A 72,089-nucleotide genomic window follows, 5' to 3' on the forward strand; every position below is an offset into this window, starting at 1 on the left:
TTCGGTTTTGATTGCTGGACACAAACCAACTTTCTGATCTGCTCCAGCTGTGACCTGCGACGGCATGGTGGAGCCACCACGCGGCACACATACAAAGTCCAGACAGGGCCTCACAGCAGGAAGAGTGCCACCCAATGACTGCTCTGCCACCAGCCACCGCGGCTTCGAGCGCTGGCTGAACCTTCAGTTGCCACCATCTTCCCGACCCGTTGACCAACTCATCCGTACCGAGCACGCTGATACGGACAACCTCGACCGCCGCTCTTGTCTTTGACCCGAACGATGCGCTGCAGGTTCTCCGTCGCTTCCACCGCGACGTTGGTGCTTGTCCCCACACGATGCTGCTGTCGTTACCACTCCGTGCCATCAGCCGCGCTTCCTGGCCAAACTAAGAGCGCCAGAGCAGCTTTTTCGCCAAGAAAGTTAACTGTGCCGCGAAGTATTCCACTGCACAGCGTCTATAATTATACTTCTAGAAAACTAGGATGACCTGTGTTTTTTTCCACTTGGTTGTTACTCTTCGTTCTTCAAGTAGCCTACTATTAATTACTGCTAAGAGGGGAGCAAGTTCTTTTGCGTAATCTCTGGGGAATCCGTGTAATCTCCCACAAGTACCCCATCCGATCGAGATGACTTCTACTGTTGAGTGAATTTAATTTATTTTGTGTTCCACGATCAGTTATCTCAGTATCCGCCATTCAGTCGTTGTTGCGAAGGCAGAAAGGAAGAACTGTATAATGAACTTCGAGGTGATACTGTTTAGGAACTCCAACTTTTAGTATTTCTCTCTTCTGTATGTCATCCCGATTTCTGGTGTTATTATGGTCACTGAGCGGCTGATCAGATCATTTATTTTTGCTAACTGTGCTTCAAGCCTATATCAGAAGATAGCTTCTTATGATTGGTGTGCTGACATAAGCTGTTGCCAGCACACTGGTCGGCAAAGATGTAGGGCGAAGATCGATATTCGGCGCTAAATCAATTCGCGCCTATCACGTGACAGGCCTGAGACAGACTTGCAAGCAACAATCAGCCAACGCCCTCTCGACGGCATGTATTTAGGCCGCCGTCGCTGACCTGGGGGTTTCAGTCACTGGCTCACCCACTGTCACTAACTCACACTCCAATTTGGCGTCTGTCAGTACTAGCAGTCACCGGCTACGATAGTACATAGCGGGGTCAGATTAGTACAACAGCTAAATTTCCGACAGTGTTTGCAGGAGGACTATTGCGGATGAGCTTGTACCGCAACACATGGACTCCATTAAGGTAAAGTAGCCCCTATCAGTTCATGTAAAAAAGAACCGTGTTAATCCACATCTTTACTTGTATTGTAGAAAGAGTATCCACCTACAACAACATCCTCTCCCTTGCTTCCTACGGTATAAGCCTCTACAGTGGTGACAAGGATTCTACAATTGGCAGTCACATCAGTTGGCAAAATTTCGATTTCTAATTCATTGAAGGCTTGTCCCACGGCTCTCTTTGCGCTTGTTTTGCCTTCTTTGAGCCTTTTTTCGTGAATAAGGCTTTGATTTTGCTTCAATATGTGAAGAAGCTCTCTTAGTAACTTTCTAACACGTCCATTGTATGACGACTGGTATTCACTATCCCCCACGTCTGTTTTCATCCAATTGACGCCTCAAGCGTATTCTACAATGCTTCTGATTTTCATTAATTTTTGCTCCATATCTTCGTCCTAAAGGCTGAATATTTTACGTTCACTACTATTATCGACTACTCAAACGTACTACAATCTCTTTCTCTTCACTATTGTTAAGCAAAAACTTTTTTCTGTTGTTCTTGACATTCCTTGTAACATCCGTTCTCAGTGGTGCTATCATATAACAGCCTAATGGTCACTCAATTTCTTCATTGACTCGAAAACTTCTCGTCCATTAGTTACGAGGTGGTCAAAAACTTTACCCTCACAAGTGGTTCCCTATCCCATGGAAATAATTTTCATGTAAGGCATTCGAGACAATCTTGCAAGAATCCCTGCCTCTGGCACTAGTTTTAACCGCATGACTCCCTCATTCCATAGCTGATAAATTAAAATCTCCACCTTTTACAACGGCATGGTCTTCAGATGATGAGATTTTCTCTGAACTGATCTGCCACTACAGCTCTTGAGGCAAGTGCTCTCTAAAGGCGTGTGATTACTACGTTTGATCCACATTTGATGCTCTCGTGTATCGATTATTCCAGGTTCAATTTGTTGTTACATCACTGTGTATTACCACACGTTTTATGGCAATATATACGCCTCTAGAACTGCCCTAGCGATATGTATAAGTGTCTGGATGTAGAACTTTGTTGTTATTCACTTTTGGCTTCAGAAACCTTTCTGTTGCCTATACGATGTGGATATTATTACTGTTAATAAGGGATTCTAACTCTGTGATCTTACCGCGAATGATCCTACAGTTTGCTAATGCTTTTTGCTAACGCCCTTTCCAGTATGCGTGGACAAACCTTTCCCTGGGAGGTGTGTGTGTCTTATATCTGTCTTCTGTAGGAAATTCATCATTGATCCTAAAAAGGGTCTCCTCTAACCTAAAAAGCGCGTGTGCACGTAACGCGTACTCTACTACAAGCGTAGTGTAGACCTGACGTAGCAGAGTTCGAGAACTTCTTATCGATGATCGACGCACATTCGCCTTATTCTCTGATTTCGATCTTGTGCTGTGCTCCAAACCAAAGACCTCGATCTTTTCTGGGTAAGATGCTGCAACTAGCGAGCACTGTATCTGTACAACCGCCGAAACTAGCTTCTTCACAAACTCAGCTACCCGTCTAAAGGAACCGAGTATGGCTACATAACACATGCGGGAAGCGTCATTCGTGCCGACGTGAGGTGCTACTGTGCTTGACAAATGGATGTGGACACCCGGAAGACTTGATCGGATGTCATGTAACTTCGTACACGTACACACCACCGGTGCATATTTAAATGATTGGAGTTACATTTCTCTGCGACGGGTAAAACGACCACCAGTGCGCACTAGTGTTGTTCGTGTTTCGTGTTCTTACCAGGGCTGTCAGAGTATACAGGGCGATTTCCTCCACCGTATACAAACTGTAGGGACTGATCGATGAGAGGACACGGAACAAAAAAGGTCTAATGAACTTACGTCCGGAAATGCATGGTTTTCATGCTAAAGACCATTTATTGAATCATACACTGTTACAGTGACTGCGGTCTAATACGCGCTGTACTTGCAGCCACAGTTACAGCACGTGTTGAAAATGGTTTCCATGTACCTCAACACATCCGTGTACGCGCCATAACATGTTCTATCTCATACATTCACATCGGCCAAGCTGATTTCGGACAAAGGCAGCATGAATACGCTGCTCCAGTGTCTCCACATCTGGAATAGTCTCTGCATACACGCTACTTTTGAGATGGCCAATAAATAGAAATCGCACGAATTGTGATCCGGTGAAGGAGCAGGCCATGTAACTGGATCCATCGACCAGGGGAGACACGACTGAGATGCGTCCGGACGTTAACGGCCAAGTCCGCTGGAGCACCATCACGTAGCAGCCACATAACCCCTCTAATCATCAATGGCTTTTCTTGCCGCAGGGGAATCAAAATCGTCAGCAAGAAACGCCGATAGTTCCGGCCTGTTAGACGACATGGAAGGAAGACTGGTCCCAAAATACAGTCGTCAGTTATCCCGGCCCAAACATTCAGGCTGCGCCGATGCTTATGATTCACTGTCACCATATTGTAGGGGTCCTGCATACTGTTCTACAGATGACTTTTATGAAAATTGAAGATACCACTCCGAGTAAAGGGGGCTCATCTATGAACAAGATGGCAACACAAGTCTCGGAATAATGGTTGCCTGGTGGAGAAACCATTGACAAAACTTCTACCGATGTGGACAGTCTATCGCTAGTAAGATCTGCACACGCTGTAAGTGATAAGGACAGTAACAATTGTCATGGAGAATGTTCCAAACGGTCGTCTGGCTTACCCTGTACTGGCGAGCCAGCTGCCTGGTGCTGACATGGCGGTCGTCTTCCACAATGTTAGTCACATTTTCATCCAGGTCTGGTGTCCGAACATTTCGGATACGTCCTTCATGATTTCCTGCTTCCAGAAACGAACCATGCGGCTGATCCCGGCGGAGGTTGGAGTCCTCCCTCGGGCATGGGTGTGTGTGTTTGTCCTTAGGATAATTTCGGTTAAGTAGCGTGTAAGCTTGAGGGCTGATGACCTTAGCAGTTAAGTCCCATATGATTTCACACACATTTTTTTTTAGAAACGAACCTATCTCAGATCAACGGCGAAACGCTGTTCCAAACGTTGAATGCTGTGGTTGTTGACGGCGGGGATTGGTCTCCTGGTACAGCTTTGCAGCTCGATTCGAATACGGAACCATTGTGTACAACACGGTATCACATCCACTACAAGGTGAGTCAGCAAGAGAAGTGAATCGGACACAACATTACCAATTACTACAGCGGCACATTGCGCTATGGCATGATATACCACACTCTAGGAAGAAACTATGCACACTATAACTGTGGCTGAATGGAGCAGCGCTTATTACACCGCAGCCTCTGTAACACAGTATGATTGAATAAATGGTCTCTAGCACGGAAACTATACGTTTCCTAACATGAGTTCATTAGACCTTTTTTGTTCCGTTTCGCGAGCCGCTGTGGTCGAGCGGTTCTAGGCGCTTCAGTCGGGAATCGTACTGCTACTATGGTTGCAGGCACGAGTCCTGCCTCGGGCGTGGATGTATGTGATGTCCTTAGGTTAGTTAGGTTTAAGTAGATCTAAGTCTAGGGGACTGATGACCTCAGATGTTAAAACCCATTTGAACCATTTTGTTCCCTCTCATCGATGAATCCCTAGAGTCTGTACAGAGTGGATAAAATCACCCTGTATAAAGGACGTGGACAGCGTCGGATGTGTGACTGATCAGTCTTAAGGATAGGGTGATGCTACACAGACGTGTGGGACGGCGTTATCAGCACCAGGCAGTGATTGAAAGGAGCTTTCTTGTGGGTATCTATTTCAGTGGCTGGCTGGTCGAAATGTGCAATATCCCGGTTTGTGGGACATTGGGGTGTCGCAGGGCATGGTGCTGGACTGCATGGGAGCTTGAGGGTTGGTACCCTCGTCGTCAAGCTACCGGTCGACCATGAGTGACGATCGCCATATTGAGCACCAGGCACACCGTAACGCCTAAGCCAGCCGTCCGAGAGCAAATAGCTTCCTTGCACATTGTGTATCACCCCGCACCACTGGCTGGAGACTTAGCAGCAACCGGACTAGGGAGTCACCGTCAATGAGTCAGCTATCGTTAACACCAAACAACAAAGGGCTACTTTTGAAGTGGTGTCGTGACCGGGATGCATAGAGCTGCCGATGAATGGGTCGCACCGTGTTCAGCGATAAATCAGGTCTGTGCACTAGTCTGGTGAAGCGTCGTCGTATGGCGGCGAACTTGTGGATGAGGTCCTGCTGTTCCACTGTTCTGCCGAGGCGAGTATGCTGTCATGAACGATGCCACTCCTGTTTGTCGCTTGCGTTTTGCATCTTCATGATTAATACGACTGTCTGATCACATACTTTCACAGTAATGTAATGAGGGAATCGGAGTGATACAGCGAGCTAAGGCCTGTCTGTTGATGTGGTAATGACGCAAATATACAGGGTTATTCAAAAATACTTTTATAGACTCTGGCAACATGTTCCTACCATCGACACAGAAAAGAAGTTCACATAAACGTACGCGAAAGATCTGACACTTGCAGTCATCTATTCATGGACCTTCGCACCCTTCCTGATACCCTCTGGCGACGTCGATAGTTTCGCAGGTTTCGTTGACATATGCGTTTTTAAGGTGCTTCCCCACCCCACGAAAGTCTGAGTTCTGGAGAACGCGCAGGCCATGGAAATGTTCCCACTCTACCTCCTCTTCCGTCGCGGTACATACCAGTCAATGTCACCAATAGCGAGATTAAAATGTGCCGGTAGCACATCGCACGTAAACCACATGCCATTTTCTTATTTTAAGGGGTATACCTAGTGGTCCATAATGGAGGGTGCTGTGAATCAAGTCCAGCACCTGTAAGCCATGTGAACCCGCCAAAAAGGACACTCACAATATTACAACTCACACTCTGATGTTAAGCTGATTTTTATGTCCTACAAGGATTATCCCCATTTGATTGAGAATACCGGGAAATCTTTCAACGTAAGCTTTCATTAATAACTCGAAAACGAAGGACTTTACGGCTTATGTGTTACACGTTTTTTTTTTTTTTTTTTTTTTTGTATTGGTGCAGAAAATGGATAGGTGAAAACTATGGCCAGAGAAATTTCCACTCATACAAAAATCTGTGAAACGTGTGCCCAGTATTTGTGGAAACCAAGTACTCATCAAGTCGCGGCCTTCCTGCACCCAGAGTTGCTGTGCATCGGAAAATCTCGCAAAGCCAGCAGTGAGGTGGTGTAAAGCTTAGCCACCACCATACAAGAGAGCAGCAACGTAAAACGCCGTGCCCCCGGAAATGCGCTACCAGCGGTCGACATAAGGTTCTACGTTATGTCCCCTTGCACACTTGTATTATACAGGCTCTGATTGTTTTAACTTTTAAAACCTGCTTTCTTCTATGAAACATACTCTTTTATTACATGAGAAATCGTGTTATGTATCCTCACCTTAAAATTTTTATTTGTTATTGCGCACGTTATTTCATGAAGCATACTCTGTCCATTTCACTAAATTTAACTTAATATACAGTTTTATAATGCTCACACGTATTCCACTTGCCAATAATGGAAATGATACAGTATACTACATACTACGAAACTTGTGTTCATGTTTCGAAGTCACATATAGAGGATTTGCGTACGTAATGCTGTGAGTGATAAGAGTTCTGTACAGTCTGTAAACGTCGATAAAATTTGGCTTTCTAATTGATAATGACAACACATTCTATGTAGATTACACGTAAAATTTGGAAATCCACATGAATGAACCATTACTTATATTATATTTATTGTAAAGTGTATTTCATCAATTACAAGAAAAACGATTTTTCAATTCCGTGTTCGTAACTTGTTTTTTTATGTTTCCCATTGTAGTGTCTGAAGACACAGACTCAAGTATAATTTTTGTGGTTTCATCCAACAAGTACAAAATAAATGATGATCACTTCCGATTGAAAAATGGTTTAAAATTGCAGTTCTTGTTTGACATCTCCGATCGTCATCAGTAGTAGACGTTGTTGCACCAAGAAACAATCAATACCTCAGTCTAGTGATTGATTTTGGAACCACATGAAGAAAAACTCACTAGTGAGTGCAAAAAGCACTTCCCGCCATTTCCTATAGTTTTTGTGGTAGTTGGACATGTGGTTGTATTTTGTGCACTCATTTGTAAATATTTCGGATTCTACCCATTTAAACGCTGTACAGCACATTAAAGCTACTTGGAATATGTTGTTGATTCTAATTTTATCGCGAGCAAGGCGCTATATGTTTTGAGAACTGTTTGGAAGACATGTGGACTGCTAAGCTTTATGCCGTTTTCGATCGCGCACCATCCTGTATCGTGTAATAGAAGAAGGTCTTTCACTACGTAACTTGTGATATCTGCAAAGTAACACAACACCTTTAATGTGCAAACAGTTTAACCTGTGTTGAACGTGGAAATTTGTGGTGGTTTGCGATAGACATTATTCTAAATGTATTTAACTTGTAACTGGTTTTCTATAATATTTCTTCTTAATTGGTTTTCACTTACCGATTGCTGGTGTGTAGTAAAGTAACACTGTACTCTAAGACAAAAATCTAAAAAAAAAATACCGAGGAAAATGGCGAATCACGAAGGCACGTGTACGACATTTTACGCCCCGTTTTGTTTCCGTTCATGGCAACCCACTCTGGGCTTACTTTCCAACAATATTATGTCCGTCCGCTCACTAAATACTGATTGCCTTCGTACTTTCCAAACCCTAACTTGGCCCTCCAACCAGCTCGGAATTTTGACCATCTAAGGCGCCAATTGGACAGAATGTGGTACTATATTTTTCAGGAGGGCATCAAGCGACTCTGTTCAATTGGTTCAAATGGCTCTGAGCACTATGGGACTTAACATCTATGGTCATCAGTCCCCTAGAACTTAGAACTACTTAAACCTAACTAACCTAAGGACAGCACACAACACCCAGCCACCACGAGGCAGAGAAAATCCCTGACCCCGCCGGGAATCGAACCCGGGAACCCGGGCGTGGGAAGCGAGAACGCTACCGCACGACCACGAGATGCGGGCAAGCAACTCTGTCAATCAAAGCCAAACCGAATAAATGTTTGCGTAACGGCGACGGGGGGACCAACGGCCTATTCACTTCCTTTATCTGTGAAGCTCTTTCTCTTGAATAAACAGTCAATTTTTTCAGATACTGTAATTATTTGTTTGTCCATACATGTGCATCGCGTCTGCAGATTTCCGTCTCACTAGGAAAATTCCTTCGTGGTGCGTCGGTTTTTTTTTTCTTTTGTCCTAGAGTGTATAAGAGATACACAATTGACAAGATTTTATCGATTGCAATGGTTTTAGATTTCAGTCGAGTGCCTGTTCCTATGTGCACGATTATGTTGTAGCTTGGAACATGTTCACGCATTAGGAAAAACCTACGTTTTTCGGAGTCTTTTTGTAATTTCAGAAAAAGGCTGCAGCGCATAAAAATTTAATGGTGTTATCTAATAATGGAACCGTACAGTACGTGAAACTTGTATTGCAGGTATGGCTAGAGCTGAAAGCATGAAAAGTGTACGAAGATGCAACACTCTCCCATAAGCCTCATAAGAGCCCTCAGCTTTTCTATCTCCCGGGCAAGTTGTGGACTTCAGACAGGGGAATTACTGGATCTTTCCTCACCCTTTCCTGGGCGCAAATTCCACTGGACGCTCTACATCACACCGTAAGGAATCCATCTCCAAGGACCGTAAAAGTGTTTTTGAACCACCGTGTAGAGAAGCACGGCTGCCGGCCGCTGTGGCCGAGCGGTTCCAGGCGCTTCCGTCCGTAACCGCGCTGCTACAACGGTCGCAGGTTCGAATCCTGCCTCGGGCATGGATGTGTGTGATGTCCTTAGGTTAGTTAGGTTTAAGTAGCTCTCAGTTCTGGGGAACTGATGACCTCAGATGTTAAGTCCCATAGTGCTCAGAGCTATTTGAACCATTTGAAGCGCGGTTGTTGCCCAGTTGACGGTTCTGGCTCCAAATTTGGGGCCACGAATCCCTGCGTGCCCGCCGCTGCCACGCTGGTGCGTGGAGCACGCACGGCCTGATAAGCCGCTGCCGGGGCCTGAGTGTGACGTAACGCACGTCACGGGGAGGCGTGGCGCAGCGAGTCGTGACAGGGGGCGGCCAGCACTGCCGCGCTCCCCCTAACAACGCCGCCCTCCACGGGCGTGTCGCTCTTAGGGCTCCAGCTGCTGCCCCTATCTGCCCGCCACTTCACACGAGAGCTAAATTACCGCCTACTTGTCAACTGTCCGTTACGTCGCACGCCATGCTTTTCTCAATCATATTAGAGGATAAATCCAAGATACCTTGCCCCTGCCTGAAAAAAGAAGTTTCCTTTCTATTTCCGTAATGTGACGATATTCTCCTGGGTAAACTGAGGAATTATGCAGTTAAATATTAATGGAAAATCTCATATAAAGATGTGAAACAAATACTAACAATGAGTTAGAGGGGCGGGGCACTACTTACCTCAGCTTAGTACAGCCGATAGATACACAAAACAGAACAGAAAATTTTTATCCTAGGTTACGGAGCTTTAATCCTTCGTCAGAGAGGAGAGAGAGGTAAAAAGGGGAAGAAGAGAAAGTGGATTCAGTTACTCACAAGCAAGGTTATGAAGCAACAGGGGAAAGGTATACAGGGAGGGTAGCAAAGATGTCCATGCCACCATCTTTGCTACCCTCCCTGTTTACCTTTCCCCTGTTGCTACATAACCTGGATTGTGAGTAACTGAATCCACTTTCCCTTCTTCCCCTTTCTTCCTCTCTCTCCTCTCTGACGAAGGATTAAAGTTCCGAAAGCTAGGATAAAAATTTTCTCTTCTGTTTTGTGTATCTATCGGCTGTACTGAGATGAGGTAAGTACTGGCCAGCCTCTCTAGCTCTTTGTTAGAATTATGCAGTTAATGCTACAGCCAACGAATGCACACTCTCATTCCATGTAAAAATAATGCAGAAAGTAATTTAGTCAACGCAATATGAAGGGGATCTTGTTCTGGGGAGAGATCATGAATGGGATTCCCCAACGCTCGATTTTAGGTCCGCTATCGTTCCTCATATACATGGTGTTTCCGTAAGAGCCTGCAAAAAAATAACAGGACGTACAGAATACTCGACTGAACAATTCGTGGTACGGAACCTGGGGTCGAAGAAATCAGCTTAAGGAAATATGGAAGTAAACTTGTCTACCGCTCTGTCTAGATATAACTGTTTTCCAGAGTATTTACAACGAACATGCGCACAAGTTTACATGTACCATGTTGTTTACTTACACGTACATTCTTTATTTGCCGCACGGAAACAAGGAGGACGAGCCTGACTACTAGGAGGTCATGATGCACTAGGCCGTCTGAATGGCCAGCTGTATTGAGGTTCGTGCAAAGATTTGTACCTGAGTTGTTGCAGAAGGTAATCTTCGCTGTTCGTGAGAGGATGTGGATACAACATGACGGTGCACCGTCTCACTTCAGTGTGGATATCCACAACTACCTCAATGCTGTATTGCCTGGTCGCTAGATTAGAACGGGAGGTACTGTCCCATGACCGGTGAGTCACCGGACATGAATCACTTTGATTATAAAATAATTGAAAAGCCACGATCGCTTCAATCGTTTATTAGATGACCGGTTTCAGCACTCTGAAGGTGCCATTATTTTAAAAAAAGTGTCATCGTCCCACGACACACCATGTGTTCACTGCAAAATAGTACGCCGCGCTAGGCAGTGGGACATATTTACGCCTTGTTATCTTTAAAGGCCAGAATAGCTAAAATGTTAATCCACGTTTCAGATCTGATGACGGCACCTTCAGGGTGCTGAAACTGGTCATCTAATAAACGATTGAAGCGATCGTGGCTTTTCAGTTATTGTGAAAACGGGGTGATCGTCCCACGACACACCATGTGTTCACTGCAAAATGGTATGCTGCGCTAGGCAGTGGGACATGTTTACGCCTTGTTGTCTTTAAAGACCAGAATAGCTAAAATATTAATCCACGTGTCAGATCTGATGGTGGCACCTTCAGAGTGCTGAAACCGGTCATCTAATGAACGATTGAAGCGATCGTGGGTTTTCAATTATTTTAAAAACAGAGTGATCGCTCCACGACACATCATGTGTTCACTGCATAACACTTTGATTATTTCCTATGGGGCATCTAAAGTCACATGTGTGTGCGACTCCAGTGAGTAGGGACTTGCCAGAATTGTAGCTTTCTGTGATGTGATTCAAAACACACCAAGGATATTTGTCAAGTTGCTTCAGAATCTTGTTCGCCGATGTCATGCTTTCATTGAGGTTGATGGCCGTCAGTTTACATTTTGTAAGATGCAGTAAAAATGGTACGTTCATTGTCTCAATAAGGGTCTTTGTTGTTATATGTAACTAATTTAAAGAAAAAACTACACAGTAATGTGTTTTCATCCCTATTATCTACTTAAGCTGGCTTCTCCGACCACAAGTTTCCTTCCTCAAATTGTTCGGTGGAGCATCCTCTACATCCTGTAAAATTTTTCCACGCTCTTACGGGAGCATCCTGTGTAAGTGAACGATGTTTTGTCTATGAACAGCAAGCAGAATTAGGTTTCTGGCGGATGACATTACTATTGCAGTGAACCCAAGCACACAAACAGTAAACAGAAGAAATGGTGAAGATGTTCTTGAAAGTATCATTGATCAGTATTCTGCTAATAGCTTCACGCTGTACTTCAAAGAGAGATAACATATTCAGTGTTGTACATCTAGAGGTACTACACCATTGATAAGTGTAAAACACGGCGAGGGAATGATAAATACGGTACAGACTTAGGTGTCCTTATTGATGAGAATGTAAACTGAAAAGAAATGTGCATTTCGGAACTCGTAAAACTTCGTAGTTTAGCCACATTTGTACCTCGAATCATTGCAAATCTTGCGGAGAGCGAATTCAGTAAGCTGACATATTTTTGCATATTTCCATTCAATAATGTCATTACGAATAATGCTCTGTGGTAGCTTGTCTTTAAAAAACAAACTCTTCATTCCCCAAAAGCGTAATGTAAGAATAATATCTGGTGGCCATCCATGATCATCTTGTAGATATTTGTTTAAGCAGTTGGGCATTTTCACTACTGTTTCACTGTATATTTATTCCCTTATGACGTTGTTTGTAAATAACCTACTACAATTCAAAAGGAAAGTGATAATCATGATTGCAATACTAGAAGAAAGAATTACATTTAATACTTCACATTAACGTTGTCTTTAGCACAAAAATGGGCGAACAATGCTGCAACCAAAATTTTTCATTACTTACAAGTGATATTAAATGTCTCGCAGACAGATAAGTAAAATTTCAAAACAAAATTCAAAGTGTTTCTCCTGACAACTCCTTCCCTTCATTAGATGAACTTCTTTCTGTAAACGTAATGTGAACAGGTGGTGAATATGATTTACCAACTAACTTCTACACGTTTAAAAAAACTAGTCAGCATGTAGCCATATTTACAAATTAACATGTTATTTAAATGAAAAAAGATTTATACTACATGATTACAATTTATCGTGCAAATGAATAATGGAACATAAAACTATTTAAGTAACTATATATCAAGTTCGGCTTCTTATTATAAACTTAGAATCAACACATTTCTAACATGAAAGCAAAGATTTCGCTGAGCCATCTTTTTATAAATTCTTCTCGTTGTTCATGTCAATCTGAAATGAAAACTTGAGCTTTCGAAGACGTACATCATGTGCGTCGTCAGAAGATGACTGTGTGCCGGGAGAGAAGTCTGCTTACCAGCAATAGTGTTTAGTCTTATGACTGGCCGGGCGACGTCACATTTAGTTCATCCATTCAAAGAAATAAAACCAAAGATCATAGGTCTTAAAAGGATACTTGATGCCAGGCGCGCTCCCGTTTTCCTTCCGCCTCTCAGCCACCACACTTTGGGTTTGGGTGAGCATACGCCCCATTGCCTGTTTGCTGCATTTGCGCACGACAATCCCACAATGCCGACGACGTCAAAGCCAATAGAAGTTAGATTTCCAAGTGACATCACACAACCATTCACAAAGTTGAACGTCACTATATAGGAAGCAAACCTTCCCCTTGGGAGTCATCTCCTGACGAGAAAAGACGGCGTTAATCTTCGAAAGCTAGAGTTTTAACTCCGATAAGATGGGATCCAAAACCGAGAAGATTTTATACAACGTATTTCCGAGGTTAGCGCAAGGATGATATGAAAAAGTGGAATCGCAGTGCCAGCTACGGGGCTTGGAAACTAGCAGCAGCTAATCTACTGCCTGCCCTGACAGTACCTGAAGCGTTTAATTCATGTCCGAGACTCGACATTATCTGCACAATCAGAGTGAGGTAGACCAGGTTTTGTGACAGATTAAGGACCGAAGTGGTTGAGAGAACTCTACTTGTATAAGAGCTGACTCTGTTAAATGTATATATTGTTCCAAACACCCACATGTATATTAATAATGCGCACACGGTTGGACAGGATAAGAAGGCAATGAAACGGGTGGCGAAAGTGCCTTAAAACCAGGTACTCATTACTTAACCAGGAGACAACACTCGCTGAACAGAGAAAAATTACTGTAAGAAATCAGACGGCATGTACTAAATGAAGAAATGAAACATGTAATCGAGGGCAAGAGAGAAAGATACCATCTACTGATGGGATGGGGCAGCAGAATCTGGCAGATTAAGTTAGTGGCAACACGGAGGCGTAGGTCTTCCGATGTCATCGCAATTATGAGTTGCCATCTTAATTCAAGATGATCTGATTATCACAATCAGCGAGAGTCAGTGTCATTAATTGTCTTTATGAGTTATTTTTCTCGGCCTTCTGTAGTCTGTAGCACTTATTTAAACTGTCACAACATAGCGCCCAGACAAGAGGACCACTTGGCCTCGAGACTGACTGTACCAGATACGGGAACAGCAGCGGAACAGGGCTCTCAGTGAAACAGAGCTCATTCTATGGACGTCTTTAAAACCTCGGGTTTCACTGAAAACATCCGACTCTGTTTCTCATAGCCAGCCTAACTGTGCTCATTCGCGTCGTTGCGGAAGGATGCTAATTTGCGTTAGGTTGCCACACACTGCCTTCTGCTGATGGCCAGATCAGCTAGTTTGGCACCTGCCTGGTGTATTCACGAGTCAGAAACAGTTCATGCGTGAAATAAAAGGCTTCTGGAATAACTACAATTACGACCAGCAAAAACTGTGGTCCCTGATGTCTTCATGGATGTTCCATAATACTGTCCCTTTCCATCAGCCTGTCCCTTCAAAAATCAAATGGCTCCAAGCACTATGGGACTTAACATCTGAGGTCATCAGTCCCCTAGACTCAGAACTACTTAAACCTAACTAACCTAAGGATATCACACACATCCATGCCAGAGGCAGGATTCGAAACTGCGACCGTAGCAGCCTCGTCGTTCCGGACTGAAGCGCCTAGAACCGCTCAACCACAGGGGTCGGCCCTGTCCCTTCTTCTTGTCAGTTTTTTCCGTACAGTCTTTCTTCGCAGATTCTGCGGAGAAGCGCCTCATTCCTTACCTTACCAGTTTACCCTGTTTTCAACATTCGTCTGTAGAACCACATCTGAAACGTTTTGATCTTTTTCTGTTCCGGTTTTCCCACAGTCCATATCACAATACGATTCAGTTCTGTGATTCAAACGTACATTCTAAGAAATTAAGGCCTATGTTTCATATTAGCAGAATTCTCTTGGACAGCGACACCATTCTTGCCAGTACTAGTCTGCTTTTTATGTCCCCCTTGCTCCGTCCTTTATGAGTTATTATGCTGCCTATGTAGTCGTGTCTGCTTCGTCTGCTTCGTTATCCCCAGTTCTGAAGTTAAGTTCCATGCTATTCTCATTTCTGCAACTTCCCATTGTTTTTGAGTTTCTTAGAGTTACTCTTAGTTCATATTCAGTACTCATTACACTGTTCATTCCATTCAACACATGCTGTAACTCTTTCTTCTCTTCCACTGAGGATAGCAGTGTCATATGCGAATCTTTTCATTGATATCTTGTCACACCAAATTCATATTACCCTCTTGAACCTTTCTTTTATTTCCATAACTGATTCTTAGACGTACAAATTCAATAGCAGCAGCGAAAGACGGAGCGAAAGACTACATTCCTGTCTTAGGCCTTTTTTTAATCCGAGCACTTCGATCTCGGTTTTTCAGTTGTACTGTTCCCTCTTGGCTCTTGTACGCATTGTGCACTGAGGTGACAAAAGTCACAGGGTAGCGATTTGCACATATGCCGAAGGCGGTAGTATCACGCGCACGAGGTGTGCATTTACGGATACGTCATTTGTACTCAGTATATTAACGTGAAAAGGTTCCCGACCTGATCATGGTCGCACGGCAGGAAATATTAGACTTTGAACGTGGAATGGTAGTTGAAACTAGGCACATGGGACATTCCATTTCCGAAATGGTTGAGGAATTCAATATCCCGAGATCCAGAGTCAAGAGTATGCCGACAATGCCAAATTTCAGGAGCTACCTCTCACCACAGACAATGCAGTGGCCGGCGGCCTTCACTTAATGACCGAGAGCAGCGGCGTTCGCGTAGAGACGTCGGAGTTAAAAGACAAGCAACACTAAGTGAAATAAACGCAGAAAACAAAGTGGGACGTACTACGAACATATACGTTAAGACGGCTGCGAAATTTGGCGTCGACGGGCTATGGCAGCAGGTGACCGATGCGAGTGCCTTGCTAACAACATGACATCGCCTGCAGCGTCTCTCCTGGGCTCGTGACCATGTCGGTTGGCCCTAGACAACTGGAAAACCGTGGGCTGGTCAGATGCATCAAGATTTCAGATGGTAAGAGCTGATGGTAGGGTTCGAATATGGCGCAGACCGAAGTTGCCAACAAGACAATGTGCAAGCTCGTGTGGACATGTTTACATGGAAGGGACTGGTCCTCTAGTCTATCTGAACAGATCGTTGACTAGACATTTTTATTTTCGGCTACTTGGAGACCATTTACAGGCATTCAGAGACTTCATGTTCCAAGGCAACGGTGGAATTTTCATATGGATGACAATGAACCATGTCACCAGCCAACAATTTTTCGGGTCTGGTTTGAAGAACATTTTGGTTCATTGGATCGCCCGAAATGTATCCAATTAAACGTTTATGTAACATAATCGAGAGGTCAGTTAGTGCACAAATCCTGTACCGGCAACACTCTCGCAATTATGGACAGCTCAATATTTCAGCAGGGGACTTCTAGCGACTTGTTGAGTCCATGCCACGTCGAGTTGCTAGACGACGCCGGACAAAAGCAGGTCCGACACGATATTATTAGCTATCCCATGACATCACTTCAGTATATCCTCCACAGGGACATGTGTGAACAAAGAGAGCACATCCCAAGTTACCGTAGTTTCGTCTGGAATGATTGTGACTTGTCTAGTTATGTGTATATGCAGACTGAAGCGACGAATAAAAATTTGTACCAAGGCCGGAATTTGAACCTGGGTCTCGGCTCACTAGATAGGTGCCATAACCACTAAACGGCCCTGGCACGGAAGCTATACATAACTGCACAGACAACCCTAGGCGTGCTGCCTTCCTGAATTGAAATTTCCATTCATGGCTCAACCCGCTTGGTATTCCCTCTAAACCTGAACAGGATCTCTGAAGCTCTTCATCTGTATTCGAGTAGCACCTGAACATGGGAGGAAATGGGGGATCCTGCCTGAATCCCAGGCGTAGGTGCTTTCATTCAAATGGAACTATTTAGTTCCAGAGATCTTTTCAAGTTACAAATATCTATGATGTACATACGGAGACTGAAGCGATAAATCAGTACCACGTGAGCTAAAGCGTGGAGGGTGGTGTAGTGGTTAGCGCATCTGCCTACTGAGCGAGAGGCGTGGGTTCAAATGCTGTCCTTAGTACAAATTTTCATTCGTCACCTCAATCTGATTACATACATTATTGATGTCTTAGACTTGAAAAGGTCTCAGGAACAGTATACTTTCACATGATTAGTTATGTCCATATATCATCGTGTGGGCATCTAGCAGAACAGGTAGAAATTTAAACCTAAAACCAATCTCAATACAATAAAACTGTTGATGACCATCGAATTTAAAAGGAAATGGTAGAAAATACCAGCGAAGTCACAGAACCAGTTTTTATATTATTATTAGTAAGAGGCACTTGATCAGAGCACCTGAATGTATAGCAAAAGAAGTACATAAAAAAGTAAAACTACTGACTAGTGCTACTAATAAAATTATGATTCTAATGCGTCTGGAGAGTATAGTCAGGGTTGAGATTTGATTTACGGCAAAAAAATGGCTCTGAGCACTATGGGACTTAACATCTATGGTCATCAGTCCCCTAGAACTTAGAACTACTTAAACCTAACTAACCTAAGGACAGCACACAACACCCAGCCATCACGAGGCAGAGAAAATCCCTGACCCCGCCGGAAATCGAACCCGGGAACCCGGGCGTGGGAAGCGAGAACGCTACCGCACGACCACGAGATGCGGGCGCCGCCTGATTTACGGCAGTCAAGCACGAATTTTAATCTGAATACCTTTAAAAAATTGGGGGCAGCTCAGCAATTACTAGGGAGATGCGTATATGGATTTACTTGCAGAGACCGTTAGTGGATTAGAGAACATATGGAGCAGATCGTATAACTGTTTTTAATGGAAAAGTGCCGTGTGGGTCAGATAACGCAATGGGACAAAGACATTGCTTGTTCTATGTGCGATGCACATGCCTGACTACAAGATACAAGGAAAAAACCAGGCACTTGCCTGATTACATGATACAAGGAAAAAACCAGGCCGATGACTAATGACAGGGCAGGTGCCATTAGGAAACATCCATGAGGAACGTGTGCGCGTATAGCGGAGGACCTAATACATGCAAATATCCAGAGGAGGCCTTCATCTAGTAGTGGATTTCAAGTGGCTCGTGATGATGGAAAACGTCGAGTCCAGATTACCGAATAGCGTATTCTCAAAACTGTCGCTGTTTTAGGCTTCAGTTCTAAGAATGGTTCAGTGCAACTTTCCACGCTAGTCTGTCCCGACCAAGACTTCAGCTACGTATAACAACTGCAGCCTACATCCATCTGTACACGCTTACTATAGTAAAAGCTTGGTCTCCCTTTAGACCGTTTCCATCTTCCTTCCCACCCCTCTCCCCAATACATACACACACACAAACACAAACACTTTCTTCCATTTGCCAAATTTACTATTCCTTGATGCTTCAGAATGTGCCCTGATCACCACCCCTCCTTTTAATCAAATTGTGACGTGAATACCTTTTCTCTCCGGTTCCATTCACTATCTCCTAACTAGTTATTCGATCAATCCAGCTTCAGCATTCTTCTGTGGCTCCATATACGTAAAGCTGCTATTCCCTTCTCATCTTACCTGTTCATTGTGTACGTTTCATTTTCATACACGGCTATATTCCAGGCGAATATACTGAGGAAATATTTTCCTAAAAATTAAATTTATATATTTGAGGTGAACAAATTTCTGTTCTCCAAAATTCTTTTTCTTGTGTTGCCAGTCTGCGGTTTATATCATCCCTCCTTTTGCCATCATTAGCTGTTTTCCAGTTCAAACAACAAAACATATCGTGTCCCATTTCGTAATATAATTTCTCAAAATCACCATAAGTGTAGTTTTACTTTTGCTGATGTTCATGTTACAAACTCTTGTTATGTTGCTATTCAGTCAATTCATCTACTCTTCCAGGACCTTTGGCATGTCTGACAGAACTACAATGTCGGCAGCAAACCTTAAAGCTTATACATCTTCTCCTCTATGACGTGAATTTGCAATTCATGGCACATCTTATTTCCTGCCTTGCCGAACCCGTCGCTTTAGCACTGCCCTCACATCAGAACTGGAACAAGGGGTGTGGTGGGCAGCGTTTGTAGTTCTGCTGACGCCGCTCCGGTGGGCTAGCGCAAAGCTGCAGGGGAATCGTGGGCCGACCAGGGCCCACTCCAGTGTGTAGGACTGGCCAACGGCGTGCCGGACAGCGCAGTCCAGCCTCGGAATGCGAATGGTGGTGTGCGGTGGACTTCATTCTGGTGGCGGAAAGGGACAGACACCCAAAGCTGTATTGCAAACAGCTGATGCTGTTCCTGATGTCAGGTATGTCGTAAGCAGGGGCGTCCATGCTGTCCACTGTTTCCCACAGAGTACTTGTAGGCAGAGTTAATGGAGGCCCAGGAACAGGACGCCTTCTCCTAGTTGCTACGTCAAGGAGATCTCTGTGGGACCCCACTAACGGAGGACGTGGCTACTGTGTAGATTACAAACAGCCCGATGGAGCGAGTGGTGTCTTTCCACGTGCGACAGGTCGTCGATTCGAGTTGAGACGCAGTTAGAGGCTTCGGCTTCCACATTACAGGAGTAGCACTAACTCTTTGCTCTAGCGGTTGACAGCAGTATTTTTGTTGGTCAAGTGATGCAACATAGTGTACTTGACTCGCATTCGGGAGGACGACGGTTCAATCCCGCGTCCGGCCATCCTGATTTAGGTTTTCCGTGATTTCCCTAAATCGCTACAGGCAAATGCCAGGATGGTTCCTTTGAAAGGTCACGCCCGACTTCCTTCGCCATCCTTCCCTAATCCGATGAGACCGATGACCTTGCTGTCTGGTCTCCTTCCCCAAACAACCAACCCCAACATAGTGTAAAGTGAAATGTACAGTGTATGCATTGAGTGTATCATATGGCCAGTAATATTAAACATGGGAAGTTCATGGGCACTGTTATTTACTACCTCGTGCACAACAGTGAGAATAACTGGGCTGCAGAGTAGTGGAGTAGCTGTCGTCATAGGGAAGCTGCACAGGAGCCAAAATGATTGACAAACGAGTAAATGTAGTAAACAGAAGTTTTACGTAACTTGTAGCTTCCTCCAAGAGTTGCGAAGTAACTGTACGAAAGGAGAAACAGCAGTGAACCCGAGCTGTTACATGGCGCAAACTAAAGAGCGTTGTGCAGTGTGAGGTTCCCACTACCAAAGCTCGAGATAGCTGTCGAAGGCCGACTAGGACAGAAAAGACTGTCGAAGACTGAGAATGAGACTGGGCCGTATAGCTGACGCTGGCCATCCCATATCGTGGTGGCAGGAGGCGCTCGTAGTCGGAGTCACTGAAAATGTGGCTCAGCGGATGCGCATCATTGGATCCGCTGGGAACCTGCACGACCGCTCTCGGCGTCTGTCCGAAACGTGCGTTTCAGTTGCCAACTGTGAGACATCAGTGGGTGTGCTATCGATCTATGACACCACAAGTAGAGTGCGATATGTTAGGGTTGTTCTGTGTGGGTTGCTCTGGTCATGGAAATGTTTTACTTAAAAATAAAAGCTATTTTCTTATTTATATTCTGAGAGCGTAACTGGTTTTGTATGTGCCGCAGTGCAGACGGTGGTGTTTTATTACTTTGCTAGAGTGACTGATTTTGATTTTCCCATTTTACTGAAAATTGTCTTTTTCTTATTACAATCTGAGAGTCATCCATTTCTTGTGTCATATAGTATACGCTATAGCACAGAGATATTAGCTTAGATAGTCCTGTAGATCGTTGATTGTAGATTTGCTTTTGTCACTAGTTGGTGATGGGAGAGTTGTAAATCTATACTTAATTGAGTGCTACTGTAAATAGCCTTAATTAAGTAAAGATGTTGCTTTCCAGTTTCGTGACCTCGGATTAATTTCAGAAAATTATTTTATTACTAGTATTACATTGGACGCCATGGGCCACATATTGTAATTATTAATCTTCTTGGCCCTTTCTATCGCTAGCTAAAAGACATTTGAATTTGTTTCCACTGTGCTAAAGCTATTTTCTTTCTTTTTTTTATTATTCACTTGTTGAGACTTGACTTCAAGAACTGTACTGGGCTGTAAATTATGCTGTGTTTGTTATCATTTCTTCTTAGTGAAGAACAATATTTTATGTTTAATGAACACTTTAAAAAAAATAGTCTACCTATGCAGAATCCCGACGCTGAACTCCACTCCACCCATATCCTATGCTGAGTCCTTTCAAAATTTTTCCTTGGATTCCTTAATTGTTTTCTCGATGTGCAGGTTGAATAAAATCTGGCAGATGATTGGGATCTCTTAACCCACAATTGATAACCGGTTCTGTGTGGAACTTTGATGCAAAATTCGATCACAAAGTTTATAGCTGATCATTCTCGTACCAGTGATGACTACAGATTCAATTGAAATTGACGGTAAAGTTAGGATTGGCGATTAGTTGATTATATAGATTGTTGTTACCTCACGCTTGATGAAGGAATAGATGAGCTACTGTGCGGAAAATTGAGCTGTTTTGTTGTCGAATCGTACTCCGCTGTCGTGATCATAGTCCGAAGAGACGAGCAAATCCACTAGCTAGCTCGTAATCGATAAAGATTCCCACCAATCGACTTAACTTATAATCCCGGCCTTTCGCAGGGGAAGCAAAGTTAGCGCCCCAGTGCAACGGTGGTGCACGCTATGCTACCCCAGTGTGGGTCTACGTGGCAGCCGGAGTAGAACCCGGCGGATTAAAACTAAGCCTTTATGGAGCGACGGGATTGGTCGCTGCGCCCGTCGCCCTACACGCCCCAGCATCCCGCCACCCTCACCGTCCTCACCGCCTCCGCCATCCACCCCCGCCGCCCCCACTGTAGCCCTGATTAATGCGCAGTTCAAATAAATGAAATCTATTACAGCGCGGGGTGCTACTGCCGACTGCTAATGATAATGAATTACTTGGCGCGTAATGAGAAAAACAAGAAGACCAATTTCACAGGCGCCGCGCTGGCGCCATTTCCCTGCTGATCAGCAGGCGTCAGCTGGCGAAACTAACTCTGCCGCATTAGCACTGCCTCTGGGCTCTTTTATCATCTCCGTTATTGTCAGTCCAGCCTCCGGTCATATATCAGCCGCCCGCAATTATGGTTCAGGTTTCCAAACCCGAACACACTCCTTATCCAATCACCTATAAACCTTGCTTTAAATCCATTGCCAAAGTCCACTGCCATAACTAGTCCAGCGATGGCGCCATAACTCCTCATTAATTGGTCACAGCCCGCACTTTGTCCCGGTGTGACCCGTATGACATTGCTTCTCAGTCGCACTCCACCACCGTTCACCTACCTTTCACTGATCCTCAAAAAACCACCTTTCATGATTTCCAAATATGTCAATCGATGTGGGACATTTGTTACAACACTTAGACTGAATTTTCACTCTACAGGGGTGTGTGCATTGAACTTACTAACAAACTGGAACTGTATGCTAGACCTGTGACTCAAACCCAGGACATATGCCAAGAAGTTTCAAATCAGTACAAACTCTGCTACAGAGAGAAATTTCATTCTTGAAACATGCCCCAGGCTGTGAGTAAGCCAAGTCTTCACTGTATCCTTCCACAAATCTCAGTCCTGCAAGTTTTGCAGGAAATCTCCTGTGATGTTAGGAAGTAGGAAACGAAGTACTGGCGGAAGTAAGGCTGGGAGGACTGGTCGTGAATCGTCTCGGATAGCTCAGATAGCAGAGCACTTTTGCTCGAAAAGGCTAAGAATCTGGGTCCGAATTCCGGTCTGGCACACAGTATTAATCTGCCCAGAAGTTTCAGTAATGGCGTATTTCGGAGGTGAGCCTAAATCATATCTTTTCATGTGGCTCTCAGATATATTTCCTTTTGACGCATTATACTAGCTCTCACTTGAAAGTGTCTGCACAGCCGAATCGAACCTCACATCAGCAATGGTCAACAAGTTTCAGAATCACTAGACGCAAATGACTGGATGTGAGCTTGAAAATTGTCATAACCGTACACCTACCATTATGTCGATGACATAATATGCCTTATTCTCAACTTGAAGGGCTGCCAATGGGATCACCGATTAGTGGCTTCCTAGATAACATATTTATGAACAACCTGGAGAACACGATCTTCAGACACATAATAAAACCAAAAACCTACGAAGTTACACATTGAGACCGTTAGGTCGATGACATAATATGCCTGAATGATGAACCACATACACATATAGAATAGTTACACAATGAAATAAACAATTTACACCCAAAAAATAACTTCACACTAGAAACAGAAACTAACAACACACTACGTTTTCTAGATCTCACCATACATAAAACAAACAACACACAAAACTTCACAATATTCAGGAAACCGACAACCGCAAGCACCACCATTCACTACCTATCGAACCACCCATTGACACATAAGCAAGTAAACTTCAGATTGATGCTCCGTAAATTTAACACAACATCCATGAACAAACTACACACAAGAACTAAACACAATAAAGCAAATAGCAGTGGAAAACGGTTATGATAACCATATGGTAGACAAATTGAACCAACAAATATATAAACACTACAAAAACGAACATACCACACACACACACATAAGTCCTCATCCAACACAGAACAACACAAAATAAAAACAAAGACCACACACAAGACACAACAGAGCAACAACACACACACAAAACGAAATCGCACATACTCACCTACAATAACAAGATTGTTCACAGAATAGGCAACATATTAAAGAAACAGGGACTCCAAATAGGATACAGCACAGAGAACACAACACAGGGAAAGACCAAAACACAAGAAACAGCAACTGATAATTTTTAAGATCAGGAATATATGAACTCACATGCAACATTTGCCAGTCAGTTTTCATGGAAGAGATATGCAGAAACTTAAAAACCAGATATTCAGAACATCTCAGAGCTTTAAAACGCAACAGCTCCCATAGTACATTTTCTGACCATCTACTAGCCCACAATCACCACCCAACTACACTCTGTAAGGGCACACTATTTAACAAATTAAGGGATCTTTACAAAAGAGACAACATAAACAGTTAAAAAGTCTACACACACGCACGCACGCACACACACACACACACACACACACACACACACACACACGCACAAAGATAAAATGTAAACAAAATTCAAATTTGGCGCCAGACGCACCGGGGGACAAATGAACACTGACTGGGCTAGGACAACCAACAACGACAATTACAGTGTGTTTTGGTGAAGTGCAAAATACTTTTATGAGTTATTTTGTGAAAATCTGTGTTATGTTTACGTGTGCTTTAGAACACCTCACCAAGATGCTGAGAATAAAAGGGCTTGCCACACAAAAACGTAAGTATGAACGAATATAGGCGCGAAATATCGCGACAAACTAAATTACGTTTAGAGCATAAAGTGATAGGTTAACTCCCAACAAAATATCTCATCAACATCGTTTGGTTGCAGACGACAAGCTACCTGTAATAAATAATACACAGGTGGTCCTGAAAATCCATGCAGACCGAGTGTGAAGGTACTAACAAATAGAAACGAATTGTTGTTTGAACTACATATCTACATATTTTTGTAATCATTTAGTAAAAATGTTCACACTACCGATTAAAAAAAAACAGAAACCCACTGATGATTATATTACAATGAGACAAATGTGGTAACATATAAAATGTGAATTCCCTATAATCCAACTTAATCTCTTCTCTTCGGCTGAATGCGTTGATATGTTGATTATTAGCTGTCTGATCCATCTACCCGTTGTACTATCTGATATCTTCTTCAGTGAATCCTGTATTCAACCCATTTTTAAGTATTAATTTACTACACGTTTCTAGTTTGTGTGTGTGTGTGTTTTTTAATGCTCAGGGGACCATCATAAATTTTAATGACTTTAGTGTAATTGTTGTCTTTGAAAGAAAGTGTCATTTCTGTTTGTTGCATTACGTGGCAGTTCTGTCTTGGTACGGCCCAAGTTTTATCGAGCTATGTTGCTTGACAGCGACACATCATCGAAAGTTACTTTTGACCTAAGTTTTGCACACCAGTATGCATCACAAGAAATAGTTCCATAGTCCCGTCAGCAGCCTCAAATAAATTTTGTGGCGGTGTGGATCAAGGTGGTTTCGATTTTCTTTTGACAAAGAACTTTACCATTTCTGAACACGTATTTCTTTGCAGCACTTCGACTGGTTCCTCGCTGCATCCTACATATTAAGCGAAGTGGCACACTGGTAACGCACGGGTTTTGTTCTCAGAAGGACTTGGATTGAAATTCCTTTCTGGATGTCCAGATTTAGGTTTGCTGCTGAAGGTGAATTCTGTGGCAGTTCCTTTAAAAATGTATTGTCTCTTTTGTTCCTCCACCCTTCCCCTATGCGACTTGTCTAACGACCTCGTATTCGACGGGGCATTAATTTCTAACTTTCCATCCATCAATATCCTTTGTAAGCGAGCACAAGCTACTGTGGATTACTCTGTAGATTACAATCACCTAGTGCATAACTTTCGAAAAATACGTATAAATAGACGCTCACGTGCACTTTTGTACATGCGTCTGTGCATGTGCATGTGTTTTTCAGGTTAGCGGTGGAAGATTTAAGCAAATTCATCAAAATAACCTAATACTCGAAGACAGCTACCGTTGGGTTAAAATACACCTATTTGTGGGGTAGCTGGTAGAAAAGATGTGACACGCAACACTAGCTCTCTGTGCAGAGAAACTTTAACTACATTTTGTAGTCTAATGGTCGGGGTGGATGGCCACTACTGTGGTGGGGAATTGACTTGTTCGTGTGAGGAGGCAATAACTAACCACCTTGGGGATGTGGCGGTAGTGGAGCAGCGGATTGGAGCCTGGTAACAGTCTGCTTTATCAGCAAGAAAGCTGGTCCCGTCTCTACTGCACATGCTTTAGTAAACATTTAAGCAGACAAATTTTTAACAGTTTTGACCAAACACGCACTTCTAAGCATGTTAAGTAGGAGGGGTGTTGGGACAAGAAATCTTTACCTACTATTTTAATCCTTGGATGGTTAAAATTTATTTTGCATATATTTCAAAAATATATGGTAAAAAACAGTCTTCCTTTGTGATAAGTAATACACTTTCTCTACCAAGACTATTTTAAGCTGACTGATTTCGAAAATCAGTGAAGCTGTACACACAGGGCGCATGAACCTAACTAGATCCTTGTATTCATGTGAACCTAGGATTTTAAGGGTTACATTCTTATTTTTGGAATGATTTTATCAGGGTGTCAATATGAGAAAAAAGTATAACAAATCAGTACAAGACGCATTTATGCTCAAGACGATGAAAAGCATGAAATCCCGTACACTAGCTTTCAGCATAGCAATTGAAGATGGGGCATACCACATACCATTTTTTCCGAGTTTTATGAGGTTTTCTGTGGCATATATGTTCCACTAAATACAGTTTATGTAGAAATCAGCAGAATTACGGAGATGTGTAATAATGTTTGGAGGCAATGTCGATGATCTGTAAGAAAATACAGTTTCTTCAGACATCCTTTAAATGGTGGATTCGATCTGATTTTAGTGAAACAGACGCACTGTGCCATCTATAAAGACGCGCCACCCCATTTGGTCTCTCACAGACTTCTACGTATTCATGCCGCGGTCCGTAATTTTTTCCCCAAGCTCGTAAAGCATGTCACTACATGCTAGCATTAGACAGACATTTGAACACACATATGAATGTACCAATGCTGAATACTGCGTATTGCTGTATGGGGACTTATGTGATCCATCAACCATGAATTAGTTGAAACAAATTTTTTATCGTAGTAAACACCAAAGAAGATGAATTTCAGTAACACAGCTTCCTGAAATCTCTTGAAATTAAGAACATGCATTCATTCACTTTTACTACACAACCATGATGGTTAGTTAACCTTTCTAAATTTAACAAAAACCTTGCAGTGAATCAACACATCAAAAAATATGAAATTTTAAAGTTTCTTACGTAAAACTTTATAATAAATCAAGAAAAAACATCAAGACTTATCAAAACTTAATGGAGTAAAATCCATTAAGCAATGAAATCTCGAAACTAGGAGAACCAATTTCACAGCAAGTAGAATTAAGGTGCTTTGCATACAAATTGGGAGTTTACAAGGCAGCATTAACTCCAGATTGTGTCACGTGCTCACATCACTTATACATGTTGTCAATTAGGCCTTATATCAGTTTAACAATACAAATTTCAACACTTCGCAATATCCCGCGACTGACAACAAATTTTACTCCCATTAGTAAATCGAATTAATTCACAAAGCTGAACAACAGTAATATTCAACTAATCTAAATATTGTTAAATAGCCCCTAAAGCACTTCACGCACTACCCTCTTTAAAACTATGAATGGTCTTTCCGACGCGTTACTACATGAACACAAAAAAATCACTTCAGAAAAAAAAGTACTTAAATCTGGTAACCAGCATGGCCATCGTCACGTAGGTCTAATGCGGTACATGTAACACGGGTCAGCCAGAACATTATGACCCGTCCAGGCGATAGTAGCTTCACCTGACGAGAAATGACTGCCATTCAGACACAAGCACGGTGCATGATGCATCAGTGAGCGTGCTGTCCGGGTGTAGAATAGGGAAGGCGTGCGATCTACTTGAGTTTCACCGACGGCAGATTGTGATGACGCGGAGGCTCGACACGACCATTTAGGAAAATACACGGCTTACCAGGTGTTCGAATAGCGCTGTGGTGAGCCGACCGGTGTGGCCGAGTGGTTGTAGGCGCTTCAGTCTGGAACAGTGCGATCGCCACGGCCGCAGTTTAGAATCCTCTCTCGGGCATGGATTTGTGTGATGTCCTTTGATTCATATTGACAGGGAGTGTAGGACACGACTACAATATGTGTGAACTGGAAGACGCTAGCCGGCCGTTGTGGCCAAGCGGTTCTAGGCGCTTCAGTCTGGAACCGCAGGACCGCTACGGTCGCAGGTTCGAATCCTGCCTTGGGCATGGCTGTGTGTGATGTCCTTAGGTTAGTTAGGTTTAAGTATTTCGAAGTTCTAGGGGACTGATGACCTCAGATGTTAAGTCCCATAGTGCTCAGAGCCATTTGAACCATTGCTGTGGTGAGTGTTTTCAACGCGTGGCGAAACCAAGGTAAAACCACGTCCAGACGTCGTGGGGTTGGTGGGGTTGGGCGGCCACTGCTCGTTACACATATCGGGCGTCGTAGGTTGGGCAGAGTGGTAAAGCAGGACAGGCGGCGAATTGTGGCGGAACTAACATCATACTTTTATGCTGGGCAGAGTACAAGTAAGTCTGAACACACAGAGCACCAAACACTCCTAACTATGTGCCTCTCCAGCAGACGACCCATGTATTTGCTAATGTCAACATCACGGCGTCTGTAACACCACTGATCTGAGCACGTGACCAGCGGTACTGGAAGTTGGGGCCGTAGCAGAGCAGAGCGTTGCATGGTCTGTTGGATCCCGATATCTTCTTCATCGTGTCCGTGGGGGAAGGGGGGGGGGCGCGAATCTCTCTGCTTCAAGGGGAACAGCTGCTTGACACCTATACTCTGAGACGGAGACAAACTGACAGCGGCTCCATTATGCTCTGGGGAAGATTTACGTGGGTAATTGTGGATCCAGTGGAGCTCGTGCAAGGCACCATGACAGTCAAGACGTATCGCACACTGGCTGCAGACCACGTACAGCCCTCTTTATGATTATCATGTTTCCCGACGGCAGTGGCATTTTTCAGCAAGATATTGCGTCATGTCACAACAAGATCAGGAGTGTGAAGGAGTGATTCGAGGAACACTGTGGCGAGCTCCAATTGATGTCCCCCCCCTTCACACCGCTCCCAGTTGGCCAGATCTGAATGCGATCGAACACTCTGGGATTTGATTGAACGTGGCGACGGATCTCATGGCCCTCCTTCCCATGTTGTTGTTGTGGTCTTCAGTCCTGAGACAGGTTTGATGCAGCTCTCCATGCTACTCTATCCTGTGCAAGCTTCTTCATCTCCCAGTACCTACTGCAACCTACATCCTTCTGAATCTGTTTAGTGTATTCATCTCTTGGTCTCCCTCTATGATTTTTACCCTCCACGTTGCCCTCCAATACTAAATTGGTGAACCCTCCATGTCTCAGAACATGTCCTACCAACGGATCCCTTCTTCTAGTCAAGCTGTGCCACAAGCTCCTCTTCTCCCCAATTCTATTCAATACCTCCTCATTACTTACGTGATCAACCCATCTAATCTTCAGCATTCTTCTGTAGCACCATATTTCGGAAGCTTCTATTCTCTTCTTGTCTAAGCTATTTGTCGCCCACGTTTCACTTCCATATATAACTATACTCCATACAAATACTTTGAGAAACGACTTCCTGACACTTAAATCAATACTCGATGTTAACAAATTTTCCTTCTTAAGAAACGCTTTCCTTGCAATTGCCAGTCTACATTTTATATCCTCTCTACTTCGACCATCATCAGTTATTTTGCTCCCCAAATAGAAGAACTCCTTTACTACTTTAAGTGTCTCATATCCTAATCTAATTCCCTCATCATCACCCGACTTAATTCGACTACATTCCATTGTCCTCGTATTGCTTTTGTTGACGTTCATCTTATACCCTCCTTTCAAGACACTGTCCATTCCGTTCAACTGCTCTTCCAAGTCCTTTGCGGTCTCTGACAGAAGTACAATGTCATCGGCAAACCTCAAAGTTTTTATTTCTTCTCCATGGATTTTAATACCTACTCCGAACTTTTCTTTTGTTTCCTTTATTTCTTGCTCAATATACAGACTGAATAACATCGGGGATAGGCTACAACCCTGTCTCACTACCTAACCGACCACTGCTTCCCTTTCATACACCTCGACTCTTATAACTGCCATCTGCTTTCTGTACAAATTGTAAATAGCCTTTCGCTCTCTGTATTTTATCCGTGCCATCTTCAGAATTTGAAAGAGAGTATTCCAATCAACATTGTCAAAAGCTTTCTCTAAGTCTACAAATGCTAGAAACGTAGGTTTGCCTTTCCTTAATCTTTCTGCTAAGATAAGTCGTAGGGTCAGTATTGCCTCACATGTTCAACATTTCTACGGAATCCAAACTGATCTTTCCCGACGTCGGCTTCTATCAGTTTTTCCATTCGTCTGTAGAGAATGCGCGTTAGTATTTTGCAGCTGTGACTTATTAAACTGATAGTTCGGTAATTATCACATATGTCAACACCTGCTTTCTTTGGGATTGGAATTATTATATTCTTCTTGAAGTCTGAGGGTATTTCGCCTGTCTCATACATCTTGCTTACCAGATGGTAGAGTTTTGTCAGGACTGGCTCTCCCAAGGTTGTCAGCAGTTCTAATGGAATGTTGTCTACTCCGGGTGCCTTCTTTCACCTCAGGTCTTTCAGTGCTCTATCAAATTCTTCACGCAGTATCATATCTCCCATTTCATGTTCATCTACATCCTCTTCCATTTCCATAATATTGTCCTCAAGTACATCGCCCTTGTATAGACCCTCTATATACTCCTTCCACCTTTCTGCTTTCCCTTCCTTACTTAGAACTGGGTTTCCATCAGAGCTCTTGATATTCATGCAAGTGGTTCTCCTTTCTCCAAAGGTCTCTTTAATTTTCCTGTAGGCAGTATCTATCTAACCCCTAGTGAGATAAGCCTCTACATCCTTACATTTGTCCTCTAGCCATCCCTGCTTAGCCATTTTGCACTTCCTGTCAATATCATTTTTGAGACGTTTGTATTCCATTTTGCCTGCTTCATTTACTGCATTTTTATATTTTCTCCTTTCATCAATTAAATTCAATATTTCTTCTGTTACCCAGGGGTTTCTACTAGCCCTCGTCTTTTTACCTATTTGATCCTCCGCTGCCTTAACTATTTCATCCCTCAAAGCTACCCATTCTTCTTCTACTGTATTTCTTTCCCCTATTCCTGTCAATTGTTCCTTCCCATAGTATACGCGAATTATGTGTTTTCTATGCGTTGATGTGGTGCCAACTCCCTCCATGCGACCTACCAATGTCTAACTGCTTCCTTGCTATGACACGTCGCCGCAGTTATTCGTGCCAAAACTGGTCATAAGGTACTGGCTGATTTGCGTATTTAGAATAGGGTAAGTGCTTTCCGATAAATTCCCATTGTGTATTTCACCATTAGTGCAGTAATTCTATTCCGGTAGACATCAGCACACTTAGGGGCCCAACCGATGGTGCGCGCGTCGCACCCACTGTCGCCAACAACATTTGCACAAGCTGCACCTGGAGTGGTGCCTTCAATAGGGAACAAACAACGATTACACTTGCCGAGAATCGCGATCTACCCTTCGTACTAATTTAAGAGAACACACGCCTAGTGCAGACACGGAGATGCTTTGTTCTTCCCTCCGCCTGGCAGAGCCCTAAACTGGCACACACAACCGCGATTCCTCAGAGGACATAACACGCAGTTCCGTGGCGTACTGATAGTCGCTCGGTGGTGCCATCTCTACTCTCACAAGGGACAGTACGAACTTCGCCTCGCCGATTTGATTCATATTGACAGGGAGTGTAGGACATGACTGCAATATATGTGAACAGGAAGACGCCACTCTCAACCATTTTCGAGAAAATAAGTTTGAGAGTATTTAGCGATGCTTGTAAGCTTTGTCTGAGTACTAGCGCTCAAGGAGTCCGCAACCGAGTGTTAGTGTCGTAAGCGCGAGGTCTGTGGTTCGATTCGCCCTGAGGTATTTCTTCTCTTTTTCTTTCATTCCCGAGTGATTCTAACAACAGTTACGTGTGGTACAGCAGGATATTGTACGACTAACGAGAACAGTTTATGAATGATCACTAAGTTTGTTTTGCAGTAGGCACATAGAAAGAACCATACACATGCAAAAGTTAGACATTCATTACATGTGCTGCACTACGTAGTAATTATTTTATCCATGTTTGTACTATCAGTGTCATCCTGATTCGCACAGTGCTCTGTTGGTTCACATTATTCTCGTCACATAAGTAGATGAAATAACATAAATAAAACGAATGCACTGATTTTGTTGAGACATCATGGCTATCGCCTATTTATTTCCAGTCTCCTTAACAAAAGTGATTTTCTGCTTTTTACACGATAAAGATTACGAAAATAATAAATCTCTTCTTCGTGAGAATGAGAAAATAAGGCGCAAGTACCAACAGCGAGATACGATCTAGAGAATTCACGCTTATAAATCTAAGCGCTTGTTCGCTCCACTGCGGACTCCTTGAAAACAATCGACCATACAAAGTACACATGTGGCGTAAAATTCTGAAATTCTGCTTTCTCGAGAACTGTTTGGAGTTGCGTCTTCCTGTGAGCATATGTTGAAATCCTGTCAATACGAGTCCAATAGACGAATCGTTAGGGTAAAGAACGTACGGTCCCTCAGTCAGCAGGGAAGAGCATTCACTTCATGCACACTCGAAACCCCTAGACTTAGTGTATCCCTGCAAGATGCCAGTGACACTATCTCATCTAGCGCACACAGCCTCTAGTATACAGAGTCCCGAAACTGGCGCGAGTCATGGAACAACTACAAGTATAGACAGTGAAGCAAAGCAACTGCGCGCCGGTAGAAAACTACCTTCGATTGAACATACATTTTGTTAATGAACACACAAAAACAACTGTAATGGTGTTCTGCGGTGGCTGGACGCTTCAGGACGATTGCTGAAAACTGCAGGTGTGGCGTCGATGAGGTAAGCAGGCTGCGTATGGTCCTCGGCTGCCATCTGTGACGCTCACAAGGGAATGTGGTGTCGCCAGCAACTTAGTGGAACGCTGTTGCGAGGTGCACGTGGCTGTGTGTGTGCGGTGACAGGACGTGTCGGAAGTCACGAAATCCTCTTTTGGACTCTGAGAAGAAGCAGTAGTGGCTTCCCGTGCAGACGTAGTCTGACAGCGTTAGTATGCCTTTATAGGCAGAAGGTAGTTGGATGGCTGCGTCGCCCTGGTCTCCAACAGCCGTCCTCCACATTAACATGCTCACAGCGACTGAAGGAAATAGCAGAGGTGGCCCAACAGGTAAAAGGTCCAAAGGCAACAGTGTAGAACTCAGAGCCAGCAGCCGGCCTGCGGCTAGAAACCGAACTCTTAGATGCGTGTCGACTCGTAGGCTAGCGGGGCCTCTCCTCGAAACTTGCGGCTGTTAAACTGCATACGTCTACCTACAAATAAGGGGTATTTATACGGGCTTGGAACGAACTTGTTTTGACGCTGCTCGTCACGTAGTCCAAATAGAGTCTACTGCTCGGACGTAAAGTAATCAGGTCACTATGCCACAGTGGTTCTGCCTTTCTGCTGCGTCGTCGTTATAACGACATTGGTCCCTCCCTGGCCCACGACGTGGTCACTGTCCGCCAACCTAGAGGCAGTTCTTGTAGTATCAGCGGGCAGTCCCTCACGTAACAGTGTATGCTCGGAGCTGGTCTGTTTCACTTCCATGGCCTCCTGCATTAGCCATGGCGGTGCCTTCATTTTACTCATACTACCAAAAAAATATTAGTAAACGTATGCGGTACCATTTATGAAAATAAACCTAATTAACATTAACTACACATCATGCTAACCATCAGAATCGGTTTACTAATATATTGCGTTAGATTCTCATGGACTGAAAAAGTCAAGATTTCCAGAGGAGTGATGTCATGCAGATAATACTAACGTAAGTACCACCACACTGGGATGCTGCATTTGAAGTTAAATACCAAGTCCTCTTCTCCAGGTGGTGTTGGCGAAGGGACGTCTATATCTATTCTTTCCTGTCTTGGTTTTGTTCTCTTCTTAAAATGTACCAATAATTTATAATTTCGTACTTCTGAAGGCATGCAATATTCTTTAAAGATCATTATAATTGCTGTAAGTAACTAAGAGGTAATACCAAAGCGCAGAGAAAAGAACTCCACGCAACCCCAGCTGCATGTCTTGCTGCATGGAAAGCAGAGCCCTCAGGCTCATCTGCACAGCACCATACCACTGCACGGTGAGGACTGTGAGTGTTGGCTGAGAGGTCTGTGAGGAGCACTACAGCCTGCATAAAGTAATAATACGGCAGGTTCTGCTAGTCATAACGAAGCTTGAAAAAGAAATTGCAGCTTGTCTAGAGAAATATACGATGTATGTGAATAATCCATAAACACGTGTGAGGTAGCGGGGGTGTTGGGAAGGAGGTGGCATACATAAATAATCGTAAACTACTGATTTGTTTTTAAAGTGCAGACTAATTTCATTATTTTCCCTGTCTAAGACAGGGATAATAAAGTAACCAAGTAATGCCAGCTAATCAGCTATTATTAATTTTAATAATAACAACAATAACCGTGCCCGGTCCGCTTACGTGGGGGTCAAGCTCTGAATTGAGTAACAGCTAGGCATAACCCTGCGTACGACACTGGGATGGGAGCCCTCAACCCCGACACGGGGCGTCCCAATGGCTGATAGTGGAATTCCTGTAGATATGCAGGACAGGTGTGAATAAGGCGTAGCCAAATAAACACCCATGGATCAACTGATGGAATGAGAAAAATGGTCAACGGTCTCGAAGGTTGATGAGGGGATACCCCAATGGCAGAGAGGGCTGATGAACCGACTTAAATCCACTCTGCGTCTGACTTGCAACAAGCGGCAAAGTGGTCAGCGTCTGATCACCAGAGGTGCGGCTGGAAATGTATGTTCAGGAACTATCTACGCGAGTCCTATGAAACTGGACTACGGTCCAACACTTGTGATGATAAAGTATTATGAGACGTGACAGAAAACAAATTTGTACCCCAGGTGGTAACCAATCCACTGCTGCCATCAACAGTACAACTAGACTATCGGATTCTGGGGAGTCTGGCTTGACACGCATACAGAGAGAGTCCGAGGCCTCTGGCCAACTTCGCCCAAATACCAAAACATTTTTCGGAACATTAAATATAAATTCTCTCTTGCGGGTAGGGAAGTTGTATGAACTGGAGAAAATCCTTAACGAACAAAAATTGGAAATACTGGCACTACAAGAAACAAGACTGACCGACAAAAACGCAGTGGATTTCGGGAACTATAGACTTCTCAAAAGCAAAACAGTCAAACGGATTCTCAAAAATACACCACATTTACGAGTTGCTTTTGCAGTCAAGAAGAGCATACTCAACTCAGTAACTCATTTGAAGCCTGTAAATAATAGACTAATAACAGCCACCCTAAAGTGTGCAAACAAAACATACACACTGATCAGTGCATACTTGCCTATCAATGATGACAATAAAACAGATCGCACAAAGGTAGACAAATCGTGGGAAACACTAGAAGAAATAGTATACAAAATTCCACAAAACCACGTCAAAATCTTACTAGGTGATTTCAATGTGCAGCTGGGCAAAGAAAGGAAATACAGGAAAACAATAGGAAACCTCCCAGCACATAATCAGACTGGACGGAGGTTGGTCGAATTCTGCAGGATATTCAACCTTAAAATCATGTCAACGTATTTCAAGAAGAAACCATCAAAGCAAATGACATAGAGATCACCCAACTCACTCATTGGTGAATTCCAAATTGACCATGTAGCAATCTCCTATCCAAATCACAAAAAATCATGAGTATCCAAGTGAGAAAGGGTGCAAATAGAAACTCCTACCATTACCTAACAAGAATCAAACTACAGTTAAAACCTCAGAGGTTCACAAAAAGGAAGCCACTAGCCCCAAAATTTGACACTAGCCGGATCCAACCACCTTTCAGAGAAGAATTTGAGAGAAAGCCCTCCAACAATTGGAAGCAACTCAGAAGCAAACTAACCGAAAATGCACAAACACTAACACCTCTGAGAAAAAGAAAAGAACACCCTTGGTGGAACGAAGAATGTGAACAAGCAAAACAATCTTACAGTCTCGGGAAAAAAAGCATACAGTAATCGGAACAGTACTAAGACTGAGAAGAATTACAAAACATTCCTGGCAGTGAGAAAAGAGACAGCCCAACTAATCACAAAGTCCAAAAGGAAATTCGAAAACGAGCACCTGCTTGATTTCGAGAAAGACTTTGGAAGAAACAACACGCGACATTTTTACAAGAATTTCAAAACAAAACTCACATGATATCAGCCGCAAAATCTTAGCTTCAAGAAAGGAAGTGGGAGATTTGCACTGAACAATCACGAAAATTGCGAAGAACTTGCAAGATATTTCGAAAAGCTGTTGAACTGCCCAGAACCAACACAAAGATTTCCACCTCAGGAACGTGAACAAACTCATTATCACCGGATGTAGAGGAAATCACCAAACAGATCAAACGTCTTAAAAACAATAAAGCTGCAGGTGAAAATGGAATCGTAGCGGAAATCCTCAAGTCAGCAGGCTGAAATACTATAAAGGAAATCACCGAAATAATACAAGACATTTGGCAAACAGAAAGAATTCCGGACGACTGGAAAAATGCAATAATTCATCCTTTCCACAACAAAGGAAATAGACCGGATGTAAACAGCTATAATGAAATCTCATAGATATCAGTACATTACAAAATTCTATCCCAGTGCCTTCTCGATAGAGTTCAACAACAACTAGAACCAAAAATTGGAGAATATCAGGAAGGATTCAGACCAGGCCGTTCATGTCCAGAGCAAATTCTTAACTTGAAACTAATCTTAAGACATCTGAGAATAAGTGGGAAAGATGTAGTTCGCACATTTGTTGACTTCAAAAAAACCTACGATTCAGTTGATCGTCAATCATTATTCCAAATATTAAAAGAACAGGGTTTAGATCTGAAGACATTGATAGACACAAAAACTAACGTCAGATTTATGGGGAAATCTCTGAACCTTTTCTCATCAAAACAGGAGTAAGACAAGGAGATGGACTCTGTCCACTACTGTTCAACTGCGTCCTCGGAAAGGTGATACAAGAATGGCGCAAACTGAAATCAGTCCTCAAGATTGACCAACAAATTACTCTCGACAGAGGAAAATTGACAGTAGATTGTTAAGCATTTGCAGACGATCTGGCCATCTTAACTCGCGATGTTTCGACAGCCAAAAAGCAGACTGAACTCCTGAAAGAAACTGCGGAAAAAGTTTTCCAGCAAGTATCTTTTGAAAAGACAGAATATATGACTTGCAACAAACGAGCACCAAAATTCATGGAGACAAAATATGGCAAAATTAAACGAGTCCCACAATTTAAATATCTCGGTGAAACGATTCAGGAAAATGGAACAGAAACGGAAACCAACCAAGTCATATGCCAAAAGATGGACACTGCTTATCGACTCTCTCAAAATATCTACAGTAAAAAATGTGTCTCCAAGCACACAAAATTACGACATTACAACACCGTCATAAAAGCAGAATGCCTATATGGATCAGAGGCACTAATTTTAAACAGGAAAACAGCATAGAAAACATTCAGAAAAAGAAACGGAAGATCATAAGAAAAATTTTTGGCCCAAAACTTATAGATGAACAGTATCGGATCAGAGGCTAACAGGAAATCAAACAACACTCTAATATTCACAGTGACATCAAAAAACGCAGATTAAAATTCTATGGACACACCGAAAGAATGAATCCGGACAGACTTCCAAATCAAATAGTTGAATTCTATGAAAACAGACCCACTGAAATGGATTGGCGAAATCAAAACAGATCTGAAACTACCAGGAATTACACCAGAGGATATCCAAAACAGGGAAATCTACAAATCCCAAATTCACAAGTGGCACGTTGACCAAAAAGACTGGAACAAAAGAAGACTAGAACAACATGGTCTCAAGAAAGAAAAGAAGCTCACAGCAAAAGAATGAAACAAGTATGGGCACAAAGAAAGGCAAATGCACTCGACTAAGTACTTTTAAGTACTTTGCGTAGTCCTAATGGGCTCATTCGCAAATATATATATATATATATATATATATATATATATATATATATATATATATATATAAGGAACAATCAAAAAGTATATAAGGGACAATCAAAAAGTTTCCGTTTGAAGGCAGTAAGTGCAGAATCGGCATGCCAATGCCAATCGAGCAGATTCGCCATGGGCTCTGAAGCAGTCATCCTACCGACGCATTAGGTTGAAGATACCAGTGTAGCAGAATACCGTGTCCTGCTGCGTGAAGCCACCCGATGTGGCCGTGCGGTTCTAGGTGCTTCAGTCTGGAACCTCGTGACCGCTACAGTCGCAGGTTCGAATGCTGCCTCGGGCATGGATGTGTATGATGTCCTCAGGTTAGTTCGGTTTAAGTAGTTCTAAGGTCTAGGGGACTGATGACCACAGCTGTCAAGTCCCATAGTGCTCAGAGCCATCTGCTGCGTGAACAAGTCCGTAACTGCCTGCTGCACAGGAATCGTCCGACAGGAATCGTCAATCCTTCAAGGCCTTTTTTAGGGAGCAAAGGCATGATAATCACATGGGGAGACATCAGGGCTGTAGAACGGCTGCTCGTGAATCCCCCACGTGTGTTGGCATAATTTCTGCGTTACGACATATCCGGTATGGGGAGTCAGGAAGCAGCAGCAGCACCGCGCAAGAACTTGGCGCGCCATTCCATAATGGTCATGTTCGGCAGGCCTGCTGCCCCATACACATTCTCCATTTTCCGATGGATGTCTATCGGTGTTTGTTCTTCAGAAGCCAAGAAAGGAATAACAGCACGTTGATCCTGCTTGGAAGCATCTGGTAACAATATTGCCGTTGTTAACTTTTTCACATTTACCGAAGCATGTCCGTAAGGCACGACTGACAGACTAATCCCCTCATTACATGTTGGTGCTTGTAAACCCGCGTAGGGGACGCGCTACATTCCATATTAACTGCAGCAACGCCCTTGAAAGAAAATTTTTGATCGCTTTTTGTAATAAGAATAATAATAATCAGCATCTTCAGTAACGAATCAACTACGGCCAACAGGTCGTCAAATCAGACACATTTTTCGCACCAGTAACGCCAGAAGACAGAAGAACCCCCTGACAATATGCAACGTGTCAGAAACAAATGCCCATCTCAGCTAGATAAGGAGCGTGAAGGAAATTGCAAGTGAGCTTTTGGAAAAAATTAATAAAAGAATTTACGTGAAGTGGCGAATGAAAATTCCGGAAACCTCAAAGTGGAAGACTACGTAACAGAATCAATTTCACTTATTCACTTTTTGCTAATTAAAAACATTATGTTTTCGCCCGATTATTACTAACTCCGATTCTGCTGTATGTAGCCTGTTAACGCAACTTGACTGATGTTTATTCCACCTCTCCGTCACTTTCAGCTAGCGCTGCTCCACCTGTGAACCTGACCATTCGCATCCGTTCGTCAAAAACGTTTATTGTTGTCCTTGAAACTTCGTTTCGTTCTTTGCGTCAGTGAAGTATGGGTCAAGCAGCACACTCTCCACGAGCTTCTGTTTGTTACACACGAAATTACTCGTCTGTCTCTCCACGTTATCCGTGAATATAATTACCGAGGGAAAATATGCTGAGTAAACTTGCGTGGCGGCAGACGTAAAGCTGCATTTACCAACGGCCGTCCTTTCTAAAAGGATGAAAATGAAAAGTAAAAGTCATTAAAGAAGTATATTAGGAAAGAGGACAATGAGTCGTAATGTAACAAAATCCCAGTTCTAATGTTAAGACTGTAAGTTGGTGGTGTTAATTGAAGAAAAACTCGAAATTATTATCTGACGCTTTCTCTGGCACCGTCGTCCTCTTCAATTAGAGAATGACAGAACCGTAAACTTAATTACGATGTCGTGCGAAATTTGAGAAGAGTGGCAGGTAATTATCTGAGTGGCTAGCTTTGTATGGACTACGTTTTCATCTTTATCACCACCACAGCTGAAGCTGACACCGTCATCAAGCGTATCCAACATGCGCTGGCTGATTAAGAATATTTACAGTTATTCTTCAGCTGTCACATAACCTGCGTACTACTGTGTGTTTCCGTTCGTGTTTTACATTTCACATCCGTCAAATTAGTTTGCATGCCTTAATGCCACACGCTTATTGAGATTTATTTCCCTGAATGTAATTTAATGCAGTTTGAAATACTCGTGCACAGAAATCGAGGTTGCCCACCAAAGGTACATTTCACGTAATAATGTGAAAACCTCTTCAAATAATTCGTGTTAATTGGCATTAATAATACTGTTGGAAGTTAAATCCCATCAAAGAAGAACAGAACGAGGCAGAATTTTTGGTTATACAGATTTGATGTTCACGTTCGTATATCATCAGTGGTCGTTGCCACTCTGTAGTGTACATTTAGGACTCTTATATTACAAATTGTTTTGTGATTTGACGCTGTTTTTAATCTTTCTTTCTTATAACTTATGTAATTTGACAGGCAGACCGTTGTGACACTTGACCAAAGATTCTGTATGGTTGCATTGGCTATGGTGTGTTGATGTTATCATTTTGGCCTGTATGTATGATCTTTGTAATCAATGCATCTGTGAGTAGGTCTTTGCGTCTATCCGTTATCTTTGGTTTGGAATTCAGTAAAATTTTGTATGAAATGTTTGTGTTCTAAATCCGTTGGTTCATTTAAAATATCATCAGGCCGTTGTATTCTGCCATGGCAGTGATTGGGCGAGTAGCATTATGATCCCGAGGAAACAAGGAGCATCTGGTCGCAACAATCTCGAAGCTTAGCATGGAAGTGGATCACATCAATAGGAAAGAAGATAAAGAATAATGTGGCACTGGAATTATTAGGTGTGTGGTAACAAATGCCATTTCAGTGAAGAAGACAGCAGCTATTATAATGCTATTTATTTACGTAAATGACGCCGTAGCTGTTTTCGAACCGACGGGTCCATCTTCACATGGGTGCTCACATCAAGATGCACATTTGTTGAAGTTTACACAAGTCTTTGGTTCTTCATTCCCCCTTGTGATGAATGGTTCTTGGGCTCTTCGTGCCTTACGGTAAAACTATTTTAGAAGCGACCTATTTAAATGTAATTATCCTTCATAATGACTCGATATTTAAGAGTGTGCAACTGTAGTTATATTTTGCGTGAGTCAACAATCCTACGTAATTGGGTTGGAATGTTGTTAAGTTGTATTCACAAAATACTGTGGAGTATGTTCTACAGTATTATGTAAATATAAGCCAACAATACTACAACAAAAATAAGCGAATTTTCAACGTAAGTAAAATATAACTACAACTACTCAGTCTTCAATATTTATTTACAGTGTGTTCGATGAAGAATAGTTACGTTTAAATAGGTCGTATCTAACATGTTTTTTTTCTGTTTTTCTAAGTATCTTCCGCAACAAGTCTTTTCATGATGAACCTTTCGATTCAAACCCAGTTACGGTGTTATCTACATAAATCAATAGCGTTATAAATAATAACTGGTTCCTGTCTTCTTCACTGAATGGATCAACCCATATTTTGTACACTTCCATGGTCTCAAATGTCAGTTTTCGTCAAAATAACACAATGGTCTTTTAACTATTTTGCTGCATCTGATTTATCTTACGGTGTATGGCTGTCGTTTTCATATCGTTTGCGTTGTTCATGAGACAAGATAGAGTGTCTTTACTCTGCTGTATACATCGCTGGAACAGGTTGATGGAAGCTTTTTCATAACAGCCTTAATTTATTCAATAACGTTTTGCAGAGAGATTTGAGACTCTACAGTTATACTGATAAATTATTACAGTCCTCAGACCATTGTCACCTCTATGCATTTCAATCAGAGACTGGAGATCAAAGACTGGAGACGAAAATATCTTTCAAAGGCCGAAATTTGATCAGACTGCATCAGTGAAGGCCATCCCGAACGCATTGGGGTTTAGTGAGAGGTCACTCACAGCACGATGACACACGGCTGTTGGGCGGCCATTGCAGAGGCGCTTTGCACACACCGAACAAATGAATATCCCAGATAAGTGTGGAACAAGTGTCCGAAGATCAACGAAATTGTCCCATGAACGAGAAGTGTCGTTCCGTAGAGTTACTTCGAGTGTTGCAAAGTGTTGTTGACTCAGCTGCTTTGCAACTCGACAACAGCCGAGCGCTGCCAAATTTTCCCGAACGTTCTGGCCACTCTTCATCCCTTCCGTGCTATTCTAGGATCCTCTATTTTACATCGCTCGCCAGCCCGTCACAAACAGCAGCAGTGCTCTCTTTCGCCCACGCTCCTCTTTGTTATTCAGAGAACTGCTCTGCCGCTCCATTGCAGCTGCTGGCAGCTGTGTCTGCGGCTTAGGATATAAATTTACAATATAGATATGGGTGGTGGCATAGAGAAATGCAGAATATTTGCTAAAATTCTTAAGCTCTGATTACGACCTGGAAGTTGGATCGTCTTGTAATCTCCTGCTGTCACTTCACCAACTGTTATAAATTAGGCGAAGAACTCTAATACATTGGGATGTCACAATAAGATATTTCCTCGTGGAGCAAACATTATACCTACGCCACAAGGACAAGTCATTCTCAACAAAGAGAAATTTTCAGACGGAAAAGCAACAGCGGCACTACACCAAGCAGCTGTTCTCAGTTCATACCCTATCCAGTTACATTAATGTGACGACTGTCAGAAACCTGCCGGCCGCTGTGACCGAGCGATTCTAGGCGTTTCAGTCGGGAACCGCTCAGGTTCGAATCCTGCCTCAGGCATGGATGTGTGTGATGTCCTTAGGTTAGTTAGGTATCAGTAGTTCTACGTTCTAGGGGACCGATGACCACAGATGTTAAGTCCCATAGTGTTCAGAGCCTTTGAACCAATCTTTGACTCAGATCGTTTTGATTTTGTAAATAACGAACAGTTTTGGAAATATTTATACATTGGGATCCATCAGTATCCTTATACTACTATTTCACTTTGAACTATCGCCCTTTCAAATTAATGTCAGTTCCTGCAAATGTTCTGTTATCGTATTTTATGACGATGAGGGGTATAATGTTCCGTATTTGCTGTCTCTAGTAATTTTCACCGAAGTATTTTGTATGATATTCTTGAAAGCACTGAAATGGACTATTTCTCTTCAAAACAGGTACAGTTTTTCAAGGAAGACTCACAACAGAAATATGTTCGTTGCAAATCACAAATCTTTCGACGAAGACCTATCGTTTTGACTGAAGTTCAAATGGTTCAAATTGCTCTAAGCACTACTTAAACCAAACTAACCTAAGGACATCACACACGTCCATGCCCGAAGCACGATTCGAACCTGCGACCGGAGCAGCAGCGCGGTTCCGAACTGAAGCGCCAAGAACCGCTCTGCCACAGCGGGCGGCTTTGCTGAAATAATACAATAATGTGCCAGATGTTCCAAATATACATTGCGATATCACTTCAAGTGATCGTAGCTAAACATAAATAGTAACTGAACTGTATCTTATTATAAGACATTGTTTCTTAGTTAAAATAAATTATTACATAATCAAATAATGAGCACAGGAACCATCCATTATGACGATGGCTTATTCCTGCGGAGAGTGGACGTCAATCGCTCGGTGAAGTTGGCAGTTGCTTCGAAAGTAGCACTCGGGTCAGAAATTCTTGTAGGTCTTGTGCCTGCTCCTGCTTGAGTGTGAACCAGCCAAACAAAGCAAAACAAACAGTAAAAATGGATATTATAAGGATTACGTGTCAGTAACATTTATAGAATATTACTTACCACGTATCATTACCGCGTCTCCGACGTAAGAGGTGCTGTAATCTCAAAATATCAGAACAAGATGTCTATGTAGTTTGTAGTGACACCAGTGCAAAGAAGACGAATAGCTAGGTTAACTATTTGAGACACTTCTTCAATATCGAGGTATCACTTGAGTGCATAAACTTGGCCACAATAGAAGCAAGGATTCTTTTCGGTGACAGAACCTCACTCCTATTTTCCTATAGAAGCCTGTTACGTTCCACTGTCCCCAAGGGCAGCCAATATACATGTGGCTCGTAATGAGGTCTACACTGCGCTCAAAGAAGATGTGGACTGCGTTCTTCTGCTCTTACCATTCCATCGAGAAAGCGGAAGGGATGGGAGTGCAGAACGCTGGCTGGAAAAATAATCCGAAATAGGCAAAGAGTGTATTATATTTGTTTGTTCAACTGGTAATAGAATCTTTTCCAGAAAGAATGTTCGAAACCCAGGCAGCTCTTCATGTCTTGAGCAACAAACCTGAAAAAAGTTAAAAGAGAACCTGGCTTTCCATCTTTTCTTTGATATTCCCGTAGATTTCTCTTTCACTACTAGTAAAATCTGGAAATTGCCCTGCGTTCGAGTGACTCAAAAAGTTTCATTCAAATATGGTGTACGACTCTTGAACTGTAGTATACGGAATTAAACTCACAGTTATACTGAATTTACCGCCGTCTACATAATTTTTTACATAATAAAACGTTGAATCAGATACTGATATGTAACTGGTGCTGTGTTTAGTGGCACAATAAGCTTCCGGCCAACAAGGTCTTTTTCAGAAATAGACAACAGACACACACACACACAGACACCTACGCAAACACAACTCACACACACATGACCACTGTCTCTGGCAGCTGAAGCCAGGCTACGAACAGCAGTACAAGATGGGAGAGGAGAGTGTATTGGGTTAAGGAAGAGGTTGGGGCTGGAAGGGAAAGGGGTAGCATGCTGCGGTGGTAGCTTGCAGGGGCGAGGTGGAGAGAGGGTAGGGCAGCTAGATGAAATCGGGAGGTTAGACAGAGGGCGGGGGAGAGTGTTGGCGGGTAGTGGGAAAGGAGAGAAGTAAAAAGACTGGGTGCGATGATGGAACAGAAGGCTGTGGTGCTGGAATGGGAACAGGGAAGGAGCTAGATGGATAAGGACTATGACTAACGAAGGCTGAGCTTAGGAGTGTTATGGGAAAGTAGAATATATTGTAGGGAGAGTTTCCATCTGCGCAGTCCAGAAAAGCTGGTGTTGGTTGGAAGGATCCAGATGGCACAGGCTATGAAGCAGCCTAGCACACACTTGGCCACCACACATTCAGTGACGAGAGGTCCCTCCTTAAATGCTCTAAGGGTCTCACTGAAGCCTTTACAGACTTTACAGACCATAATTACCCCCCCCCCCCCTCTCACAACCTTATACAAAAACAAATCTCCCATGGCTTATCTTTCCAGTCACCCACCACTTCCCAAAGTACCACTGTCCGACCATGGAAGAGCATTGCCGACTTGACTCTGTATCACCCAGGACTGGAGCAATTAAATTGCATTTCCCACCAGTGTCTCAACTACCTCTCTTTCACTCCTGGAACGAAAAATGCCCTACCCTCTAACCTTCCCACGCCCCTCCCCCCCCCCCCCGCCCCCAATCCTACACACAGTGGTATTCTGCCACACTGCACAATGTCCTCATCATTCCCTGCCAACTCCTGTTTCCTTGTGCTCCATGGCTCATGTCCCTGAAATAGACCTAGATGCAAGACCTATCCAATACATCCTCCAACCTCTCCCGTACAGTCACAAACATCGTCTATCCCACGAAAAGGGAGGGCTACCTGTGAAACCAGTAATGTGTTCTACGAGCTAAGCTGCAGTCTACATAGGCATGACAACCAACAGGCTGTCTGTCTGCCTGAATGGCCACTGACAAACTGTTGCCATTCAACACCACATTCTTCATTTCAGTGGCTGCTTCGAAGGATGTGCCATCTGGGTCCTTCCCTGCAACACCAGATTTTTTGAACTGCGCTGGTGGGGACTCTCCCTGCAATATATCCTACGTTCCCATAACCCTCCTGACTTCAACTTTCGTTAGTCATTGTCTTTCTTACCTATGTAGCTCCTTCCGTTTTCCCATTCCAGCACTACAAAGTCCTCTATTCCACCAACACACCCAGCTTTTTTTACTACCCTTCTTTCCCACTACCACCCTATTTTCTCTCCTCCGCACTCTGTCTAGCCACCTGACTGCACCTAGCTGCCCTACTCTACCTTGTCCCTGCATGGACCCACAGCAGAAATTTACTGTCCCCTACCCCTACCCTGCTATACCTCTCCCTACCCTCCCCAGCCTCTTCCTTACCACCACCCAGCCGCCTCTCCCATCGTGCACTGCTGTTCGTAGTCTGGCTTCAGCTGTCAGAGACTGTGGTCATGTGTGTATGAGCTGTCTTTGCGTAGGTGTCTGTGCGTGTGTTTTTGTTGTCTATTTTTGACAAAGGTCTTGTTGGCCGAAGGAGTATTATGTGACAGTATTTTTGTGCTGCCTATCTGCTACTCAGTATCTCTGCTATATGGTGAACAGCAACTATTATTTTCATGATTCTGTTACATTCTATCCTGGATTTTCCATTGTTTGAATTTGTTGCTCCAGTGTCTTGTTGTTTGAATCATTAATGACACAACTGTAGGCTTTCGGAATACGTAGACTATAGTAGCTGATATTAAGTAAGTCACATACTCTGCTGGACTGAAGAATTTTCTTAAGAATACGAGATAAATGATGTTAACGAACTTGAGACACTACTTTTCCGAATACTCCGATTTCCTCAACCAGTTCGTTTCGTGGGTTCAAACAGTTTGTTGTACAGTGACAGGGTGATTTTGCAATCTGCAGGATCCAATTGCTTAGTAGCAATAGGCAAAAAATTCATATGGACATATGGCCGGAAACGTGTTCTAAGGGAGGTACACCTACGTGAAGGTGGAGCTATAGGTATGTGACAGTGTAGGTTTCTTTGACTGAAAGCACACACTAGAACACATCAGGCAAGTAATGATTTTCTGTCTGTGTTTTAGTTCCGCGGTCAAGAACGCAGTGAGATGGGGCACCATCATATTGGTAGCCACGTCACCCTTTATACCAGAAAAGAAAGTCTTTCAGCAGGGAAGGTAGAGATCCCACAGGAAGAGCAGGTGTACGTCACCTGAGGGGCGTTGTGGGACGATATCCGCTCCCACGAGGAGGTCCCAAATAATCCCCGTCTACACACTGATGCTGAACCGATGCTATTGGTCCACTGCCACCGTCTACTTCTACATCTACATGGTTGCTCTGAAAATCAGAAGTAAGTGAATCACCATAACAGTAATTCTCTACTATTCCACTCTCAATATCAAGCGGGAAAAACATACACTGAAATTCTCCCGTATAAGCTCTCAATTTTCTGTTTTATTACAATGATTTTTTTCCCTATGTAAGTGTGTTCAAGAAATAATTTCCCATTCGGAATAAAACGTACGACACTGAAAGTTTGTGAAAAGATCTCGCCGCAACGAGAAACGCTTTTGTTTTAATGACCTCTACCCCAAACCCTACATCATGTCCATGAAGCTCTCTCCCCAATTTCTCGATGATAAAAAAACGTGCTGCTCCTCTTTGAACTTCCTAAGGTACTCCGTTAATCCTGTCTGTTAAGGATCGCAAACCGAGCAACAGTATTCTGAAAGAGGACGGACGAGCAAAATATCGGCAGTCTCTTTAGCAGAACTATTGGGTCTACTATGTCTTCTTCCAATAAATCGGAGTCTTTGGTTTGCCTTCGCCACAACATTTCCTATGTGCTCTTTCCAATTTAAAATGTTCGTAATTATAATTACTAGATATTTAGTTGAATTTATGACCTTTAGATAGGATTCATTTATCGTGCAACCAAAGTTTAACGGATTCCTTTTAGCACTCATGTGGATGACCTCACACTTTTCATAGCTTAGTGTCAATTGCCAATTTTTTCACCATACAGATACCTTTCCTAAATCTTTTTCAATTTATGACTTTCTGGTGATTTTACTCTGCGATAAACGACAGCAACACCTGCAAACAACCTAGGACGGCTGCTTCAATTGTCTCCTAAATCATTTATACTGGTAAGGAACAGCAGGGAGCCTAGAACACTACCTTGGGGGTCGCCAGAAATCACTTCTGTTTTATTCAATGACTATTCGCCAATTACTACGAACTCCGATCTCTCCGACAGGAAATCAAGAATCCTGTAGCATAACTGAGGCAATATTCCACACGCGCGCAATTTGATTACGAGATGCATGTAAAGCACGGTGTCAAAAGCCATCTGAGGATCTAGAAATATGGAATCAATTTGAAATCCCTTGTCAACAGTACTCAGCACTTCTTGTGACTAAAGAGCTAGTTGTATTTCCCAAGAACGATGTTTTCTAACTTTGTATTGATTATGTGTCAATAGACCGTTCTCTTCGAGGTAATTAATCATGTTCGGCTACAATATATGTTCCAGAATCTTGCTGCATATCAACGTTAATGATATGGGCCTGTAATTTAGTGGATTAATCCTACTACCTTTCTTGAACATTGGTGTGACGAGTGCAACTTTCCACTCGATGTGTTCGGATCTTTCGTCGAGCGAACAGTTGTATATGACTTTTAAGTATCAGCTATTGTATCAGCATACTCTGAAATGAATCTAATTGGTATACAGTCTAGACCAGAAGACCTGCTTTTATGAAGTGATTTAAGTAGCTTCACTACTCCGAGGATATTTACTTCTGCGCTACTCATGTTGGCAGCTGTTCTTGATTCGACTTTTTGAATATTTACTTGGTCTTCTTTTGTGAAGCAATTTCGGAAGGCCGTGTTCAGTGATTCTGCTTTGGCAGCACTATCCTCTATGGTATCTCCATTGCTGTTGAGCAGAGAATGCATTGATTCTGTCTTGCCGCTGGCATACTTCACATACGACCAGAATCTCTTTAGGTTTTCTGCCAGGTTAAGAGACAAAGTTTTGTTGTGCAAACTTTTATGAGCATCTCGCATTGAAGTCAGCGCTAAATTTCGAGCTTCTGTAGAAGATCGTCAGTCTTGAAGATTTTGCGTCTGTTTAAATTTGGTATGCTATTTCTCGTTGTTTCTGTAGCTGTGTTCTGACCCATTTTGTGTACCAAGGAGGATCAGCTCCGTCGTTTGTTCATTTATTTGGTATAAATATCTTAATTGCTGCCGATATTATTTCTTTGAATTCAAGCCAAATCTGGTCTACAATGTTAATATGGAAAGAGTGGAGATTGTCTCTCAGGAAGGCGTCAAGTAAATTTTTTTCTGCTGTTTTGAGTAGGTATATTTTTCGTTTATTTTTGGAGGATTTAGGGTTTAAAATATTCAGTTTCGCTACCACACACATTTGTTCACTAATCCCCATATCCGTTCCGATGCTCATTAGCAACTCAGGATTATTTGTTGCTAAGATGTCAAGTATGTTTTCATAACCGTTTACTATTCGCGTGGGCTTATGAACTAACTGCTCGATATAATTTTCAGTGAATGCGTTTAGCACAATTTCGGATGATGTTCTATGCGTACCTCCAGATTAAACATCTACCGATTCTGTAAGTTTTCTCGATAAATTTCAGTATCGTTTCGTAGTTGTAAAGTCCTTTTTGACTCATCCTGTATATTAATAAATGGTGACCCTGCACCGATGAATAACTAATACATCATAAATTTCTATTATTTTTAGTGTTCTACCCATGTGTAAGTCATACGTGAATTTAAAATATTCGATAAACATCGTTACGTAACCTACTAAAAACACAAAAAAAAAATTGAGAGTAATTACAAACTTGTAAGAAAGACCAAACAGTAACGGAAGTCACTCGTACAGAACCTTATACTACTTACAGCCAGGCGAGACTTGGTAGCAAAACGGTTCAGAAAAAATTAAAAATAGTCTGTGAAGACTAGGAGAAAGGGTAATATGATGAATGTCCGACCACGTACAGGACCTAAGAGATTCACTGCGTTCACCTGACGTACGTGAACGACCGTATAGTAAAAACAAACCATACCTCCTGGAATGAAACTGAGAAAGAATAAATTCAATAAACGTATCATTATAACGACATTTTGGTTAAGAACGACCTACTGTCCAGTAGGGATCGTCGTTTTACGTGTGTATGCAACGCACGTAATGTGAGTGAATTTCCCCGAAGTACTTAAATTATGAGTATCTGATTTATTGTAGAATGACCTTCCAGCTGTCGAAGGTTGGAGAGACCCTTGTAGTTTCTTGTTAGTACTTGTTGTTGTTGTTGTTGTGGTCTTCAGTCCTGAGACTGGTTTGATGCATCTCTCAATGCTAATATATCCTGTGCAAGCTCCTTCATCTCCCAGTACCTACTGCAACCTACATCCTTGTGATTCTGCTTAGTGTATTCATCTCTTCGTCTCCCTCTACGATTTTTACCCTCCACGCTGCCCTCCAATGCTAAATTTGTGATCACTTGATGCCTCAGGACATGTTCTACCAACCGATCCCTTCTTCTAGTCAAGTTGTGCCACAAACTTCTCTTCTCCCCAATCCTATTCAATACCTTCTCATTAGTTAAGTGATCTACCCACCTAATCTTGAACATTCTTCTGTAGCACCACATTTCGAAAGCTTCTATTCTTGTCCAAACTATTTATCGTCCATGTTTCACTTCCATGCATGGTTACACTCCGTACAAATACTTTCAAAAACGACTTCCTGACACTTAAGTCTATACTCAATGTTAACAAATTTCTCTTCTTCAGAAACGCTTTTCTTGCCATTGCCAGTCTACATTTTATATCCTCTCTACTTCGACCATCATCAGTTATTTTGCTCCTCAAATAGAAAAACTCCTTTACTTCTTTAAGTGTCTCACTTCCTAATCTAATTCCCTCAATATCACCTGACTTAATTCGACTACATTCAATTATCCTCGTTTTACTTTTGTTCGTGTTCATCCTATATCCTCCTTTCAAGACACTGTCCATTCCGTTCAACTGCTCTTCCAAGTCCTTTGCTGTCTCTGACAGAAGTACAATGTCATCGGCGAACCTCAAAGTTTTTATTTCTTCTCCCTGGATTTTAATACCTACTCCAAATTTTTCTTTTGTTTCCTTTACTGCTTGCTCAATATACAGATTGAATAACATCGGGGACAGGCTACAACCCTGTCTCACATCCTTCCCAACCACTGATTCCCTTTCATGCCCCTCGACACTTATAACGGCCATTTGGTTTCTGCACAAATTGTAAATAGCCTTTCGCTCCCTGTATTTTACCCCTGCCACCTTTAGAATTTGAAACAGAGTATTCCAGTCAACATTGTCAAAAGCTTTCTCTAAGTCTACAAATGCTAGAAACGTGGGTTTGCCTTTTCTTAATCTTTCTTCTAAGATAAGTTGTAAGGTCAGTATTGCCTCACGTGTTCCAACATTTCTACGGAATCCAAACTGATCTTCCCCGAGGTCGGCTTCTACGAGTTTCTCCATTCGTCCGTAAAGAATTCGCGTTAGTATTTTGCAGCTGTGGCTTATTAAACTGATAGTTCGGTAATTTTCACATCTGTCAACACGTGCTTTCTTTGGGATTGGAATTATTATATTCGTCTTGATGGCTGAGGGTATTTCGCCTGTCTCGTACATCTTGCTCACCAGATGGTAGAGTTTTGTCAGGACTGGCTCTCCCAAGGCCGTCAGTAGTTCTAATGGAATGTTGTCTACTCCTGGGGCCTTGTTTCGAGTCTGGTCTTTCAGTGCTGTGTCAAACTCTTCACGCAGCATCGTATCTCCCATTTCATCTTCATCTACATCCTCTTCCATTTCCATAATATTGTCCTCAAGTACATCGCCCTTGTATTGACCCTCTATATACTCCTTCCACCTTTCTGCTTTCCCCTCTTTGCTTAGAACTGAGTTTCCATCTGAGCTCTTGATATTCATACAAGTGGTTCTCTTTTCTCCAAAGGTCTCTTTAATTTTCCTGTAGGCTGTATCTATCTTACCCGTAGTGAGATAAACCTCTACATCCTTACATTTGTCCTCTAGCCATCCCTGCTTAGCCATTTTGCACTTCCTGTCGAACTCATTTTTGAGACGTTTGTATTCCTTTTTCCTGCTTCATTTACTGCATTTTTATATTTTCTCCTTTCATCAATTAAATGCAATATTTCTTCTGTTCCCAAGGATTTCTACTAGCCCTCGTCTATTTACCTACTTGATCCTCTGCTGCCTTCACTACTTCATCCCTCAGAGCTACCCATTCGTCTTCTACTGTATTTCTTTCCCCCATTCCTGTCAATTGTTCCCATATGCTGTCTCTGAAACCCTGTACAACCTCTGGTTTAGTCAGTTTATCCAAGTCCCATCTCCTTAAATTCCCACCTTTATGCAATTTCTTCAGTTTTAATCTACAGTTCATAACCAATAGATTGTGGTCAGAGTACACATCTGCCCCTGTAAATGTCCTACAATTTAAAACCTGGTTCCTAAATCTCTGTCTTACAAATATATAATCTATCTGATACCTTTTAGTATTTCCAGGATTCTTCCAAGTATACAACCTTCTTTTATGAATCTTGAACCAAGTGTTAGCTACGATTAAGTTATGCTCTGTGCAAAATTCTACCAGACGGCTTCCTCTTTCATATCTGAGCCCCAATCCATATTCACCTACTATGTTTCCTTCTCTCCCTTTCCCTACTGTCGAATTCCAGTCACCCATGACTATTAAGTTTTCGTCTCCCTTCACTACCTCAATAATTTCTTTTATCTCATCATACATTTCTTCAATTTCTTCGTCGTCTGCAGAGCTAGTTAGCATATAAACTTGCACTACTGTAGTAGACATGTGCAGTACTTGTTGCTTTCAATTAAAAGAAGACAAACCTTGATTCCTGGCTACTTCACTTCATCGTTCTGTTGTTGCCAGATCATTTTCTTCTTTAATCAGTCTGTGTGATGCTGTTGAATGATAAGGTGCGAATGTCGTTCTCGAAAGGAAAAGGTCTGGTTTCAATTTTTAATCCGTCAATAGATACGAGTGGCATTCAGTAAGTACTGCATCATGTTTCTTTTCTGAAAGCAGTTTGATTTTCTTCAGGATGCGAGTACACCATATCATTCCTCACTGCTCTGGCTATAAAACTCTATTTTTCAACAAAATCTCCACTTAATGCGACGGCCTTACGCCACCTTATTGAGAGGTCCTGTATCTCGCATGGTCGATATCGGAGCCAGTGTCTTGCTGTATCGATCACCTCTCCATGATCGACGTACTGCTTTCCGTGGAGTGCATCCTTCATTGGACCAAATGGATGGAAGCCGGAAAGTGCGAGATCCGGGCTGCAGGGTGGATGAGGTTGAACAATCCAGTGAAGTTATTTGAGCACCTCTCGAGTCTCAGAACTGTGTGAGGCCTTGCACTGTCATGGATATGGAGACGTTCGTTTGCATTTTTGTCAATCACTTCAAATGAGAACTTCCGTGCGTTCCAACTAAGTCTGGTTATAAAATATCGATATATCGATAAAGCAGGCGATATCATTTTTCCCAATATATAGATAGCGCAATGGCAAAATCTAGGGCCGTATTGTTATTTATATTTCGTTTTTTTCGCAATTGTCGGTAAATATTTCAAATTGTTCATTTTATGTTCTAGTGGAACGTAATGTTACTTTCACTGTGTGAAGAGTCTTACTATCTTTTGAGCTTCCATCACGTCCAGTCTTTCTCTTTGAGAGTGTGAATGGAAAACAAGTTTCCGATGTGACGAAGAATCATACCAGTTGCGTTAAAAAAATAATAATGATTTAATGGAACTAGTGTGCTGTTCCTTCAAAGCAGCCATCTTCAAAAACAGCTGCTGAAAATGATGAACAAAAATCTAAATGACAAAGCCGCTATTCGCGGTGGGCGGAGGGTAAATGCTGACGTAATCGGCGCTCGGCCTTACCAACAGAAACTGCAACGTTTAACTCCACCACGCAATTTTGACATTACGACTGCAAGGTCGTTGGCGTTTGCCGAAATGAAAAAAAAATTACAGGAAGTCGACATAAAGTGTTCCGGACAAATCCGATATGTAACGAAACCGAACGACGGATCCATCGGGCACCTTTCGTTGTGCCGCTTGCATGCGGTTACCATTGTTAGCAAAACGGATATCACCAAGCGTGAACGTGCACCGTTTTCCTTTCAACTCTTGCTCCAAGGGGGGATAAGCAGGCTGCCAGCTTCTTGAGGTACAAAATATCTAACAATAAATCAATACTTAAATATACAGCACTAAAAGTGGCGGACTATTTACAATGTGCAGCAGATATTTTTATAAGCCGTTGCATCGACAATTCTCCCGTCGATATATCAAGGCTTCTTCTCGATACATTGAAGGTCGGTAATGATATTTCGTAAATATCGATATATCGTATTCCCCATATTTTTAAAAATATTAACAGTCCTAGTTTCAATACTGTATAACTCACAGCTGCGTGCGGACGCCCGGCAAGCGGGGGATCGGACAGATTTGCACGACCTTGTTGCTATGATGATAAACGCCTCGCTTATCGTCTCGCCGTGCTTTTGTTCGCTGCCAGTGGTTCGTAGACTCTCTGCAAGCGCCTATCAATATCTGAAATGTTCTGATTTTCCACGAAAAGAAACTCAACTACAGCTCTTTGCTTGAATGCGCCTGTGTTACAGATACCATTTTGAAGGCTACGTATAGCACCGCCACCTGTCGGAAACTTCTTGAAACTATAGGGGACTATATTCCAGGATGTCCTACACAAAAACTCAGCATTTTTTTTTCAAGCAAAATAATACGATAAAAATATGTTGCAGTATTTATTGAACGCAACTCGTATAATCTGGAGAATGGTGGGTATGAAGCATTTGCGGACACAAACGAGAAAGTGAAACGAATGGAGATGCAGTATACCAATTCAACATTTCGGGGGAAAAAAGCGGGTATCATCGCATCTAAAGCGTTCATAAACTTGAAAATTTCTGCTCTCCAGAACAATACGAGGGAGGCTTTTCTTTCAGTTTAATGTTCAAAACCGTGCACGAGATAGCATGGAGTTCAGTCCTACAATCGTGTAATGCAGACAAAACAAGAGCAACAACGATGTCGCGACGACACAGCGGCAGGCGGGACACGGGAGGGGAAACAAAAAAAGCAGCAGAGAGGAATAAAAGTACTAAGGACGCAGCGCATCAAATGTAACTTAAGAGGGACATTATTCATGAGCGAATAAGTCAGTCGCGCGCGCGATATCACCGGGGTTTTAATATGGAGCGCCTCTTTGAGGAGGATCTGCGTCGGAATATTGCTGCGGGGTAATTGCGTGGTCCGCGCGTGCGTACGCAGTGCGTGGCGGCGGCTTAACTCTGTATGCGAGCTTTTATATGGGCTCACCGGACGCGATTATTTTCCTTGCTGCGACTCGTGTATCTCCCGCTCTCTTTCGAGCGACTGCGCAAGTGCCGTGCCGCTCTGAATTTAATTATTTCGCCTTTATATCGCCTCTTCCGCTGTTTCCGGCCCGGTGCGGCGCTTTTGCCGAGCAAGAGGCGATGCCGCTGAGTTTTCACAAAACCCGGGGCAAGTATTTTGTTGCGTATGGTGGCGTTGGAAACACCGATGTGCAGAGGCGACGCGGAAGAGGTGTCCCCTGTCATTGCCACCTCCTCGACGCTTGGCGTCCGTCTCTTTTGTAGCAATGTAGCTGAAATGTGAGAGCCTTGAAGAGATTAACTGAAGAGTGACCTCAGCGCTCGTAAAGGTAAATGGAATTACTATTTGGAGGGTCATCTGTGGAACGAGGCAGAGCGTGACACACAAATGTGCCCAATCTCGCCGCGCGGGATTAGCCGAGCGGTCGTAGGCGCTGCAGTCTTGGACTGTGCGGCTGGTCCCGGCGGAGGTTCGAGTCCTCCCTCGGGCATGGGTGTGTATGTTTGCCCTTAGGATAATTTAGGTAGAGTAGTGTGTAAGCTTAGGGACTGATGACCTTAGCAGTTCAGTCCCATAAGATTTCACACACATTTGAACATTTTTTTTTTTTTTTTTTTTTTTTTTTTTTTTGCTCCTCTGCGACCTTGATCAATAATTAAATCACTGAAGACTAAGGATCTCATGGATTGATGGAGTGCTTAGCAGAACACTAAAATACTGGGCTGCACGTGTTAGCCCTGTGCTTAGTCATATCTGTAATTTTTCCTTTAAGAATGGTCAGTTTCCTGAATTATTAAAGTACTCAGTAGTAAAGCAGCTTTGCAACAAGGGAGAAAAGGATAACGTAGACAATTTTAGACTTATTTCTATGCTAAGTTATTGATATGTCTAATTATTGTATAAGTTAATTGATCATTTTACTTCATATAAATAGCTGTCAAATTTTAAGTTTGCTTTTAGAAGTGGTTTAACAACTGAAAATGATATTTTCTCATTACTCTGTGAGGTACTGGATGGATTAAACAAAATGTTTCCAACGCTGGGCATCTTTTTTGATTTAACTAAGCCGTTTGATTGTCTTGATCACAAAATATTGCTCCAGTAGTTTCATCATTTTGGAATACGGGGACTAGCTCACAGTTGGTTCAACAGTTACTTTAACAACAGACAGCAAAAGGTCATTATACACATTGTTGAGAATGGCTGTGATGTGGGGTCTGAATGGGGAATGGTCAAATTGAGGGGTGCCCCAAGGATCAGTGCTGGGGACACTCATGTTCCTCATTTATATAACTTATATGCGCTCTACTGATACAGGTAATTCTAGCTCTTTACTCGCATACAGTGTTGAATGCTCTTGATAAGGGACTTCCAATTGATTCTGTATTTCTGGATTTCCGGAAGGCTTTTGACATTGTACCACACAAGTGGCCTGTAGTGGAAATGCGTGCTTATGGAATATCGTCTCAGTTATGTGATTGGATTCGTGATTTCCTGTCAGAGAGGTCACAGTTCGTAGTAACTGACGGAAAGTCATCGAGTAAAACACAAGTGATTTCTGGCGTTCCCCAAGGTAGTGTTACAGGCCCTTTGCTGTTCCTTATCTATATAAAGGATTTGGGAGACAATCTGATCAGCCCTCTTAAGTTGTTTACAGATGACGCTGTCGTTTATCTACTGAGAAACGATCACCACGATAAAAAAAACGGAAATGAAGACTCATGCTGAAAGATATAGGCGTTCGTTCTTTCAGCGTGCTATATGAGATTGGAATAGTAGAAAATTGTGAAGGTGATTCGATGAACCATCTTCCAGGCACTTAAATATGTTTTGCACAGTGTCCATGTAGATGTTGATGTTTACAAGAAGCCTACTTAACGATGAATGTGCTAACTCGCAGGTAGTCGTGGTCGAGCGACTGTTTATGACGTCCAGATTATCGGGGATGACTAAGTATCTTCTAGCTGCTTTCGGTGTGAACTCGTAACAGTCAGTAACATCGCGTATTTGATGCTGGAATATTAAACGCGGACTTGACAGTCATTTTTCGTGTTATGGAAGAAAATGAATCAACTTAAAGTAAATCCTAGACATTTTTTTGAACGAGTCATGCAAGAATGTTGATGCTCGATAATTTAATCAACTTCCAGCTACTGCCCGTTGATTGGAGCTTAGTGGCCTTTGCGTGGTAGGTATCACGTCGAACGCTGCTTTTTCGACTAAACCACTATCTAAGGGGCAGACAATCTGAAACCCATCCAGGTAAGCAGACTGATTGTTTAAAGGACAGTGAGAGACCAACCAACCCCGCCGCACTTGGACAGTGGTAGCGCACAGTGGTCCGTGTCAACTGAGAGGAGAGGATTCGGTTTAAGCTGTCGGACATAGTCTAACTGCTAATCCGAGTTCTGCGCAGACGCCACGGACACGGCTGGAGCCAGAGCGTGCCGTGGCGGACAGAGAACAGCAGGGCTGCTCGCACCAGGGCAGGACAGTAGGGCAGAGCAGAGCGAGACAAAGCGGCCGTAATTGCGGGCCTGCCGGTCGCCGATAAGGAGCGGTCCCCGGCGGGCGCGGTCGATCGCCGACTATCGACGGCGGGCGGTCGACCGCGAACGACGCAGGTGCCGCCGCTGCCGCCTGTGGTGCTGGCGCGCCGAGCAGGTCGGCAACCGCGAAGCGCCCTCGGGCCGCGGCCGGTCCCCTGCTGGCTTGTAGCGGCAGGTCAGGGGTCGTGTAGCGCGCCGTACCGTGCCGTGCCTACAGCCACCGAACAAGTTCCACTTGGGAACCGGTACATTAATATGTGGTTTGTCGACGACACTGTAATTCTAGCAGAGCCGGCAACGCCACCGGTAGGTAATGGACAACGCCTATCAATGGCCCATACCTCCTAACGGAAGATTCGAGTAGCACCACGCAAGCATTTTCTTTGGTGACTCAGGAGTCCAATGCGAGGGCCCACTTTGCGCCCAAAGGTGGGACAAGTCTATACAACACCGAAAGATGGGTTCGTCAGAGGCGCTTCTCTACATACTCGCGTTGCTGCTACTTTGTTTAGCCAGGCGCCGTAATGGAACTTGCTGTCATCCTTGACGATTTTCTTCTATCTGCTGCGGTCTTCAGCTAGCTTCCCCCATATGTCGCTGTCAGTAAAATAAGTGCGTTCATAACACGCTTGTCGCAATATTTAAAGCGATGCAGGGCTTCCAGGGGGTCTCTTGGTATGTGTTATCTCAGTCACATTTTAACCTACCCAAAAGATACATTTAATTTTGATTGGCTTTGAATATATTGAACTGTAGAAAAAAACAAGAGTCACATATTTTTTATACTTGTCCATACGGCCGTTAAGGGCTAGAAACATCCTCTAGACCGTTGAAAAAATATGACTCTAATATCTCTGAATGACCGGGTGGTGGTTCTAGGCGCTACAGTCTGGAATCGCGCGACCACTACGGTTGCAGGTACGAATCCTGCCTCAGGCGTGGATGAGTGTGGTGTCCTTAGGTTAGTTAGGTTTAAGTAGTTCTAAGTTCTGGGGGACTGATGACCTCAGAAGTTAAGTCCCATAGTGCTCAGAGCCATTTGAATCATTTTGATTTTGACCGGGTGGTTATAAGTAAACTTTCCCTATTTAACACTTTATAACACGGAAACTATATGAAGACTTAGAGAAAGCTTTTGACAATGTTGACTAGAATAATCTCCTTCAAATTCTGAAGGTGGCAGGGGTAAAATACTGGGAGCGAAAGGCTATTTACAATTTGTACAGAAACCAGATGGCAGTTATAACAGTCGAGGGACCTGAAAGGGAAGCATTGGTTTGGAAGTAAGTGAGACAGGGTTTTAGCCTCTCCCCGATGTTATTCAGTCTGTATATTGAGCGAGCAGTAAAGGAAACAAAAGAAAAAATTGGAGTAGGAATTAAAATCCATGAGGAACAAACAAAAACTTTGAGGTTCGCCGATGACATTGTGATTCTGTCAGAGAGAACAAAGGACTTGGAAGAGCAGTTGAACGGAATGGACAGTGTCTTGAAAGGAGGATATAAGATGAACATCAACAAAATCAAAACGAGGATAATGGAATGTAGTCAAATTAAGTCGGGTGATTCTGAGGGAATTAGATTAGGAAATGTGACACTGGAAGTAGTAAAGGAGTTTTGCTATTTGGGGAGCAAGATAACTGATGATGGTCGAAGTAGAGGGGATGTAAAATGTAGACTGGTAATGGCAAGAAATGCGTTTCTGAAGAAGAGAAATTTGTTATCATTGATTATAGATGTAAGTGTCAGGAAGTCATTTCTGAAAGTATTTGTATGGAGTGTAACCATGTATGGAAGTGAAACATGGACGATAAATAGTTTGGACAAGAAGAGAATAGAAGTTTCGAAATGTGGTGCTACAGAAGAATGCTGAAGATTAGATGGGTAGATCACGTAACTAATGAGGAGGTATTGAATAGAACTGGGGAGAAGAGGAGTTTGTGGCACAACTTGACTGGGCATCCAGGGATCACCAATTTAGTAATGGAGGACTGCGTGGAGAGTAAAAGTCGTAGAGGGAGACTAAGAGATGAGTACACCTAGCAGATTCAGAAGGATGTAGGTTCAGTAGGAATTGGGAGATGAAGAAGCTTGCACAGGATAGAGTAGCATGGAGAGCTACATCAAACCAGACTCTAACCTGAAGACCACAACAACAACAACAACAACAAAAACAACACGGAAACTAATTACCCTACGAATACAAAACAATGTCCAGAATATGGGGTGCATGATTACCATGCGTCACAGTACCACCGTCCAGTTCCAACTATGGCCATCGGGTGCCGTGATCAGTCACTGCAACTCATAGTCTCACACACCTGACCAGTCGCAATGCTCTTGTTAACGAGTCAACACGAGCTTCGACAAAAGGAGCAGGGTATTATCAGTGAAGCTCTATTATCAAAACAAAAGTAGTGTTGCTCCTGCACTTCAAGAATATCGCCAGCCGAAAAGATTACGCAAGTTTCCTCTTTCTCCGCCCGCTGTGCGGAGTATGATGAAGAAGGGCGAACCATCTGGAGAACTGCGTATCGCTCCGAGAACAAGCCGACGACTAATGGTTGATGAAATCGCTGTTGCTATGGCAGACAACGCTTCGCGAAAATTCCCGATTGTCTGGCAGTGCGTGTGCTGTGTCACGACAGTTGAACATCCTGTGGTCTGCTGTACGGAAGGTGCTTCGAAAGATTATCAAATGGTGTGGGTACAAGATCGACATTGTACAGCAGCTGACACCACAGGACGCACAACAACGTGGTGTTATTTTCGCTCTCCACTTTCTTGCCAGGATTGAAGTAGACGAGGGCTGTCCCTGGACCATCCTATGGACAGAGGAAGCTCGTTTTTCTTTTCGTTTTTCTGACTGGGGAGGTGAACATACAAAACTGCCGAGTGTGGGGATCTTCACCTCTAGTCACTGTGCAAGATGTTCCTCTGTATAGTGAAAATGCCACCGTATGGCGTGGCTTCAATTCTACGTTCGTCATTGGCCCATTCTTTCGAACAGGTTGGCGCTCAAGGACCAGTGATGTGACCAGCGTTACTGCGATATTCTTCGCAATAATGACACACCCACCCAACACGTGAGAGTCGCATTGAAAGCAACAGTTTTCATGCAAGATGGGATTCCACCGCACATCGCTCGTGAAGTTCACCTGCTTCTCCGAAACACATTTGGAAACGATATAATTATCAGCCGATCGTTTCCAAATGCTTGGCCGGCACGATCACCTGATCTCACTCCGTATGATTTTTGGTTTTGGGGCTACCTGACGGACAGGGTTTACCAGTGGAACATTCACGTATGTGCTGATCTGGAGCGCAGCATACCGAGAGAGGTAGCCAGCATACCTATGGCCATGCTTCGTTCTGCTGTGCAGAATGCAATCCTGGCTCTAGCTTTCAGATTCTTCTGGACATTGATGGGTGCATATTGGGCCCGTTTCGTAGCAGTAATGGTACCGGAATGTAATAGTTCAAATGGTTCAAATGGCTTTCAGCACTATGGGTCTTAACTTCTGAGGTCATCAGTCCCTTAGAATTCAGAACTACTTAAACCTAACTGACCTAAGGACATCACACACATCCATGCCCGCGGCAGGATTCGAACGTGCCACCGTAGCGGTCACGCGGTTCCAGACTTTAGCGCCTAGAACCTCTCGGCCACGCCGGCCGACAATATGTAATGGTATGCTGTACCGTAGCAGCACATTAAGTATTTCAGTTCAATTGATTCTGAATTATTTCAGTCCCTCATGTCTTTGACAATAATGCTTCCAAGTTTGGTACTTGCAAGGTAATCAGTTTCCATGTTATAACGTACTAAATAGGGAAAGTTTAATTACAACCACCAAGCACACTGTTGAAACGTAACAGTTACGACAAAAAAACTTGAGATAAGAGTTCTGCCGCTTTTAACGCACGTCAGAACAGGACCCCCTTATATGTCGGTGAAGTCATTTCAGTAGACATCTACCCATTCAGCATCTTTTTGACTTGAGCAGCTCTGCGCTTACTATACAGATTTATATAATACTACAGCAATAATGTGCAAACAATTTGAAATATAACAAAGCTATATGTGGAAAAGTTACTACTTGAAAGAAAAAGCAATACACAAAATCTAAAATGAAAACGCCAACACCACAAAAAATATTTTATACTTCTTGGAAGTAAAAGAAAATATGTATATGTAGAACAGTGTATGTAGGATAGACGTTTAGAATATATTTTTCTGGGAAAGAGTTACTAAACAACCATTCCTGACAAGTGTCATTGAAGCAGGCACATATTGGGCACTTGTACAGCGATAGAGTGATATTTCTAGCTTATTTGTGACAAATGTGTTTTTGGATTAGCACTTCATCACATGTCATTGAATTTACTGTTAACGATGTTATACGTTTTTCTATTAGTCCAATATCTGTATGAGAAACATAATAGGGTAGGTAAGAGGATTTCGAAAAAAATGATGTTTTCGACAAACATGAAAGCACGGTCGTAACGTACATTAAAACCCGTAGTACTTTTATTGAATCTTTTTTTATATCTGTTACCGTTTCGATGGTATTCACTCAGAAATATTAAATTCAATTTTTTTTTCAACGGGGTGTTTCACCCCCTTGACGCCTGTATGGGCATCTCTAAAATATAAATGTGTCTTCTACTTTGCTCTACACTACAACATACGCAGAGGTGATCAAAATCAATCTATCCCTTGGGTATCTTTACATTTAGTGTGCTTCGCGGAAGACGGGAGTTGTCCATACGACATAAGTGTCCTAGATTAAAGGTGCTGAGTTTATGTTCTTGTTTCACGTTGATGTCCATGCCTCAGCACCATGCGAGAGAGTGCTCTCCAAGGATGCTTCATGGACGAGCATTTTTATGGTACCATAAGGTGTTTGTTGTCACACATTGGATTAATACTGCAGTGAAAAGTGGCTACCAGACGATCACAAGCAAATGCTGTACCGAGTGGGCCAGAAGACATGATACGAAATGTGAATCTTCAGGTTTTCGCGGCGCAAAGACTGCTCCATTAAATTTCGGGAATGTAGCCGCATAAATTCTGCTTCTTCTTCTAATATTTCGGCTGTATATCTTTCAGCCATCTTCAGAGAGAGCCGTACGACTCTCTCTGAAGATGGCTGAAAGATATACAGCCGAAATATTAGAAGAAGAAGCAGAATTTATGCGGCTGCATTCCCGAAATTTAATGGAGCATGATACGAAATGTTTGATGTTTATTGCATAGAAACAAGAAGCTACATGAAAGACAAACAGGAAAATGAAACAACTCACTAACTCTATCAGAAATGGTATTTAACAGAAAAATCTACATGTAAAAATGGAATAACCCAAAAACAAATTTTCATATGTACTTATTACAAGCTCTCCCTGTGTGTTGACCATCATTCCCTGCCCAGAGTTTGATGCCCTGACATGTGCGTCTGCTTTCCCGGCACAACTTTTGGGGAATGATCATTTTCAGCGCTGTCTTTCTTCCACACACAGAGTGTCTCATACCTCTTGCGTCAAACTGAAACAGGTGATAGTGCGGCCACAACCGATTATACTGAGACAGGGAACGAATGGTCGGGAATGCATATCTATTGTTATGGACATACACAACGTACACTGTACAACAAAAACGTAGCTCATAGTAATTGTTCAAAGTGACTACCACCAGCCTCAGTGCGAGCATGGCAACGGCGCATTAAGTTCTGCCATACTCTCTGCAAGATACACGGTGTCTGCTGTACCAGGAGACAGGCAGCGCGATCTCTAGCAAGTTGGTCATCATCCGTTGCTGTGGGTGTTTCATACACCAACGTCCTGACAATCCCGAAAGAAAGTTTAGAGGTGTGAGATCCGGCGGTCGCGCTGGCCATGGGACAGGACTTTCCCTTCCAATCCAGTGATGAGGATGCATGTTATTCAGATCCTCGCGGACATTAACAAAGAAACTGCCTGGCCGCCCGTCGTTTCGAAACCACATACAATCATGGACAGCAAGGGGTACAGCCTCCAAAAATTGTATGACTGCATATCTCGCCGGAACACCAAGTAACGTGATCCAGTGAAAAGGGAGTGCAGCAAATAAGGTTCTCTTTAGGAAACCTTCGACAATGCCCGCCCGTACGCCGGCCGGAGTGGCCGTGCGGTTCTAGGCGCTACAGTATGGAACCAAGCGACCGCTGCGGTCGCAGGTTCGAATCCTGCCTCGGGCATGGATGTGTGTGATGTCCTTAGGTTAGTTAGGTTTAATTAGTTCTAATTTCTAGGCGACTGATGACCTCAGAAGTTAAGTCGCATAGTGCTCAGAGCCATTTGAACCATTTGAACCCACCCGTACTTCACAGCGTACAACAGACACCCGAGATATTTGCGAGAATGCGGCAGAACTACAAACGTCGTAACACACGCATTCAGACTGGCGACCGTCGCTTTGTAGAGTTACTATGAGCTACGTTCTTGTTATTCTGTGTACACTATGCATGTCCATAACACACATATGCATTTCCGAGCATTGGTCCCGTATCTCAATATAATCGATTCTGGACCCACGGTTTCAATTTGACCCCAAAAATTTTAAGACCCTCTGCATAAACATTTCGACACCGGAAGCTAAGACACACATCACATTCACCTCTCAGCGAAACCCAACGACGAGTCGCTATTGGTGGAAAAGCTGCAAGTAACTGTTGGCGCGAATCACCTTGTATATTCATATCATGATCACCTGGTTCATTTATGCTGCCGGGTTGGAATGAGCAAGTAAGCTCCATCCAGATACACATGGAGGTTTTAGGAATTTTCATCTATCCGACCGCTACCTTGTCGATTATGCTAGTGAACGAAGTATTTATGCATTTAAGCGCCTAGTGTCTGATGATTAGCATACGTTGGGCCTTCTTTCTTGAAGGGAATAAAAAGGTTTTTCCTATTTTCGTCCTACGTCTCACACATTCATTTCTTTCCATGCTCCCACACGTTGAGAAGAAGATGTTCTTCAGTTGTGAATCTGCTTGTATCTGTCATTATAACACAAGTATTTACAACAGTATCACCTTGGTAGCAAAACAAAACACTACCACATGCCGTAGTATTCGCCAGAACTACAAGGAAAACAACACGATCACATGCTGTATTTTCGAGGAGTGACACCTGTATTGTTGTACCGGGTGGTTATAATTAAAGCGAAGCTACTCACAGAGATCGAGGGTGCGCCTTAATTATCGCATTGGAGCGAAACTTCGTAGATATGCTAATGCGTAACCGATTTTAGCTGGAAGAAATTAGTTCCAGTTTTGCCCACCAAGAGCTAATCTGGCTCTGTACATCGTCATGTTGACGTGTCCGATGAGCATATTGAACAAATAACCAATATGCCTTTCTCAACTGCTTGACCTTCTCTGCTCAAGTCCCGTTCCAAATTAATTAAATCTATCTTGCATTCACAGCGTCAGATTTGACTGCTGGAACATCGCAATCCTTGTGTCATTCATTGTCACATTCCATGTACAGGAAGTCCCATTCATGACGACATCTCGCGTCATCGTTGCCTGGCAACATGCCACGCGCGCAGCCTCAGCATTCGAGACACCTACAAGGAGAACACTTTTCAGCATTTTAAGTATCAGGAACAGTCCTGTCGCTACAGTACTGTATACCATATTAGGCTACCATATTATTCAAGTATTTACAACGAGAGCACGTGTATTTTACTACAGACCACATGTTTGTTTCCAGTTCTGAGAACAAAATATCAGAGGATTTATAACTCGATTGAATGTCATATGTTGTAAGTAGGTGGTCCGGACTGTAGGATCCAAGTTATCGGCATTGAGAACCGTTGTGTTAACTTTGGGAGGAAGGGGGGGGGGGGGAGGGGGGCCAAAAGTGCCAAAATTTTTGCATTTTTTCGGTATTTTGTCTACGACATTTTCCCCTTGCGTTTCGTTAGTAGAAGAACCTTCGGATTTTTCCTTTAGAGCTTTACGTTTCCTACAATTTGGGCTAGTTAAATGTCTTTTTGCACCGGATAATTACCAACATACAGAGCTTCAGACGGACCACATACATCTCAGACCATAAAAAATGCGCAAAACGAAGTGATGATGTGACATCGCTGAACTCTGCCATAAGTGAAAATAAGGGTGCCGTCTAGCGCCTAGCGAGAGCCCAAGTTTCGTTGCTTACTAACATGTTCTCGAAAATTCCTGGCTGTCACAAAATCTTGTAGGTTCTTTCGGATTACGTGCCGTTTTCCGAATTGGTGGATGCAATAGGACGTGTTAGTACACCCTTAAATTTTATCCACTTTCTGCTTTGTTATGTCTTGTACACATCTCACTATAGCGCCGCGGATCTTCATACAGGGAACACCAAGGAGCTGTTTCTCCAGTGCCATTGATTCCGCAGTTTTAAGTAGTAAGTCAATGTTGAACCTGTTGGTGGAAAGAGCTGGATGAATGCTCTAGAACACAGCAAAATATATAAAATGATAAAAAAAATTGCGTATTTGTTTACAGTATATACAGTACTGAGTGTACGTAACTTTTTATCCCGCAGTCTCTCTGCAGTCTTCTCTGTCTCTGTTCTACTAGTACCGGTTGTCAGTACTCACTAGCTTAGGAGTAGCAGCAGCGTCGGGCTGGGTTCTTAAAAGTCACTGGCAGCTTGCTGGATTCGTAAGATGTGACTGGACTGTTATCGGTACGATCGGCATAATATGCGAGTAGTCTGAGGAAAATCTGATGACAACCTGAGGCGGAACTCGGAGGCTAAAAAGACGCGCCCACCAACCACAGTTGCTGCCAGTGAAGTTGTAAGTAGGCTGTTTAGGTTTTTATGTTGGTAACTCCATATATCGCTCTATATGAAAATCACTGACTGTGCTGTGTGCAGTCTGAGGCTGGTCGGCGTTGTTGCAATATTTGCTATTGTAGTGTTGCGCAGTTGGAGGTGAGCCGCCAACAGTGGTGCATGTGGGGAGAGAAATGGCGGAGTTTTGAGAGCCGATGATCTGGACGTGTGTCCATCAGAGAGAGTAAATTTGTAAGAATGGATGTCATGAACTCCTATATATATTATGACTTTTGAACACTATTAAGGTAAATACATTGTTTGTTCTCTATCAAAATCTTTCATTAGCTAACTGTGCCTATCAGTAGTTACTACCTTCACTAGTTAGAATCTTTTATTTAGCTGGCAGTATTGGTGCTCGCTGTATTGCAGTAGTTCGACTAACGAAGATTTTTGTAAGTGAAAGGTATAGGTTATTGTTAGTCAGGGCCACTCTTTTGTAGGGATTACTGAAAGTCAGATTGCGTTGCGCTAAAAATATTGTGTGTCAGTTTAAGCACAGTCATTTATAGTTTTTCTAGGGGGGCGTTTCAAAGTATTGCGAACTGTGCGCCCTCCGGTGGCGTGTGTAGCGTCAGGTGGCGGCGTGTGGCGAACCCTTTCTAGCAGCCGCTGACGGCCGTTGATTAAATGTGCAATCTGCGTAAAAACTCTGTGAGACGGTGCGGCAATTAGACTGCACTTTTTATAACTTTTCTTATGTCTTGATTATACTTTCATTATTTCAACAACCTTCCGCGTTACGATTTTAAGTCATTTTCAAAGTCGGTGTTATGTCAGGCATATAAAATTGTTCGTTAGATGTAATGTATGGGGTCAACATTCTCGATCACGAGACAAGTGCCTTTGAAAATGATGTTAAGTCGATTCACGCAAGGTTTCTGGCAAAATAAAAGTGTAGTCAAGACATAAGAAAAGTTTTTTAAAGTGATTAAATGTGCCTTGTGTCGTCGACAAAGACACTGCTATTCCTTAGTCAACACCATCCATTGCCAACTGCTACCTTGTGTTTCGTATATTTTTCGTAAAAAAATAAACTCACTTCTTCTTTCATCATATATGTGTCTCCATAACCTTAACGTATTATTCTTTGAGCGTAGCCTGTTACCGCGTATTTATAACGACTGTGTTTATTTCTGTGGAAGCGAAAGGAACAGCATGTACTCTCAGATCCATTATGCTGGGACTTAGAACCGGCTTGCTAGTTCAGCTATTTGGCGTGTTACACAGTTGGTTCCTGCACACAGTGTGCGATGTGCAAGACTACAAACGCAGATTACAGACGCACGCAAGCGCCTGTGTGTGTGTGTGTATGTGTGTGTGTGTGTGTGTGTGTTCCCACACAGCACTAAACTGTTTTTAGGTCTTCTCTCTTTCTGTATTGTCCCTGCAGGCATCTGAAAATAGGCACAGCCAGAAAGTAGCCATCAATGTAAGATAATATGGGCGTAATAAATTTAAAGAACTTGGCAGTCCACCGTGGCTATTTAAAATGGTTTTAACATTCAGAAACTCATTTTTAGTTTGTGAAATTGCAAGTTCTATGGGTTAGATGTACTTCGTGCCTGCAGTTTAGTGCCTATGTCTATGTCCACGAAGTCGCTTTCATGCTGACACTTAACTCTTTCATTACGTTCACACGCGTATGATTGCTCGTCCACTTTTCCACACCTCGCTTCCTAGTGAGAGAGAGAGAGAGAGAGAGAGAGACGGAAACAGGGAGAGACAGAGCGAGAAGATAGACGGACCGCCAGACAGATAGACAAACGAAAGTCACGGGCTACAGCCGTGGAAGCGCTCTCGCCGATCACCACGGACGTCACACTGACGCAGGCGGGCTGCAAACGTTGCTATGCAACACCAGCGACACCTCTGTTACGTCAGAGGAGCACACCAAGAACGCAGCATTGACACACTAGGTAACAGTGGAACACCAACCTCTTATACGGCCTGGACTAAATATGTGTATCAGCCATTATTTTCTGATATATTTCAATTGAATGTAGAACAATTCTTGATTTAATTCGTAGAACACTGATAAATATGTGTGTTATTATAAACGTAGTATGATCCAAGAACGGATGAGAACAACAGATCATTAAGGAACACACGGGTATTTCAACGTCATGTTGAATCGTCATGTTCAAGCGATGTATGATTCTGTGGACGCTGTCATTCTGTATCTTTTCTTTCTGTTTGACTTCCGATGATTCGCTTCTAACGTTTACTTATCTTCTTAGACACCATTTCTCTTTCTTTTTCTGTAATTTATTATAAAGTAACTACAATGTACGAGGACAGCGACCCCCTGCTCACTCGCTATGTGTAAAATGATATCAAACTTCCGAATGAGGTCGAACAGTTTGCACATCCTGTCTCAATTTAGTGAGTGACTGCTGGTCGATGATGGTACACAGTGTGATTGTTTGAACCCTGAGATAGAAAGTGCCACTGACCGCGACGTCAGAAGTTTTATTCCATTGGTGAATGCACGTAAAACATACAGAAATTTCCCGTGAACTAAAGAAATTGTGCATATGCAGACGGCAATGACGAATAAAAATTTGTACCAAGGTCGGGATTCGAACGTGGGTCTCCCGCTCACTATGCAGATGCAGTAACCACTACGCCATCACGTGAGTGGTTCGAATCCTGACCTTGGTATAAATTTGCATTCGTCGTTGCAGCTTGCACATATGTATCATAGATGTTTGAGGCTTGAAAAGGTCTCTGGAACCATGTCGTTTCATTTGGTTGAAGCGCCTATGCCTGGGTTTCAGGCAGTGTCCCCCATTACACTCAACACTGAGGTGCTGTCCAATACAGTGGAGAGCCTCTGCAATGTTGTTTGATTTTAGGGGGAGTACCACGTAGGCTGAGGCGTGATAGGAATTTGGATTAAGGAAAGAGTCATTTAGTTCTTTTCGGTTGTGCAAAGCCACTGTGCCACGGTGGAGTAGTGGTTAGCCTATCTGCCCATCGAACTTGATCCCCTGGATCGAATCCTGGACTCGGTACAAATTTTCATTCGTTCCTTCAGTCTCCATATATACATCATAGATGTCTGGAACTTGAAAAAGTCTCTGGGACCATATTGTTTCAATTGATTAGGAAAAGTGTGTTGTGACAGAGCAATGAACGACAGAAATGTGGGTAAGAGCTATCCTGTGCGAACACGCCCATGACTAAACCGCAAATGAAGTTGCTCAACATTTTGGTGTATCCACGGAGAATGTCCAACATGCCTAGGAAAACTGGAGTATCAAGCATAGACGTGTAACACGGCGTAAGAACAATGTCTGTAAAAAGTGACTGCAGACTAATGGTAACGCCTTGTAAATCACAGTCAGTTTCAAACCGAGCTGCAATACATATCCACGTGAACTATTTTCGGAGCGAACATAGCGAAGATAAATGCATCCATTGGATATTTAGAGGCGGGTGCCTCGCTACACGTCACTTTTCTGTCACACACAGAGACGCAGAGCGTCAATGAGACTAGCAGTACAGAAGTTGGACTACAGCTGACTGCAAATCTATAGTTTGGCCTGACTTTTACCTCTTTTCAAATTACACATGATGTCGACTTCAACAACGGTACAGAGAGGAATATCATGAGCAGTTTGTGCGTGTGTGGGGGGGGGGGGGGGGCGGGGGCGTGTTCCATCCCGCAGCATTGGGGTTCACATGAAAATGAATCAGGATTTCTCGATTTTGAATGAGCTGTCACGCCACCTATCACAACTCGAGTAGCCCGCTAAATTTCCCATCTTAAGGACGCGGGGTAGTCTTGCGGCTCCAAATTGTGTAAAAATCAACACATGTTTTTTTCATGCGCTATTTATTTCGTAGACGTCTTACTATTTTGTAATTTATTACAGGTATTGCATAGCACTTCCTAAACAGTTTATAAGTGTTTTCAGCAATTTGGGATGTGATAATACGTGTAAAAGAATAAAAAGTGGACCTATAAGATTCTGAAATGGTTCATCAAATTCAGGTACAATTTAATCCCATAACACAGATTTGAAAGAGCATAAATTTTTACGAGACATGTATGGAAAGACGGCTGAGAAATTAGACCCAATGAGCTCTGTAGATTATGTATATCAACCATAAAAATTTTATTATACCTTACGTTTGAATTTTTTGAATATTTGTCCTAATTAAAAATTTTTTTCTCTGGAACTTAGTTGAAACTGGAATAAAGTTAAGGTCATTTAGAGAGAAACCAGCAATTGCAAGTTACACAAAAACAGCTACTGCAGTGCTTTAGAAACTTAAGGAGATATCTGCACCTAAATTCTGAAAAATGCAACTTGCGGTAACCTGACAGTGAAGATACGAGTTGTATTAACTTGTGCTGCAGATCATTCCTGAAGTACAGTCTTCAATCTGCTACGGTTCTTCATCTTCAAGCTTCCTCTTCGCATTCGTTTTTGCACTTCTTAGTTCTCTGGTGAGTTGAAGAGCGAAGCTTTCAGCTTCCTACAACCGTAATTTGCCACAAGAAAGCAATTTGTCTAATATATTAAAGCCATATTTTATGCTCTCCTTTCTCAACCACTCCACTCTACCTATCAATCCATCACTGAACTATACCAGTCTACACAAAAGAATATCAGCATCCACAAATATCTGTATTACCTAGGCTCAGTAGCACGGAAACAAATCACTTCACAAAAGCAAAACTAAAGAGAAACAAAGACGATCATTCACAGATACTCGAAAATAGCAGTGTTACCCACATATTAAATATGGCCCAAACAGAATCACTGTAATCAAAAATTTTCGTGATCTATTGAGAAATACTAACGGTTTTCTACAAGTGAAACAAAGGGAGCGTAAAAGCTTACTCGACCATAGCTATAAAAATTGTACATAGCCGTCATTTTTATCGTTCTGTACCTCAGTCGGTAAAAACAAAACCTTTGTAGGATCAATTTGTTGTCCGTCCGTCTGTCTGTCTGTCCGGCTGTTAAATGCGTTTCTCTCAGAATCAGTTGGATGTATCAAGTTGAAATTTATGGCGCATAGTAAGGTCTACGGCTCCTTGGTGGCGTAAAATGTTGAAGCTTTTAAGTTAATGGCGTCAAAAGATACGGCCACTTCTGTCATGTAGTTGACATCCATAAATTCGTTAAAACCTATAGCGTGATTCCCGTCGATCTGTGATAATGATATTTGTATGAAGCAAAATTTCACAGTACAAGTAAAATTTTAATATGTAATTATATCGCACGAAAAAATATTCCTTCGTCATTTGTTACCCGAATTCAAACTTAAAATTAAAACATTCTCGAAAGTCTTGGATTTCCCTGG

This window comes from Schistocerca serialis, chromosome 8, assembly GCF_023864345.2.
Source record: "Schistocerca serialis cubense isolate TAMUIC-IGC-003099 chromosome 8, iqSchSeri2.2, whole genome shotgun sequence".
Lineage (NCBI taxonomy): Eukaryota > Metazoa > Arthropoda > Insecta > Orthoptera > Acrididae > Schistocerca > Schistocerca serialis.